Source organism: Beta vulgaris, chromosome 5, assembly GCF_026745355.1.
Source record: "Beta vulgaris subsp. vulgaris cultivar EL10 chromosome 5, EL10.2, whole genome shotgun sequence".
Classification (NCBI taxonomy): domain Eukaryota; kingdom Viridiplantae; phylum Streptophyta; class Magnoliopsida; order Caryophyllales; family Amaranthaceae; genus Beta; species Beta vulgaris.
This window is the reverse complement of record NC_079206.1, coordinates 49924613-49980966: the sequence shown is the minus strand read 5'-3', so window position 1 is coordinate 49980966 and position 56354 is coordinate 49924613. Positions and strand designations below refer to the sequence as shown.

Below are 56354 nucleotides of genomic sequence, written 5' to 3'. Positions count from 1 at the left end.
TCCTGAAATTGAAAGATCCTTTCATAGATAAGACAAAGATGTGGTATAATGGGATTAATTGCACCACTCTTGGGATCACAGACTGGAATACCTTGGTCTTAGCTTTCTACAGGAAGTACTACCCTCCAGAGAAGACTGCTAGGTTGCGTAGTCAGATCACAAAGTTCACCCAAGGTTAAAGGGGTATTATATATGGCAATAACAACGTAACTCTAATCTATGAAGGTTATATTTATATATGACCTTTGTCATTCTTATGAGTAAAAGAGGAAAAGAAAATTCAGTTTTTCATATTCCTAACTTCTTTCTTGGCTTGAAAGAAACCTTGCTATTTTCTCTCTAGTGTTCTTCACAAACTACAAACACAAAATTCTTGTTGATTCACATAGAAGATCATCTTGTGAATTATTAACTCCATTCTATCTCATTAGTTATTTCGTGGTAACCCGGTGATCCTGGAGGGGCGAAATTAAACTAATAGGAAAACATAGTTTCTGTGCCTTAGAGTGGTATATCCGGTTTCCTTGTTTGATCACACTTCTATTAGTTTAATTTCTTTTTTTTCGGATATGGCTCAATCACTCAAGGACATGACTATGAACTTCCAAAAGTTAGACAAGTTTGAGGGGGTGGGTTATCGGAGATGGCAAAAGAAGATGCACTTCTTGTTGAAAACTTTGAATGTGGTGTATGTTCTTTCAACACCCATGCCACCATTCCCGAAAGATGGAGAGGAAGAGTCTGTGAAGACTACAAGGAAGAGAACAAAGTGAGAGAATGATGACTACATTTGTCGGGGTCACATCTTCAACTCTCTTACCGACACTTTGTTCGATCTTAACCAAAATGTGGAGGGTGCAAAGGAACTTTGGGATGCTCTTGAGGCTAAGTATATTTCGGAAGATGCTTCAAGTAAGAAATTTCTTGTTAGTAATTTTAATTCATTTAAAATGACTAATGATCGGCCTATTATGAGCAATTCATGAGTTCATCATTTTTAACCAAATAAGATCACATGGTATGGTGATGGATGAGGCAATTGCGGTTGCCTCATCATCGATAAATTACCAACATCTTGGAAAGACACTAAACATTCTTGAAACATAAGGAAGATATGTCCATGGAGAAATGGAACTCATCTTCGTATTGAAGAGGGATCCGGGATCAAGATGGGGTTAAGGATACTACTCCTAGTATTCCTAAGTCTACCGTGAATTTGGTAGAGGTTGGTGGGTCTAGTAAGAAAAAGAAATCCAACAACAACAACAATCTAAAACAATGTTGCAAACAAGAAGAGGAAGACCCTCCTTGTTGGTATGCAATGGTCCTCATCTAAGAGGGATTGTCCTTCTAAAACAAGAAGAAGACAAAGAAGAACAACCTAGTGTTGTTCAAAACCAAGGTAAAATGCACATGTAAATGTAATTGAAGAAATGCATTTTGTTGCTATGATTTCTGAAATTATGTTTGTGCAGGTTGATGATTCTTGGTGGATAGATTCGGGAGCCTCTAGACATGTGTGCAATAATAAGCACTTCTTCAAGTCTTTGAAAGATTTGGATGATGGTCCAATCTTGTATATGGGGAATGATTCTACGGTAAAGGCTAAGGCATAGGCCAAGTAGAATTTTGTTAACCTCGGGAAAGACTTTAACTCTCCGGGATGTTGTTATGTACCGAAGTTAGGAAGAATCTTGTGTCAGGGGTCTTTGAATAAGATTTTTTTAAAGTTGTTTTTGAGTCGGATAAATTTTTATTTCCAAGGGTGGTATTTTTGTTGGACAAGGTTTTTTGTAATGGAATGTTTAAATTTAGTATTGATAATAAATTGTACTAGTTCTATTTACATGCTTGATGTTTCTTCTCTATGGCACAATCGTTTATGTCATGTGAATTATCGTAGATTATATGACATGTCTAAAATGGGTTAATACCCCCTTTCGATTTAAAGTTAGAGAAGTGTAAACTTGCGCTAAATAAAATTACAAAAAATCCTTATCCTAGTGTGACTAGACAAACGGTATTGCTTGAATTGGTGCATAGTGACTTGTGTGACTTTCATAGTTCACCTTCTTTGGAAATAAAAATATTGTTGTAACTTTTATTGATGATTTTTCAAGGTTTTGTTACATATATTTATTATTTACTAAAGATGAAGCACTAGAAAAGTTTAAGACCTTTAAAACGAAGTGGAACTCCAACTTAATCAAAAATTAAAAGACTTCGAACGGATAGGGGTGGTGAATATTAATCCAAGTTATTTTAGTTCCATTGGTGTAATTCATGAAACAACCGCCCCTACTCACCTCAAAGTAATGGTATAGCGGAAAGGAAAAATAGGGTCCTAAAAGAAATGGTTAACACCATGCTTTCTAATTCGGGTCTTAATGACGGTTTTTGGGGTGATGCAATTTTAACTGCATGTTACATTTTAAATCGAGTTCCTAATAAAAGGAATAAGACTACCCCTTATGAACTTTGGTGTAATAAAAGCCTAATCTCAATTACCTTAAGGTATGGGGTTGTAGGGCAATTGTCAAATTGACGGAACCTAAAAGGAAAACTTTAGGTGAAAAAGGAATTGATTGCATTTTTATAGGCTATGCGGTACATAGCAAAGCCTATAGGTTTTATGTCATTGAGCCCAATGACTTTGTCTCTATTCACTCCGTGATAGAGTCAAGGGATGCAATATTTGATGAGACTAGATTCTCATCGATTCCAAGACCAAAGGACATGATACCTAGTACTAGTTCCAATGTTGTAGATGACATAATGATCATGATACTACAACACCGGAAATTAGGAAAAGTAAAAGAATTAGAAAAGAGAAATCTTTTGGACCGGATTTTCAACTATATTTAGTTGAAGGGTCAAGGGAGTCAATTTCGACTCAAATTTCATATTGTTACAATATGGAGGAGGATCCTAGGACCTTTGATGAGGCTATGAAGTCTCATGATTCTGCTTTCTGGAAAAGGCAGTGAATGATGAAATGGATTCTATAATGGGTAATCACACTTGGATTTTAGCTAATTTACCTCCCGGTTGCAAACCCCTAGGTTGTAAATGGATTTTTGTAAGGAAAAAGAAAATCGATGGAACCATACTAAAACATAAGGCCCGGTTAGTGGTCCAAGGTTTTAGGCAAAGATATGGTATCGATTACTTTGATACTTATGCTCCAGTAGCTAGAATAGCTACCATTAGAATTGGCTGCGATTCATGGTCTAGTAATTCACCAAATGGATGTAAAAACTGCTTTTCTTAATGGTGAATTGGAGGAGGAAGTGTACATGAATCAACCTGAAGGGTTTGTGGTCAAAGGTCAAGAAACTAAAGTTTGAAATGACTTAGATCTTTGTATGGTCTTAAACAAGCACCTAAGCAATGGCATCAAAAATTTGATGAAGTTGTGTTGTCTAGTGGGTTCAAAATAAATCAGTCCGATAAGTGTGTATATAGCAAATTTGATAATAACGGTAAAGGAGTTATAATTTGCTTATATGTTGATGATATGCTTATTTTTGGGACTGATTTGGAACAAGTGGAAAAGACCAAAGTCTTTCTCTCTTCTAGCTTCTCCATGAAAGATTTGGGTGAAGCGGATGTTATTCTAGGTATTAGAATAATAAGAGGGAAAGGGTCGTTTTCTTTATCACAATCTCATTATATTGAGAAAGTGGTCAAGAGGTATAATGAGTCAAATTCGACTCATTTTGCTACTCCTATGGATCCTAGTATTCACTTGGTTCCGAGTAGTGGTACTCCAATTTCACAATTGGAGTATGCAAGCTTAATTGGAAGCTTGATGTATGCTATGACTAGCACTCGGCCGGATATAGCTTTTGCTATTGGCAAGCTCAGTAGGTATACTAGTAATCCTAGTATGTTGCATTGGCAAGCATTGAGAAGGGTGCTAAGATATTTGAATAAAACCTTGAATTATGTCATAACTTACACTAGTGGAAAAAACCTTATATGTCACTTTGTATCAAATGCAGTTTTTGTAAAACCACATCCGAAAATGAATCCAAAACTTGGTGGGAAATTTGGCAAAGATAAGCGGATGCGGTCCAAAAAAAAACGCATCCGAAAATCAGTTTATTGAATCCTTTCCCTCCCACCAAAAATCCCGCTTCCAAACACAAAATCCTTTGACCCTCAAACAAAACTCACCCAACTGCGACTACCACTACCACTGCGACTGCCCACACCGGCGACTTGTGCACCACCACCAACGCTGGCGACTGCCCCAGCTTCACACCTCAGTCTTGCACACCACCACCAACGCCGGCGACTTGCACCTAGTGGGCTTTCATCACTGCTGCCCTAGTTTCGCGCCACCAATGCTTCTCCCTAGCTTTGTTCCTCCTTCTCCCCTCCCTAAACAACTACATTATCACCTTTTACTAGCTAGATAACTAAATTTCGTAACTTTTATTGTAATTCATTGTAATTTTATGAATAATTGTTAGTGAAATTATGATGTATAATAGTTTAAGGGTTTAAATTTTATTCATTTGAGTTAATTTAATTTTAATTGGAGTACTTAGTTTGATTAAGTAGGATGAGTATGATTGTTATTTTTGTAACATAGTTTAGTTTAGTTTTGTAATTTTACTAATTTGAACTTTAAACTTTGTTGTTGATTATTTAAGCTAGCTAGTGACGGAGTGCTAGTGACGGACTGTTGAGTTCCATTTCCCTATTTACAACCTTGATATTGGTATGTTATCGCTCATAATTAACTTTCTTTAATTTCATATTAGTAAATTGGTTTATATGTGTAAATTGGTTTATATGTGCAAATATGTATATATGTATAGTTGAATTAAGATTAGATGTAAAATGCTTTGTTGTTCAAAAAGCTATGTATATATGCATCATCATGTCATATGCCTAGATACCCGTTCGAGACTTACTCATTAGGAGTAAGTCTTGAATAGTCCCCAGTTTGAGATTGTTCTTAGATGTTTAATCTCACTTAGGTAGTGAATGTATATCTTTATTTCGATTCTATAGAGGAAAATCTTGGCTCGTTGTTTCCCTACTTTTGTTCTCTGGGTACATATGTAGATATAAGTAACTATATATCTACATCGTGTACTTGGAGAACTGTAGGGAAATACTGCCGGATTTTCCGTAGAATCGAAAAGAAGAAATACATTCACTAGTGAGAATAGACATCTAAGGATGGGTTAGGTTGGAGTGATAAGGACCCTTGGAAAGCATGCCTAATTTCATTAAATGTATATCGTTCATATATAAACTCTAATCATGTAATTAAGTTTGTTATTAACATGAGGTACTTGTTGCTTGTGTGTAATTAGAGGTCTGATTGAAATGAATCGTGAATGGATGTATGGTAGTCGTGAAACGAGTGAATTTGTGGATGGGGTATTTGAATTTTGTGATGCTGCATTAAGTCATCAGGCTGCAACGAGAACTGAGGGGTTTTATTGTCCTTGTGTTGATTGTGGCAATGTGGGGATGGTTGGTAACATTGGGTCGCTGAGGGAGCATATCTTTAATCGTGGGTTTAGGCAAGACTACTATGTATGGGTTTGGCACGGTGAGGAGGGTATATATGATGGTGGGAATGCTGTTGTTAACGATGTGCATGAAAGAGGTGAATTTGATGTCATTGAGAATGACAAGAACCTCGAGGACGAATATGAGAATATCGAGGATGATGATGATGATGATGAGGACCATATCAAGGAGATGATGGAGGGGGTGGATGATCATGCTGGGAAACGACCTCGTATTTTTGAGTGCATGGCCGAGGCGTCTCGGAAACCGTTGTATCCCGGTTGTACGAGGTACGCCAAGCTGACGGTCGTGATAACACTCTTTGACATCAAGACGAAAGCCGATATAAGTGACTCAACTTTCACTTCCTTGTTGCAAGCATTTGGTGAAATGTTGCCGGACGACCATGAACTACCCAAGTCGAACTACTATGCGAAGAAACTGATGTGTCCCTTCGGTTTGGAGTACTAGAGGATACATGCTTGTCCAAACGATTGTGTGCTATATCGAAATGAATATGCGAATATGGATGAGTGTCCTCGATGTGGGAAGTCGCATTATAGGCGCGCAAGGGTTGGTGATAAGAAAGGGCCTCCAGCAAAGGTAATGTTGTATCTTCCGATTATACAACGATTCAACCGCATGTTTTCAATCAAGAAAGATGCTAAGAACTTGAGGTGGCATGCAGAAAGAAGGAAAGGGATGGTTTTCTCAAACATCCTGCTGATGCTCCTGAGTGGAAAGGTATTAATCGTCTGCATAAGACCTTTGGTGTCGAGGATAGAAATTTGAGGCTTGACCTCTATACGGATGGGATGAACCCATTTGGCAATCTTAGTTCTCAACATAGTACATGGCCGGTTCTTCTAGTTATATGCAACTTGCCTCCTTGGTTGTGCATGAAATGCAAGTACATCATGTTGTCGATTCTTTTTTCAGGGCCGAAACAGCCTGGAAACGACATAGATGTCTACCTCTAACCACTTGATGATTTGAGAAAAATGTGGGATGAAGGAGTTTCTGTGTATGATGCACATGCTAATGAGGTTTTCACATTGTGTGCCATGCTTTTATACACTCTTAATGACTTTCCTGCTTATGGGAACTTATCCGGGTACAAGAACAAAGGGAAGAAAGCATTCCCGATTTGCATCGACGACACAAAATCTAAATACATTTCTACTTGTCACAAAGAAGTTTATATGCGGACCCGAACGTTCCTTCGACTTGATCATCCTTATCGTAATAATAAGAAGGCATTCGATGGAACAATTGAGGAAGGGGTTGCTCGTAGGCCATTGACTGATGTTGAGGTTTTTGATCAGGTCAAGGGTATTGAAACGATATTCGGCAAAGGAGTGGGTGATGGTGGTAAGGGACTTTGGAAAAAGGAGTCTATTATGTGAAAACTTCCATATTGGAAGGATCTAGAGGTTAGACATTGTCTCGATGTTATGCACATAGAGAAAAATGTATGTGACGCAATTTTGGGGACACTTATGAATATTTCACATAAGACAAAGGATAGCAACGAAGTGCGACTGTACCTGGGAAATGAGAGGCTTCGACCAGAGCTATGGGATCAAAAGAGGGACACTAAGAAAAGAAAGAAAAAAGAGAAAGTGTCTGGCAAAGGAAAAGGAAAGGGAAAAAAGGAGGAAATTCAAGAAGGGTCCGCTGATGATAGGAAGTATTTGCCTCCGGCTTACTACACTCTATCTAGAGCTGAGAAACGGCCTTTTTGCGAGTCTCTGTACAACATTAAGGCTCCATCAGGGTACTCATCGAACATGAAAAGATTTGTTACCTTAGACGGTGAGTTGAAGCTATCGAGTATGAAGTCTCACGATTGTCATGTAATGATGCAAGTATTCTTACCGATTGCAATACGAGGGATATTGCCGAAACACATGAGACATACCATAATAGAGTTGTGTTCTTTTTTCAATATTATATGTAGTAAAATGTTACAACCGTCGAAGCTTGATGCTCTCCAGGTTGGCGTGATAGAGACTTTGTGCAAGTTTGAGATGTATTTCCCACCTGCTTTCTTCGACATTATGGTACATTTGGTTGTACATCTAGTACGAGAGATTAAGCTATGTGGTCCGGTGTTTTTGAGGTGATGCTATCCATTTGAGAGACATATGGGCTCTTTGAAAGATAAAGTAAGGAATGCAGCGCAACCAGAAGGAAGTATTTTTCAGGGGATTGTGAGTGAAGAGGTCCGTAATTTTGTGGCCGAGTTCTTAAGTAATGTTGATCCTATTGGACTTCCTACATCTCAACACGAGGGCAGACTCGAGGGTAAAGGTACACTTGGCTCCAAAATTATTGTACTTCCTGTTGAAATGCGGATACAAGCACACTTATTTGTATTGCAGCATATGGTACAGGTCCATCCTTACTTGGATGAACATATGGAGGAGTTGCGTGGTCGGAATCCAGGAAAAGGGGCTAGAGCATTGATGCAGTTGCATAATAAGATGTTTATTGATCGGTTTCATAACCGGTTAATGCGTAAAGTAGATTCCACTGTTTCAGAAACTCTTAAGTGGCTAGCATTTGGTCCTTGAGAAGCTGTGCACTCTTATTAGGGTTATGATGTTAATGGATATACGTTTTGGACAGATCGTCAAGATGAAAAATCGAGATCTTTGCAGAATAGTGGCGTTTCAGTAGAGGCACCATCTACACAGTATGCAAGTGTCAAAGACAAGTCTCCTATTGATGCTACATTGATATATTATGGGCGGGTTCAAGATATTTGGGAGCTTGACTACTCTGGTTTCACGATCTGCTTATTCCGATGCAAGTAGGTTGATTATCACCGGCGCTACATAAGAAGAGATGACCCTTGTGAATTTACTCTTGTAGACCTAGGTCGGTTGCGTGAAAGTGAAGAGCCATTCGTGCTTGCATCATAAGTTAAGCAAGTATTCTATGTAACTTACCCTTCTGATAACAAGTGGTTAATTGTTGTCCCGGGAAAAAGAAGTATACTTGGAGTTGGTGATGTTGAGGATGAGGAGGAGTATGATGCTTTTGAAGACACCCCGCCTTTCACCATTCCCGACGCCGATGTCACTAATGTGGAGTTAGCGACAAATTACATGCGTGCAAATCGTGGGAAAGGGATAATGGTTGAAACTTCATAGGAAGGTGGCAAAAGGCTCGACTTCTCAATTTCAAATTTCGAATTTTGGTTTTTCAAGGTCACTTGACTTAATTTCTCACTTTTAGTTTCATGTAATGTCATGTTTAGTTCTTATTAATATCTATATATGTATTGCAATCAACTAAACTAGCTTCACATATACTGAAACCCACTTTGGGTAAGTGAATGTCATTTTGGGCCGATTTCGGCTTTTCAAGATCAAATTCTTTAATTTATCGCTTTTAGCAGCATGTAATGTCATGTTTAGTTCTTATTAGTATCTATATATGTATTGCAATCAACTAAACTAGCTTCACATGTATTGAAACCCACTTTGGGTAAGTGAATGTCATTTTGGGCCGATTTAGGCTTTCAAGATCAAATTCTTTAATTTATCGCTTTTAGTTTCATGTAATGTCATGTTTATTCTTATTAGTATCTATATCACCATTAGAGTTACATAAAGTTAGGTTACATGACGGAAGAAACCATTTTGGGTAGGTGAATGTCGTTTATGGCATAAATAAAGTTGGGTTACATGATGGAAGAAACCATTTTGGGGGAGGCAGTGAAGGGGTGTGTGCAAGTGCGGGGGGGAGTGTGCAGTGAGGGGGGCAGTGGCCAGGGCTGGGGGTGCATGCAGTGAGGGGAGGCAGTGCAGGGGGGAGTGTGTGCAGGGAGGGGGTGTGTGCAGGTGGGGAGTGGCAGGAAGGCAGGTGGCAGGGAGGGAGTATGTGCAGGTGGTAGGGTGTGTGTGCAGTGGCCAAGGCAGGGAGGGGGCGGGGAGGCAGTAAGGGGGGGCAGTGGCCAGGGCAGGGAGGTGTGTGCAGTGAGGGGGAGGCAGTGCAGGGGGAGTGTGCAGAGGGAGGAGGTGTGTGCAGGTGGGGAGTGGCAGGGAGGCAGGTGGTAGGGAAGGGGTATGTGCAGGTGGCAGGGGGTGTGTGCAGTGGCCAAGGTAGGGAAAGGGTGGGGAGGCAGTGCAGGCGGGGGACGCAGTGAGGGGGTGTGTGCAGTGGGGGGGGACTAGTAGAAAAAGGACAATTTGCGTCCCTCCAAGTGCGCCGCACTACAACGGAAATGACGCAAAAAGTGAATTTGCGTCGCATGGGAGCTAGAGTGCGACGCAAAACAACTGCTCACAACCAGCAGATAAGAGCCATATGCGTCGGATCCAGATGATGTACGACGCATATCGCTCATGTGCGTCGGACCCCGAGTCCCATCCGACGCACATTGTTGACAGCTATCTGCGTTGCACGTCATTGAGGTGCGTTGCCAATTATTAATTTGCATCGGACCCCAAGCCCATGAGACGAACGTAATTTGGGCCGCCCTAACAAATATCCCTCTTAACCTAAAATTTAAAATCCCCATCTCCCATCAGTACTCAGCTGCGTCTTCCTCTCTCCCTATCTCTCTCTCTTTCCCTCTCTCTCTCTTTCACTCGTCAAAATTCATCATCTCAGGCAAAACTTCAAGTTCGTTCGTTTCACTGGGATCCTGTTTGACAAAACTTCAAATTCGAAACTCATCATCTCAGGCAAAACTTTTTTTTGACAAAACATCTTCACGTTCAATTCAGGTGGATCAAACAATTGGGTTGGCTACTTGCTGTGTTCCAAAGCGTATTGATTATTGCTTCTCGCAAATATTATACAGTGGATGTTGTTGTTGCGTGGTATGAATAATGGTTTTTTATTAATAATCATCACAATCCTGTTTCTATTAGAAAATTCTGTAGTAATGTAATTAGAAACTAATGTTTGCTTGCAGGTATACGGTCAATCTGGTTGTTTTCTTTGTTGACAAGAACCTTCCTGGTAAGTGCTGATCCATGAACTCGGGTCTACTTGAAACATTTACTTGTTTTTTCTCTTGCGTCATTTGTTAAGTACTTGGGTTGTTATGGTATTGCAGAAATTCCTGACCGGTCAAGTGTCGGTGCATCTCTCTTGCTAGCCGTGAGCAACAAAGATAAGGATAGCTGGAACAAGGAGGAAAACCGCAAGCTCTTGAATGGGAACTCTGTGGAACCCATGGATAGAGTATGCCGATCCTTTCAATCTCAGGCAAAGACAGTTTTTCTTCGTTTATTCGTTTCATTTCGTGTTTTGCATGTGATTCATGGATTTCAATTCAGATCTAAGTTCTATGGAATTGAGTTTTATTATCTGTTTTAATATCATTTCATTTTTTTTATATCTGATTTTTTTGCTTATTTTTATGACATTTATCCTAGTCTAGGGTTTATTTTTCAGATCTAGGATTTTCTTTCAAATTTTCAGTTCTGAAATTCCTTTTCTCGTTTTAAGATCTGAAATTTTCAGTAAAAGGATGGCATTTTCCTAGTCCGATGAAGGTTGAATTTTGGTTCTTCTCGAAGTCTTTTCTCCACTATAGTTGCGTTTGAGGTGAAGATCTGGATTTGCAGCGCCATCTGAAATTTCGACTGTAGTTTCTATGAAGATTACATGAAATTATCTCTTTTTCTTTATTTTCTGTAATTCTGTAATCTTCTCTATTTTTCTGTAATTTTATTTAATTGACTTTCTGTGATTTATGTATTCTTTTTTACGTAATTATCTCTTTTTCTTCATTTTCTATAATTTATATTACAAATCTACGTTTTTTTTGTGAAGAAACCAAAATCTTTATTGCAAGTTTGCAACAGCCTCATTCCTAGTTTTTTTAATAAAAATTTTTTTTTTTTTAAAAAAATTGCAATTTGCATCGCATGTAGCCCAAAGTGCGACGCAAATCACTCATCTGCATCGCACCCTAGGCGATGTGCGACGGACATTACCCTTTGAAGCTTGGTGGTGGGCTGGGGAGAGCCATCTGCGTCGCACCGTATACAAAGTGCGATGCAAATAACTAACCAATCTGCGTCGTTTTCGCATACGATGCAGATCAATTTTAGGTCATCTGCATCGTGACCTTTGCCGTCGGACCCAAGTCCGACGCAAATAGTGGTCTAGGGTCTGACGCAAATCGACGTTTTTGTACTAGGGGGGGGGGCAGTGGCACGGGCAGGGGATGTGCAGTGAGGGAGGTGTGTGTAGTGAGGGGAGGCAGTGTAGGGGGGAGTATTTGCAGGGAGGGGTGTGTGCAGGTGGGGAGTGGTAGGGAGGCAAGTTGCAGGGAGGGGGGTGTCCAGGTGGCAGGGGGTGTGTGTAGTGGCCAGGGCAAAGAGGGGGTAGGGAGGTACTGCAGGTGGGGAGTGGCAGGGGGTGGGGAGGCAGTGTAGGTGGGGAGTGGCAGGTGGCAGGTGGCAGGTGGCAGTGGCCAGGGAGGGAGTTTCTAATTTCTTTCTAATTTATTTTGTTTAAGTATGCGCGTTTCTAATTTCTTTCATGTTCTTGTTTTATCTTTCTCGTTTATAATTTCTTTCATGTTTTTGTTTGATCTTGCGCGTTTCTAATATCTTTTTGTAAATATTGCAGGATTCTTAAACATGGTCCTAGATGATGTGATTGTGGAGAAAGAAAATTACGATCAATACGATAAGTCATTTTCAGATGACGAGTATGATGCGGATGAGGAGGAGGATAAAGGTGAACCCTAAGATATAACACATGATGAGGAAAAGCGCTTGGAAGATGAGAAAATGCGCAAGGTTCAACTCCTTGAGGAGCAAGGCGATAATGCTCCCCCAATTGACAACAACGCTCAGGAAGATTATCCAACTGTCTCATCGCTCAGTGTGCCACCCAAAAAAAGCATGGAAAGAATTGCAAGTTTCAACCAAAATTCCAAGGAGTGTTGCAACAAAGAAGCGGAAAGGGAGGGGTGCGAATAAGGGTTTGAATGTCAAGACCAAAATGACCCTTGAGTATGATGATTTGGGTCAACCTTGTGGTCAGTGGCGTGTAAAGTGTGGGCAGCATATTGGGTTTCGTATGCGCAAACTCAACATTTTAGTGAAGAGGAAAGATGTGCCCGAGGCCATGAAGAAATCATTATGGGAAGACACTTGTGTAAGTTAACATTTTGGTGATGATTTAGCAAAGCATGCTCCATGTACTTAGTTTCGTGTATTTAGCAACATGTTAGTACATAATTAGCTCTAACAACATATACAACCATTATAGGCAACTAAAAGCATTCATATACTTAGAAACCCATTTTGGGAACATGAAACCCATTTTGGGTAAGCAAAGGTCATTTCGGCCGATTTTGACTTTTCATGTTTCACGTACTTTGTTTTTTGCATTTAGTAACATGTTAAGACATATGTAACTATAAATACAACATATATAACCATTAGAGTCAAGAAAACTCACTTCACATGCTTAGAAACCCATTTTGCATAAATGAAAGCCAAATCGGGCCGCTTTTTGCTTTTAATGTTCCATGTACTTAGTTTCGCGTATTTAGCAACATGTTAGGACATAATTAGATCTAATAACAACATATACAACCATTATAGGCAACTAAAAGCATTCATATACTTAGAAACCCATTTTGGGAACATGAAACCCGTTTTGGGTAAGTAAATGTCATTTCTGCCGATTTTGGCTTTTCATGTTTCACGTACTTTGTTTTTTGTATTTAGCAACATGTTAAGACATATGTAACTATAAATACAACATATATAACCATTACAGTCAGGAAAACTCACTTCACATGTTTAGAAATTCATTTTACGTAAATGAAAGCCAAATCGGGCCGCTTTTTGCTTATAATGTTCCATGTTCTAAGTTTCACGCATTTAGCAACATGTTAGGACATATTTAGCTTTAATAACAACATATACAACCATTATAGGCAACTAAAAGAATTCATATACTTAGAAACCCATTTTGGGAACATGAAACCCAGTTTGGGTAAATAAAGGTCATTTCGGGTCGATTTTTGCTTTTCATGTTCCATGTACTTTGTTTTTTTTAGCCACATGTTAAGACATATGTAACTATAAATACAACATATATAACCATTAGAGTCAATAAAACTCACTTTACATGCTTAGAAACCTATTTTGCGTAAATGAAAGTCAAATCGGGCCGCTTTTTACTTTTCCAATGTTCTATGTTCTATGTTTTTTGTATTTAGCCACATGTTTTCATTGATGTATATGTATAAGGAAATTAACTCCTAGTTTATTTCTTGTTTCTATAGAATTTGTTCCATATTACTCCTAATGAAGCTAAAAAGGCGTTGTTCCTATCCGCGGTTGCCGAAAGATTTAGAGCTTTCAAAAGCAAGCTAGTTAGTGGATGGATCTCGAAACGGAGAAAGAGGAATGAAAAGAAGAGGAAAATTGGGGATGAAGATTCATGACAATCGGATAGCATGCCTTTTGAGATTTGGACACATAAAATGAGAAGATTGGGAGGCATTTGTTGCCCATAATACTACGTCGGAGATGGTGGTAAGTATGTTGTGCTTTAAGCTATATTAGAATTTGCATATTTACTTTCAGTACAATTACATGTGTTTTAAAACTAACCATGTTATCTTATAGGCTAAGCGTGAGAAACATGCACAGAGTGCAAGACAGAGGAACCACTACCATCATATGGATTCCTACACTTATGCGAGGGCGAGACAGACATAGATTGACGACAAATTTTACCCTTCTACGACGACGGATTCTACCTCCAACGCCACATCTATCAAAGTTGACTGTGTCACTGATTGGTGGTGCTCCATGCATACGCGTGATTGGGACAATAAGATGACCATTTCAGATCCGGGGACCTTCAAGATAGCCAATGCCGTTGTAAGTACCTTCGCTCCTTTTAAATTGATCCCCCCCCCCCCTGTTTTTTTGGCTCCCCCGGTTTTCTTTTCAACCCCCTACATATTTTGCTCCACCGGTATTCACATGCTCCCCCGTTTTGTTTTTGCTCCCCCGGGTTGTTTTTGGCTCCCCCGGTTTTTTTCCTCCCCCCGGTTTTTTCCCCTCCTCCCCTAGCTTGCTGCCCCACCCCTCCCAACCCCTCCCCCCACGCCTACTGCCCTTCCACCCCTTCCCTCCACCCCTTCACACTGCCCCCACCCCTGCAGACACTACCCCATACCCCCTGCCCTCCCCACCCCTGCAGACCTGCCCCCACCCCCCTGCCTGCCCCCATTCCTGTAGACACTGCCCCCACCCTACAGACCTGCCCCCACCCTGCAGACTACCCCCCACCCCTGCGGCCCTCCCCCACCCCCTGTCCTTCCCCCACCTCTGCGGCCCTCCCCCACCCTGCCTTCCCCCAGACCTGCCCCCACTCCCTGCACACTTCCCCCACCCCTTCCCTCCCTACCCCTACAGCCCTCCCCTACCCCTGCAGCCCTCCCCCACCCCTTGCCCTCCCCCCATGATGCCCTACACCTCTCATTTGACTTGCACAATCCCCCCTCCCCTTGCACACTCACTCTCATTCACTCGCTCTCATTTAAAACTAACAATTTTTTTTCTATAATCTATGTAGATGGGGCTCAAGAAAAAAGAGATTAGCGGCGAGTTCACTCCAGAAGCCAACAAAGATGCTCTTTACGAGACTTTGGGAAAGGACCACAATGGACGTTTGAGGAGTTTTGGTGGGATTCGACTAAGCAAGACAAAAGCCTACAGTAAAGAATCTTCCACAATCATAAGGTCACGCACTAATACTTCCGCCGCACATATGGAAGCCATGGCACAAGCTTTTCGAGAGAAGCTTACGGAGGAAATTACAGAGAAGGTGATAGAGAAACTCACGACAAGTTTCAACGTGGTCCTTACGGAGTATGGTCTACCGGCGATACGTCAACCTAAACTGGATCGTCCTTTGGAGGACAAAGCTAGCCATCCTAACACACAAAAATCAGCACCATCTATACTTGAATTACACGTAACTACTAGTCTTCTTATAGCTTCAAAACACAAAGTCATTATATAAACTAACCTCAATTCATATACTTCTGAAGGAAGAAACGCCTTGCCAGCTTTTACTAGATGTAAAAGATGAGGGCTTGATTGTGGTGGCTGAAGAAAATGCACAACCACAAAGTGAACGAGCAACAGTCCATCATCAGTCTGTGGACAATGATCACTTGGCGATTAGTGTAGTCTCAATCACTCCTGGTTACGAACACTTTGCTCTCCCATTGCCTAACCCATCGACGGAAACAAATGTCTTGACCGACGCTCGTGGTGGTTATGTGCTCTGGCGATCGGCATTGGGTGAGGTTTTCAGACGAGGTAAAATGAAGCAACTAAAGTATTCATTCTTATTGATCTATTTAATTCATATATATTAAGTATTAACTAAGTAAGTTGAATTTTTTCGGTTTCTATCAATAGGTTTTGGAGAGAATAAAGAAACCCAACGAAAGCAAGACGGACTCACCTCCTCTACAAAAGGCGAAGGAAAAGGAGGGTTCAAGCAAGCCAAAGAAGGCGATTTCGGGGGAAGGAACGCAAGTCTCCAAAGGTTCAAGTCCCCAATAAAACCCTCCTAAACCTACTTAGATCGAGTCATCAACGCTTCAAGGTCTCAGTAAGGCATGCTACTGGCTACATGCAAATATGCGTGATATGCCAGATCATACACCTTTGGAGGTTAAGTTGTGTACCACGCAATTCAACTACCACGAGGAAGCGTCGACATGGGTGTCCAATGATGATGTGAAAGAGTTCTTTTGCGGAGATATGTTGAATGTTTCGTTAATTCAAGCATTCATGAGGTATAACATCGATACTTATGAAATGTATGAACTTTCTTTGCAATATCTAATAATGTTATGTATATGATTGTGCTTTGAATTAAAGATTACTCCAAGAGTCTCCTTGTGGACGCGGTCAGTTTGGGTGGTTATGTCCAGATTTTCGTCCGAGCTGACAACTGTTTGCAAAACCCAGCTGAGGTTAAGGAGTATATTAGGCTATATCTCCAAACAACTAAACGTTCAGAACATAAGTTCATATTTGCCCCTTGTTTTGAAGAGTATAGTTCTTAACCTTATCCATTTTTAGCACTTAATAATTATTATACTACAAGTATGTACTCACATGATTACTTCGTAACTTGATTTTGTGATTTTAGTGCCCATTGGTCGCTTCTTGTAATTTCTCCCTCAAACAACACAGTATATCAGTTTGATTCTGCAGCTCAACATCCACCACGATCCTTACTCCTCAAATCATGCATAAATAGGGATTTTTATTATTAGCTCCAACACGTTTCACTAATTTCTTCCTTTGTCCGCTTTTCACATGAAATTAAAATAACTACAGCTGCTTGAAGAAGGTTGGGAGAACATGAAGAGTTCCTCAGTGGAAAGCAATGAAGGAAATTCATATTATTTTTCTACTTCTTTCTTTAATTTTACAAAAAAAAAACATGTATGTTTCTTACATGATTTTTTAATGTAATTCTATAATTAGTGTGCTCAACAACCCGGGGGAACCGAGTGTGGCTACTATGTGTTGAGGTTCATGTTCGATATAACCTCAAATTGCAAGGAAGTCGGAGATATTGAAAAGGTATTATACATGACAACCCATTTTCACCTTTTTGGACCTATTTTGGCCTTTCAAGTTCAATTTACATATTTTTCCACATTTAACCACATGTTAAGACATATATAGTAGTAATAGCTACATATATAACCATTAGAGTCAAGAAAAACCATTTCTCATGCTTTGAAACCCAATTTAGGTAAATGAAGGTCATTTAGGGACGATATTACACTTTCATGTTCATTTTCCTTAAATTCTCACATTTAGCCACATGTTAAGACATATATAGTACTAATAGCTACCTATATAACTATTAGAGTCAAGAAAAACCATTTCTCATGCTTTGAAACCCAATTTGGGTAAATGAAGGTCATTTAGGACCGATGTTAGACTTTCATGTTCATTTTCCTTAAATTCTCACATTTAGCCACATGTTAAGACATATATAGTACTAATAGCTACATATATAACCATTAGAGTCAAGAAAAACCCAATTTGGGTAAATGAAGGTCATTTAGGGCCGATATTAGACTTTCATGTTCATTTTTCTTAAATTCTCACATTTAGCCACATGTTAAGACATATATAGTACTCATAGCTACATATGTAATCATTAGAGTCAAGAAAAATCATTTCTCATGTTTTGAAACCCAATTTGGGTAAATGAAGGTCATTTAGGGCCGATATTAGACTTTCATGTTCATTTTTCTTAAATTCTCACATTTAGCCACATGTTAAGACATATATAGTACTAATAGCTACATATGTAACCATTAGAGTCAAGAAAAATCATTTCTCATGTTTTGAAACCCAATTTGGGTAAGTGAAGGCCATTTCGGGCCGATTTTTGACTTCTTAGATCAACTTTCATTAACCTCCCGCACTTAGTCTCATTATTGACTTCTTATGTGTGTTTCGTTATGATTGTTCTTATAAGGTGTTCATCAAGGGAAAGCCAAGGGAGGATTCTTTCACCACCTTACCGACATTTGCATGTGAGGATGATGTTGCGACTTTGAGCTTTTTTTTGTTAGGATTATGTTGCTAGCTACACCCACTTCATATGTTTATTTATTATTTTAGTACTTATTTATAACTTCATTTGTAGTACATCATCAATATTATATAAAATAATACCATTTTGAGTACTTTATACGACGCGTGCGTGAGATGTTTTCTAATTAAGGCAGGTTTAAATACAAGCTTTATATAAATATTATATATATATATATATATATATATATATATATATATATTAAAAACCTGATGCGAAACTGGAGAAAACCGCATCAAATTGTACCCACCAGAGGTCCAAAACCTTGGCGCCAAGACCATATTCTGATGCGGTTTATGGGAAAAAAACGCATCAGATTTAAAGCTAATCTGATGCGGTCTTCCCCAAAAACTGCATCAGATTATGCCTTTCTAATACGATTTTGGACCGCATCAGAATGTGTTACACACCTGCTGCTAGTTGGATTTCCAATAAGGAAGATTATTCATCCACAAGTGGATGGGTGTTTCTTCTTGGAGGAGGTGTTATTTCATGGGCATCCAAGAAGCAAACATGTATAACGGATTCAACTATGGCATCGAAATTCATTGCATAGGCATCTTGTTGCCAAGAAGCGGAATGGCTAAGGAATTTGTTGAGTGAGGTTGACTTGTGGGTCAAACCTATGCCACCTCTTGGTATCCATTGTGATAGTACATCAACAATAGCTAAAGCTTATAGTGAAGTCTACAATGGCAAGTCAAGGCACATTGGAGTTAGACATAGCTATGTGCGTGAAATGATAAGGAATAGTTATATAACTATTAATTTTATTCGGTCTTGTTTCAACTTGGCGGATACGTTTACTAAACCGTTGTCAAGGGAACTAGTGAACAAAATGAACAAAGGGATGGGTCTTAAGCCTATTGAATAACCTATGGTGAAGGAAAACTCTATTTGATGTCTAATACAACGTTAGATCTCAAATTCAAAGAGGATAGTACTTCTCTAGAAGGTTGGGAGCACTTGTTTAATACATCCCAAGGTTAGTGCTTGTTGCTACAATGTTAAGAGGTTGAATGTATTCTTAATAAATGCTCAATTATAGGAGCATGATCGTAAAGATTTACCTATATAAGCTAGAGGTTTGGCCGCTTCACCAAGTCTAAGGCTTGACTTAGAACGCTTATGAATGGATATGGATACCAAGGTTTCATAGGTGTCGGAGGTTAAGAACTAAGTTTATGCTTATGTGTATTAGTATCTTCAATAATTTGTGGTGGTTATGTGATTCAAAGCTTTATCTATCATTATGATCGAAATTATTGTAAAGTTACTTTTACTAAGTGGAGATTCAATCGTAAGATATTTCCATGATGCATGAGCATGTCTTGTTTGTGATTTATAGCAAGTTGGAAAACTTTTCAACATTACCCTATAAATGGGAGGAGGATTGTTGGAACATTTATAGGGTGATGGGTTTTATAAGCTCATATGATTCTATACTAGAAGAGGGGGAGGTCTAGTATGTTAAGATTAAAATACGCAAAGTCACGTGAAAGAATCAAGCAAAACAGAAGGTCAGTCGCGGGTCGCGACCAGTGCATTATCGCGACTCGCGATCTGTATTGCGACGTGGGTTCTGTTTTGGAACGTGAAACATTGCGTAAATGGTATATAACCGTTGTATTATGTACATTATCCTTTTAATGTTGATTGCGATTCTTAATATGAGGATTAAAGGCTCTTAATAAGTGGATTAAAGGGATATTATGGCAATAACAACTCAAATCTATGAAGGTTATATTTATATATGACCTTTGTCATTCTTATGAGTAAAAGAGGAAAAGAAAAATCAGTTTTTCATATTCCTAACTTCTTGCTTGGCTTGAGAGAAACCTTGCTATTTTCTCTCTAGTGTTCTTCACAAACTACAAACACAAAGTTCTTGTTGATTCACATAGAAGATTATCTTGTGAATTGTTATCTCCATTCTATCTCATTAGTTATTTCGTGGTAACCCGGTGATCCTAGAGGGGCGAAATTAAACTAATAGGAAAGTGTAGTTTTTGTGCCTTGGAGTGGTATATCTAGTTCCCTTGTTTGATCACACTTCTAAAATGATATATAATGGCGTTGAGTTATACTGTGAGAATAATGGTGTCATTGCTCAATCTAAGGAATCTAGATCACACCAAAGATCTAAACATGTACTTAGGTTGTTCCATCACATTCGAGAAATCATGGGAAGAGATAATGTGAAAGTAAGCAAGGTTCACACTAAAGAGAATATGGCAAATTCATTGACTAAACCACTTCCTCAACCGAAGCATATAATGAAAGTCATACTAGGTCCAAGGCTTAAGCATATGGAAAAATGGCTTTAGATTATTCACATTATATTGAAATCATAAAGACATTAATTATGCTTGGAAGTTGGAATATTTATCTATAAAAGTCTGTTTCTTATTTAATTATCGGTTCAGTATTAAATAAAATTTCAAAATAAATTGTGTTTTTCAATAGGATTATCAAATATGTTTTGACAATTGGAACCCTATAAGATGAAATGAAATCACAAATTATTGAAAGCTCCTAGTCTAATCACTAAATTGGATATAAGTCATTTAATAAAAGTCCCTAGTCTAAATCAGTAGCCCGTCGTATCATATTCTCATTCTTTTCTCGGTGTAGATCCAAGATAATATTTTGTCCGGGGCTTTTTATAACTAGCCAGTTAAGAATTCTTGTACTAGTAGTGCACTAAAAATGCAGTCATTGAGTCTCCCGAGAGGCTACAATTACCGCGAGCAAACATAAAACATATTAATGACATGATAAGGAATACATTTTTCTTATGGAGATGTCTAGTAAATTATATGGATATATCTTTGATATATTGTGATATGACCTTTAAATAGTAGAATCATATTCTATATTTAGTGTTCCTTAGACATGAGTGTGTCTTAGTAACCATGATATCATTAGTTTAACTTTAACATTGTTAAACGTCGTGCAGTAAATGGGGTTATAAAGATAGTAATCAAGTTAGATAAAAACTAAGTGGGAGATTTGGTCATACAATAGTGGATTAGTCCTCCTATTCGATAGGATTGGTGTCTGGACCTCTCGATGAACGATAATTGGAAAATGCATGGCCATGCTAGATGGGATTAACAAGTTAGTCTTCATTTGAAAAGTTCGAACTCAGAAATCGAGGAACTAAATTTTATCATCAACATTATGAACATGAGACGTTAATGATGTTGTCGAATTTGGCTTTTAAAAGACTTAAGGATTTTTATTATTGTGATTATTATTCACGGATATGTAGGAGATTTGATGGGAGTGTATTTTAAGATATTTTCGACAATTACTAAATACAAATAGGAAATATTATGGAGAAAATAATTGTATTAGTAATTCTTAATTACTTGCTAGAGAACGATTATGATAGTAGTTTATAATTAGTTGGCCCATGTGGAGAAAGTAAGGGGTGTGGGGTGTGGGGTGTGTGTATTTATCTCATCAAACCTACTCTCTCATAATATAAAAGGTTATATTAATATGGTTTGGACACTCAAGTGAATCAGTGTATTTGACACAAAGGAGATAGAACAAAACCCTAATCCAAATTCTCTAATAACTGGCGCCACTTCCCATCAAAAGTAAGGGAGAGATTTTAATCTTACTCTTCCGTCCTAGTAGACGTGGGATCGAGTTTGATGCTTGTGGACTAACTAGAGGATCAACTAGGGATGGCAATCCAATCCGAATCCGACCCTAGTGCGCTCCGATCCGAAGGAAAAAATCCGAGTTGACTCCGACAAAAAAGTAATCCGACTCCGACTTCGTTTAAAAAGTCCGACTCCGAGTCGGAGGAGGGTCGGAGTCGGATCTCAAAAATAATCCGACATCCGAATCCGACTTTTAGTCAATCAATCCCTTTTTTTTATGTTAATGTATTATTTATGTATAAACTAACTTCGACTTTCGTCCAATTATATTATATATGATTTTCCCATTGAAGAAATAATTGTTAAAAATTATAGTAATATTTAGATTATTTGTACTATATAAGATTTCCATATGATTATTAGAATAAATTGTAATGGTTAAATTATTGTATTATAGAAGACTATTCTATTATAAAAAATGGGCACAAAATAAGTCGGATCAGATTCGGAGTCGGACGTTCGGATTATAAGTCAGATTGGAGTCGGAGTCGGATGCCCAGATTTTAAGTCGAGTCGGAGTCAGATTTTCGTAGTCGGATGTCGGAGTCGGAGTCGGACTCAGATTTAAAATCCGACTTCCTGTATGGTCGAAGTCGGATTATGCATAATCCGGTCCAAGCCCGACCCGTTGCCATCCCTAGGATCAACAAGTAGGGGCTCTTGGATCTCTAAAGCTATATTATTATGCTTGTAATTTTGTGATGTTTGGAAATTGTTTCTTGAAAGTTCAGTAATTGTATCTATAAGTTCCTATATAAAAAAGGCAAAATTGATTTATAACCATATTATTTATTAAAATTGAGGGGCCTAATTTTTAATAATTAGTGTTTCTGCCTAGAAACTGTCAAAAGTAACACTAGTGGAAAAATGAAGAAGGGCTGCGCTAAAAAAGGCATGTAGGGCTGCGCTTTTTGACAGCAGCCCTTTCAGTAGCAGCCCTTCACTTTTTAAGTAGGGCTGCGCTAGAAAAGCGCAGCCCTTAAGCTAGAAGGGCTGCGCTAGTTAGAAAAAAGTGCAGCCCTTCTAGCCCAGAAGGGCTGCGCTAGTTAGGAAAAAGCGCAGCCCTTCTGGGCTAGAAGGGCTGCGCTTTTTCCTAACTAGCGCAGCCCTTCCTACCAAAAAAAAAATAAAAAAAAAAATTTTTTTTTGTCATTTTTTTACTCATAATCTCACATTTTCTGAAATTAAACAGAAAAGAAGAGAAACGAAACGAAAATACTAAACCCAAAACAATAAAAAGAATGAAACGAAAATGAAAAAAAGGAACAAAAACTAATATACAAAGAGAAGTATACAAGAAGTATACAAGAACATTAATCAAAACAAAGATGAAAATACAAGAAATTATATACAAGAGAAGTATACAAGAACATTAATCAAAATAAACAAAGAGAAGTATACAAGAACATTAATCAAAACAAAGAGAAGTATACAGGAACATTAATCAAAACAAAGAGAAGTATACAAGAACATTAATCAAAATATATAAAAAAAGAGAAGTATACAAGAACATTATAGATCTGAAAATACAAGAACTACAACCTAATAATGTTTAAATACATAAAACAAAACCCAACTACATAATTTAAGGGAAAAAAAAATTTCGGAAAAACTTAAAATGGGTATTTGGAGGCTTAAACGAACTCGGATGGCTTAAAAAGCCTAAACGTCACAGCATAGCGGTGAGTTTGACTCGTTGGCTCGTTCCGCTTCCGAAAAGGTATCACAATAGGCAATCGGACTCCGTCGCCATGTTTAGTGCAAATCATTTCAAGGTTTTTGTCGCAAATGTTTATGGGAGTTTTTGAGAGAGAAGAGAGGATGAGAGAGAAGAGAGGATGAGAGAGAAGGAGGAAAGGAATAATGAGGGACGTGAGAGAGGAGAGAGAATGAGGGATAATATATTTGACGAATCCCCGCTCAATATTTCAAAGCCCGCGATTCCGAAATTTCAAATTTTTTCAGGAAGGGCTGCGCTTTTTTAAAAAAGCGCAGCCCTACTAAGCAGAAGGGCTGCGCTTTTTAAAAAAGCGCAGCCCTTCACTTAGTAGGGCTGCTTCTTACCTACAGAAGGGCTGCGCTTATTTAAAAAAGCGCAGCCCTACTAGTGAAGGGCTGCGCTTTTTTAAATAAGCGCAGCCCTTCACTAGTAGGGCTGCGCTTTTACGAAAAGCGCAGCTCTTCCTGCGCAGCCCTTTATGTTTTTTCCCCTAGTGTAAGTGTAGTGTTGAGAGTCTTGAAATCCCGAGAAGGTCTGGAGAGCCGAGGAGGAGGTCTCCGATAAACCTGCAAAATACAATGAAAAACTGGCCCGGGTGTTCCCAGGAAAGCCCCTCCGACGCTCAAGTCAGTTGAGATTGAGGTAGAGAGAGAAAGTAGCAACTCTAGAGAGAGATGCTCTGGTTTAGTTAGGTGAGAATTGAATACATTTGTCTGATGAGACAACCCCTATTTATAGAGGATGAGACCTTGAGTAAATAAGGGTATTTTAGTCAGCTCCAGCTGGTGGAGGATTATATTCCCTAGAGACAGGGGTATTTTAGTAACTTCATCATATATGGGCCAGTCCAGGTAATGGGCCCAAACAATTAGCCCCACACCAAGTAATCGGAGTAAAAATCTGTCATTCTTAGTGCGGTTGATTGACGGAATAATAATGTTATTGTCGAGGATGAATGATATGTCTTGAGTTAGCTATCTGGCGCTAGGATTAACCAAGCACGGGGGTCTCGCTTTTTCGAGGTATGCGTTTCCCGAGTGTTCCAAATACCGAGTGGGTAAGCGGTAAGCCGGGTTAGTAGCACAAACCAATTACTTAGCTCCCAAGTTGGTCTTTAGATTAGGTATGGTAACGCCTTCGGGGAGAATAGAGACACCCCCTTTGCATTGGTCGACTACTGCTTGGCCGAGGGTTGATTCCTTAGTCAGGACTAAAAAAACCCCGACAGCGGACCTTACGGGACGGGACGCGACGCTTGGTGTGGCTTGATGTCCCGATTCGGGGGGTAGGAGATTCCGGCAGCAGACCTTGCGAACGCGACGCTTGGTGCTGCAGGACAAACCCGAGTTGGGGGCTAAGAGATCCCAACAGCAGGCCTTGCGAGACGTGGCGCTTGGTGCTGCAAGACAACCCGAGTCGGGGTCTAAGAGATCCCGATAGTAGGCCTTGCGGGACGCAGCGCTTGGTGCTGCAAGACAACACTGAGTCGGGGGCTGCGAGACGTGGCGCTTGATGGAAATGGATCGGATTCGGGGCGGGTGGAACATTACCCGCATCCACCACCCGCAATTGTTTACTCCGCCCACATCCATCCATCCGTCATTCATCGGGTGAAACGGGTGGGTCGGATGCTAAACGGGTGATGATATAGTATATTTTTAAAAGAAATTAGTGACACAATATAAAATAATTATATCAAACACATACAATATAAGTAATTTACACGTAAAATTTAATAATTGGGTAATGAGTTGGATGTTGAACGGGTGATGGATCGGGTGACGGATGAAAAAATTCTCACCCACCACCCACTTTCCATCCATTTAAATTCGGGTTTTCATCCATTTAAAATACCGGGTTAAGTGGATGATGGATCATCCATCACCCATTTCCATCCTTAATCCCGACAGTAGGCCTTGCGAGACGCGGCACTTGGTGCGGCTGGACGTCTCGAGTCGGGGGCTTAGGGACCCCGACAACGAGGCTTGTAGGACGCAGGAGGTGGCGCTATATGCACGCCCAATTGCGTCTGGCACGTCGAACGCTCGGTCTGGCTTGACATCCCAAGTCGGGAGCTTAGGGATCCCCGACAGTGAGGCTTGCGGGACGCGGGAAGTGGCATTATGCATGCCCGAGTGCGTCTGGCATGTCGTATGCTCAGTCCGGCTTGACGTCCCGAGTCGGGGGATAAGGGATCCCCGACAGCGAGCCTTGCGGGATGCGGGAGGTGGCGCTATAAGACAACCCCGAGTCGGGGGCTAAGAGATCCCGACAGTAGGTCTTGCGGGTTGCGGCACTTGGTGCGGCTTGACGTCCCGGGTCGTGGGCTTAGGGACCCCGACAACGAGGCTTGCGGGACACGAGAGGTGGCGCTATATGCACGCCCGAGTGCGTCTGGCACGTCGTATGCTCGGTCCGGCCTAACGTCCCGAGTCAGGGGATAAGGGATCCCCGACAGCGAGCCTTGCGGGACGCGGGAGGTGGCGCTATGCACGCCCGAGTGAGAAAATGATGTTTAGCCGTTTCTCGGCTAAGTTGCTAAGACGTTCCCCTTACGACCGGGGAGATGCCAATGAAAGAGTTTTTCGACTCGGGGGGGTTAATGAGCCCATGTTTCCCGAGGAGGTTTCACGACGCTACTAGGATCCCGAGTGGGTTCAATTAACGATACTTAGCCGTTTTTCCGTCAAGTTGCTAGGACGCTCCTCTTATGACCGAAGAGGTGCCAATGAAGGAGTTTCTCGACTCGCGGGGGTTAATGAGCCCTATGCTTCCCGAGGAGGTCTCACGACGCTACTCGGATCCCGAGTAGGTCCAATTAACAATACTTAGTTGTTTTTCGGCCAAGTTGCTAGGACGCTCCTCTTATGACCGAGGAGATACCGCGAGATATGCGCTCAACTCGGGGGGGGGGGGATAATGAGGCCCATGTTTCCCGATGAGGTTGATTTGTTTGCACTTAGCTGTTTTTGCTAAGTGATAGGGTACTCCTAGCATGGCCGAGGAGGTACCGCGAGATATGCGCTCGACTCGGGGGGATAATGAGCCCCATGTTTCCCGAGGAGGTTGATTTATTTGCACTTAGCTGTTTTTGCTAAGTGATAGGGTACTCCTGGCATGGCCGAGGAGGTACCGCAAGATGTATGCTCGACTCGGGGGGATATTGAGCCCCATGTTTCCCGAGGAGGTTGATTTGTTTGCAATTAGCTGTTTTTACTAAGTGATAGGGTACTCCTCGCATGGCTGAGGAGGTACCGCGAGATATGCGCTCGACTCGGGGAGATAATGAGCCACATGTTTCCCGAAGAGGTTGATTTGTTCGGATAATGACAGTCGGTCAGGGAGCTCCTCCACGACCGAGGAAATGCCATTGGAGAAGTTCTTGACTCGAGGGGATGACGAACACCATCATACCCCCATCGAGTGCATTTATTGGACCAGCTGATGGGTTCAATCAATTAGCCTCACACTAGATGAACGGATCGGATAGCCTCATTCCTTCCCGAAGCGATCGTCTAGCGGAACCTGAGAAAGATTACTGGTCTGGAGTACCATGTCGGTCCCGGGAGGGGGGGAGGGTTCGAGATTTCGCCTTCTTTCTAGGTGCCCTGATGTGCAAGAACCCCAAATGTTGTGTTTTCCGAGGTGGATCTAGCTGGGTGAGCCTCAAGGGGGGACCGAGATGACATTCCCGAGCGGGGAGAAGCCCCAAATTTTCCGAGCAGTGGACACAATGTTGTCCATTTGATCTTGCCAGGTCACTGAGTTAAACCCTCAAGTATCCCGAGTTGGAGGAGAAGGAGCCCCATATTTTCCAGGGGGTATATATGTGTGGCTACCGAGCCAAGCTAGGCAACAGACTAGCTAGGAGGGGGACCGAGGTGCTTTTCCCAAGTCGATCTTATTTCCTTTTTGAGTTACATACTCTCCCGAATCGAGAAGGGTGATGACATACTTAGCGAAATTTTGGCTAAGTATTAAGCCCTTTGGCAAGGCCAAGAAGGGTAATGCACCACCTCGGGGGCCAATGACCCCTTCATAGTAATCCCGAGTTGGGTATTGAGCTCCCTGGCAAGGCCGAGAAGAATAATGCCCCAGCTCGGGGGCTGATGACCCCTCCATTATACTCCCTAGTTGGGTGTTGAGATACTTAGCCAAATCTTGGCTAAGTGTTGTACCCCTTGTTTAGGCCGATAAGGGTAATGCACCACCTCGGGGGCCAATGAGCCCTTCATAGTAATCCCGAGGAGGTCTCTTTTCTCGGAACGACGCTACTCGGATGCCGAGTAAGTCCTAATAAGCGATACTTAGCTATTTTTTGCTAAGCTAGTTGGGCACTCCTCTCACAACCGAGAGGGTGCAATTGGAGATATTCTCGACTCGGGGGGCTAATGAGCCTCTGCTTCCCGAGGAGGTATTTTTCGCAGGGACGCCGCTACTCGGATGTCGAGTAGGGCATGATAAATGACACTTAGCCCTTTTTGGATAAGTTGGTTGAGCTTTCTTCTGATGACTGAGCGTTGTTCACATTATGATTGTTGTTGGTGGACTCCCGAGAGGGAGCCTCTCCTTTTGCTTCCTTAATTTCTCCTCAACAGGCTTATGTGTCGTCGCTCGACATTGAAGTGTTGAGTGATGGGCAATTCGTGATGATAGCTAGAAAGAATCCTGAGAATGTTGAGGTTGCATGTTCCTTATTTGTGCTTGTTGGATCCGAGAGGGGTCCCTTTACACTTTCTTTGATGATTTGTGATACGAAATACCTTCTCGGTCCTTTTCTTCCCAGGCATCCTCCTTTCCACTTGGAGTGGAGTTAATCAAGCTTGAAGATGAGGCCCTTAGTTGAGTTGTGGCGTGTCGGATAAGAGCTCTTGAATACTTCGTTGAATGTCTAGTTGAGCTGGTCGACTATCCTCTATGGATTAGTCGCAGTGACGCAGGTGGATTTAGAGGAAATTAGTTCCGAAGTTGAGGTTGTTCTGCTCATCCCAAGAGGTAGATCACTCATCTTCCTAATGAGCTGGTTCCACACTGGGTGTGGTATGACGACAGGATGAGAGCTCTTCGATCCAGGTGAAAAGCCTTTGTCTTCCTTCAGTCGGGAGTCATGTTGCTCTCGGTACGTGACTTTGAGATGTAAGATCCCTTACAGACGGTGCCAAACTGTTTCTGCCTAGAAACTGTCAAAAGTAAGTGTAGTGTCTCCGATAAACCTGCAAAATACAATGAAAAACTTGCCGGGGGGTGTTCCCAGGAAAGCCCCTCCGACGCGCAAGTCAGTTGAGATTGAGGTAGAGAGAGAAAGTAGCAAGTCTAGAGAGAGATGCTCTGGTTTAGTTAAGTGAGAATTGAATACCTTTGTTTGATGAGACAACCCCTGTTTATAGAGGATGAGACCTTGAGTAAATAAGTGTATTTCAGTCAGCTTCAGCTGGTGGAGGATTATATTTCCTAGAGGCAGGAGTATTTTAGTAACTTCATCATAGATGGGCCAGTCCAGAAAATGAGCCCAAACAATTAGCATTGTGTTTGTATATTGTTTGAAACAAAAAGCACAAAGCCTTAATTACACATATTGATCATTGGGGTTGGCTTGGGCCTTTGAATGCGTAACAAGGAGTTATGGACGATTTTAAATGATCTATTGTTTGTTAGGAATAGTCTTAGAATCTTATTCCTTTCACAATAATAGAGGTAGACCGTAGACCTCTCTAAAACAGCAAGAATAGTTGGTTAACGTTGCATGCCTACCCCTACAGCCCTACCCCTATTCAGCAACGGTATACATTTTATGTTATTATTGATTATTAAGCTTTGCAAAAAGATCATCTTAATAGAAACTGACATAGAAGGCAATAAGTCAACTTGAGATTGAGAAAAGGAAAATGTTAAAGAACAAAAATGAAAGAAGTCATACATGGAAACAGTCTTTTATTCTTTCTTTCTCTTGGATCCTTTTTTTGTACAAAGCTTAAAAGACATAAATGCACGCCTTTGAGCAATCTCAAACACAGACACAGAGACAGGCACTCACTTCCTTAAACTAAAAACTCAAAATTCCCTTTCCTGTTCCCTTTATTGCAAGGGTCAGAAAAGGCCATCATTTTTTTCATCTCATGCTAATTTCTTTCTATTCAACTAACACATCACAAAACAAGCATATCTACTCCTACTTTACAATTGCAAATGACCCTAACAAAAAAAAGTTGGAAGAAAAATCACTATCTTTCTTTGCTATTTGAATGATTTTGAAATAAGATTAAAGCATCTCTGGAAGAGGTCTGCTTTCCAGAAAAGATTTGAATAGCACAAGTGATCTCGCCGGTTGCGAGTAGGGAACTTCATGTGCTGCTCCTCTTACGGTCGCAAATGACAATATGTTCCCATATACTTCAGTCCATCCACCAACCTGCATTTCACAGTGTAGAGTAAGCCAAATTACTACCTTGATCATATATATATCCAATGAGTTGTGAAATCCATAATATTGTGTACTAAAATGTTCTCTTTACCTGCTCTCCAGCAAACCAAACTCGGTATGGGGTAGTAGCATTGAGCCCTAGTTCCATGGCTAAACGATGCACGAGTGTGCGGCTTCCAGTCAGTGGAATAACTGAGTCTTGGTCTCCGCTGTAATGATCATCAATATTTGCAACAAAAATTATTTACCACATAGATGCAAGAGTAATCCTAATTTATAACTATAATATGAAGATAGTGCATACTAGAATGACATTTTTGGTAATTTTAAAAGAAAAACATCCCAAAATACAGCTCTATATTTTCGTGAAATCTCAAAAACACTATTTCCCCAAGATTGCAACAAAAAAATGATGATATACAAGTTTTGCTTACAATGGTTATATATTAGGGAAGCCTCATTCATAAGTGATATGTAAACCACAACACTTAGCACATGGAAAATGATTTTGGCATTCAAAACTTTCCAAGTAGGAGTGTAAAGTACTACAACTTTTGAAGTGCGTACACTAATTCCCCTGTAACAATAATTGTATGCTTGAAACTTTTAAGAGCATGAAATATCCTATAAGCATTTTACCTGTAAACCAAGACCGGGACTCCACTCTTGACAAGTGAACCCACAATCGTAATTGTGGGTATCTCCACATCAAGGAGCTCATAGTCCAATATGCTGCATCGACCAACAATACAAGGTGGTTAGTACTTAGCAGCATGTTTCACGTCTATAGCTTACATGATAGTATTATAAAAGGGGGAAATTTACTTGCTGCAAACTTCCCATCGACGAACATTTACAAGCCGAGCATGAAGAGCCTTCTGCACATCTTGCCGATTCAAATAACTCACTGTCTCATCCTCGATACAAACATCTACGCTCTCACCACCAGCTTCAGTTTGCTGAAATTCAGAACCAGAAAGTACAATATTTTAAAATCCACCAAAGGTGTACACTGAAACAGAAACCCAACTCTGTTTAATAAAGAATGTGCTAGGAAGGTCATGTTACCTCTTGGGGGCTAATAATCTTGGATTGAGAGAGCACTGAAGAGATACAAACGTCAAGGGTAACATCATACTTGTCCACAAATTTGCTTGTCTCCCTACCAACTTGCCTCATCACCTTTGAGCATATAGGTGAAACATAACCTCTATAATACTCACTTACGTATCGTGAATAATTGCAGGCTGAGGTGAAAATTTTGTAAGTTGAATCTGAGATTAGTCCATGAGACCAAAAGTACTCTGCCCTCGAGTTGAAATCATTAGCAAACTCCAAAACCGGATTTCCTAGCTGTATACATCATTTCATAACACTTGTGTTTTAGCAGTTTGTTCTCAATTCTCATAGAAGGAATAATGGACTATCAATAACTAAAATAGATTTTACTATTTTCTCTGTTTCACAATACATGCAACCATTTGACTTTGATGTTTGCCAAGAAACCCCTTTGACAATTAATATCTCTAATTATCAATTTATCGAAGTTACAAAAATTTGGTTTTTGGATAATACATATTAAGATCAATCAAGCAACATTTTACTATAACCAGCTTTTCAATAAAGATATTACTTTTCAGCTACTCAAAAACCTATTTACCGAACAATTGTTTGACAATATGAAAAAACCAAAAGACACTAAAATAACCATCCAAAAGCCATTGACAAGATACCCTTAGGTGAAGTACTACGTATAATAGCCATTGTATCTGATAACTAATAATTTAAACCTTTTCGAAGATGAAATAACCATAAATGGACACTTACCGCTATTCCTTTTAAGTTAAACAACTTCTCCTTTTTGTTGAATGCAACCATGAGATCTGCAAGCTGAGGAATATAGTGGCCTACATCAACAAGTAAATATTAGAAGAAACCTTAGTTAATCAATCACAATCTTTCATGTGAAATGCAGCCCACAAAAGTTTGAATTATATATATGAAATTAACCAAAATAAAGTTCACCTGCATAACTTTCTCCAGTAATGAAAAGATCCCTGTGTTTATACTGTGGAAACTTGTTGAACCACCTCCTCAAAAACACCAAATTGTCTCTGGCTTAAAACACAAAACTATGATCTCAGCTCAATATAGAAACTTTTCAATTCATTATAGTTTGATCACATCTAAAAATAGAAACTTTGCAAGTTTACTGGGTTATTTTCTCATAATTCAGTTTCTTGCATAAAAATACCTGTAACAGCATCACTAACTGCATCATAGCCTGTAGTATCAATGGAATAGGAAAACCCAACTCCCACTGGCGTCTCTAAATACAACATATTAGCTTCTGCAAATCAACATTATACAGACAAAATCTTAGTTAACAAATAATCAGGATATAATATAAGATTGAATTAATTTTCTTTACACAAAAACAGAAAGAAAAAAAAAAATGATGTTACCTGTGTTCCAACTATGCTCATTTTTCACCAGGATATTCCCTTTTGGTCTGAAGGGTCCATTTTCAGAAAATGCACCAACACCGAGGGAAGAACAACCGGGCCCTACCCCATAAAAAACAATGTATAAAAATCACATGCTAAACTATACAAAAAGGAATATTTGCCTGAGATTCAGCTTTTAGTTTATACATCATCTGTTCTTTATCAATCACTGTATTAGATTTGGGTATATATATTAACATACAAGTTATCCACGTGAAAATTTTAAAATTTACCCGCCTGTACAATGAAGATGGTAAAACCCAAGTCTAAATTATTTGGAAAATTTCAAATGAACAAAAATTAATATTGGACGTATCATGTATACGATCACATAGTACACCCGTGTGTATGTGTATGATGAGTGAACTCGTCATTCACGATATCATGTGAAGAAGGGTAAAGTTACTATAAACTTCTTTTAATAGAGCAATATAGTGATTGATAAAGAATGGAATATGTATTCTACTATACAACTTTAGGTAAAAAAAAAAAAAGTGGGGAAAATAAGCAAACCTCCATTCAACCAAAGAACTAAAGGCTTAGAAGAAGGATCAACTTGGGCTTCAACAAAGTAGTAAAAGAGAGATTTATGTTTCTTATGATCCACAGTAACATACCCAGCAAATTGTTTGAAGCTAACTTTGGGTTGGCCAGGTAAAATGGTAATTTTATCAGTAAAATTAGAAGTGAAATGATGTTGATGGTGAGTAGCAATTACATTAGTAAGAAACAAGCAAAATTGAACAAAAAGAAGCAGAGAAAATGCAGGAATAGAAGAAGAAGAAGAGAACATTGTTGGTTGTTTTTGGTGGTGGAAGTTTAGAGAGAGAGAGAAAGATATGTATAGGAGGAGGGAGGTGGTGTGAAGAAGAAGTTAAAATAGAGTAGGTGTTGTCTTTTGTTATGATTACAACTTAGCTTTTTTTGGGGTTGCAGGGCTAAAATGAACAGAAAGGGGTGGTGAAAAGGATTTAAAGAAAAGAGAGGAAAGAGGAGAGAGAAACTCAAAATTGTGGGGGCTGTGCCAATCTGGATTTATGAGTAAGCATGTGGGGTCCTTTTTGGTTTGTTTTTACGAAAATCAAAGGAGGAGTGTGCTTGTTGTTGCTTTGGAAATATCATCATTTTTACTTGTATAATGTCAATCTATGTACGAATATGAATGAATATCATAACTAGTATTATGGTTACTTTACTAGCATGATTAGAGGAAACCATTGGTCAAAGTAGCATTTTGCATCATGTCTTTGAATCACAATATGCTCGATCTATTTAGAACCAATTTTGGGTGTTTACATAAAAGATCTTAAGATGGAGATTATGTAAGGTCTAGGGGGTAGCCGGGTAGATGAAGGTGTAAGGAAACCAACAATATATTTTCAAAATTATAAGAGCCTTAAAATAAGTATTATTTTAAACAAATTCACTTCATATTTGAGGAAATTACCCTTGTTTTCCATCCTTAATAAATTTCTTAATGATCAAAATTTAAATTTTCAACTTTCCATCTTTAATACCCGACCTTCCATGATTATATTTTTACAAATTTGGGGGGCCTAATTTTCATATTAGAACATGGCCCCAAAATCTTCAAGACAGCCTTGTAAGGTCGGACACATTTTTTTTTTTTTACAACGAGAAATCATGCATTAATTAAAATTGAAAGTACAACTTAATACTAATACATGCAAAACGAAAACAAACACACCTAGATGAGCTTTATTAGTTCGTACATTCCAGCTAAAACCAAAATAAGGAAAACTGATACAAAAGCGCCTAGAAAGGGGGGCGTTGCATGTCAATCGTATGATGGTGGAGTCAAACCTCAGAATGCTGATGGAAGTGGTAGAAGAAGCGGATGACGTTCACAATCCAAACAACGAACAACCAACGGCGAGCGTCGCGTCTCACCGCATGAGCAATCCCAAAAATTTGCTATCGCTTGGGATTGTGACCTCATGATACTTAGAAAATTCAAGTTCCATTGTGACTCATTAATCTCGCTCGAGAGTATTTCAGGTTCTCCATGAGGTAGTAGAAACGCAGATGAGTAGACATGCCGAAAACCTCCAGATGCAACTGGGGTGCCACCAAGTCGGACACAATTGGTTTCAGTCTAATTACTATTTTCTTCTCATCAATTCCTTTCACTATCCTTATTATATGTTTCTTTTGCAATTTATGGTTCTTTTCAAGTTAAGCCTTCTTCTATTATCTAATGAACTTAGTCTGGAATTTGATTGAGAGTTAGACATATTTGTACCTTACACACCCAATTATTCTTTGAAAATTTAGGTGATTTGCAAAAGCTCGACTTCTACTTAGAATACACTCAAGCGCAGATGTTCATGTGTTCTAAAATAATTAACAACAGTTCAACTACCCAATTTCATAAATGCAGACGAGTTTCTATAACACCCATGTTTAAGAAGGTTTCCTACGCAATGCAACTATTGGTTGTTTTTCATTTTATATTTTTTGGTCTTGTTTACATATATTATGGTCATGTTCTTTTGGACACAATTTTAGTTTATTTTAGCTAGTTTTCTCCCACAGTTTTAGCTTAGTTCAGTTCAGGTTTAGCCTAGAGCAACATGCCTAAATATTAGTATGTAATCCTCACAAATAAGTTGCCAAAAAAAACAAAAATATCCTCACAAATACTTGACTGTGACTGTGATATAGAACACCCATCTAAATCTTGTTGAAATTGAAATAAAAATAAGAGTCTGCATAAGTGCATATGGAAACCATAAATGATCACTCTTTAATGCTGAATTTCATGCCATCATATAATTGGGCTTGCTTATTCTAGACAAGGATTTTACTTATTTACATGGAACTATTCGAACAGGTTCTAGTATGAAACTAGTGAGTGTCCCGGATGATGCTGTGGGTTGTTATTTTTTGTAACTTTTTTTCAAGTGAGGAAAAATTGACGTAATGACGTGATAAGTAATTGCATGATTTTTGAAAAATAAACCCTTAAAAGTTTGGGGATGAAGCAATAGCTTAATCTTTCTACATGGAATTGGACTAAGAGTTTATATGTCTATAATAGTCTCTTATTCTTATCATAAAAAGATTAGGTATCTAACTACTTGTACAAATCTTTTAATGAGATATAGTGATAAGACCTTATGCTATTTTATTTTGAAATCCTAAACAATGGTGTTATGTTAGATTAATGGTTAAACTTTCACTTTTCATTTCATAGGTCACATGTTCGATACCTTGTACAACATTATTTTTTAAAATGAGGGCTTTACTTGATAATAAAACATTTGCATTAGATCCTTAGAGGAGAGTGTCACGTGGCACACAAACTTTCTTACGAACACCTTTTAATGTATAGTATAGATTCTCATATTACAAAATCGTTAAACTAAGTATTTTCTTGCGATTAAGAACATGTTTTGGAGTAAAGCGAAGGAACATCCAAACAAGAAATATGACCTAGAAAGGATTGTTTTTTGTCAAGGGATATGGATTTCCATTGCTTTCCCAAGAAGGGCACCTTGCTTTCTTGCTTTTGATCTAACCTCGTGTATTTGCCTCGTTTTTTCAAAAGCTAGCTTAATGTTGATTAAAACATCATCCATCAACAGAACATAGAAGAAATAGTATACATAAAAGTATAAGACAATATCTGTATACATATGTTTTTAGCTTCTTAAATGCAATTCTAAGAGTTACTTATATCACTTTCGTAGTTAAAAAAATTAAATTACAATGAATGTGTATGAAATTCATTATTATCTGTAGAGGAATCGGAGAATGTTTCCGAATCGGCTGTGTTCCTTCTACTGATTTCATAGCTGGGATAGGTAGGCTTTTCATTTTCATTTGAACAAGATCCAATCTCTAAGACTAAGATAAGTAAGATACCACATCACATCTTTTGACGTTCGTAGATAGCAAAAAAAAAGAGGAATCCTAGACTCTTATCGGCTCTTCAAGCAAGCGCGATAGCTGAATCCAGCAAGCCATTACTTCAACCAAACAAAAAAGATACTCCCTTCCTTAATTTCCCTTAATTCCATTTTCTTCAGTGAACTAAATGACTCCAAGATGATTTTCGCACTTCTAGAAGAATCATTGAATTTAAGATGATGAATTATTTGGAAAAAGTGATTGGCTTAAAATGGGTGTTTAGAAATAAACAAGATAGTATGAAACAATAGTAAGGAACAAAGCTAGACTTGTAGTAAAAGGTTATAATCAACAAGAAGGAATTGACTATAAAGAAACTTTTGCTCCTGTTTCCAGACTGGAGGCCATTAGAATACTAATTGCATTTGCTGCCATGGGCGGATTTTTAGAGGGGTACAGTGGGTACAGCTGTACCCCCATTCCTAAAAATAGAAAAGAAGAAAGTAAAATGAACTAAGGTGAAAAAAATGTCAATCACTCCTCACAAGTCACAAATACTTATGCAACAGTCAGCACACTTCCTCTCTCTTTCTCTCTCCTCTGTCAGCACTAACATCATTCCCAATGTGAAGGTTTGGGGAATTGAATAATCTATTTCAACAAAAGAGTAGGCTATTTATAGCCTTTACAAATGTAGCTACAGGCTACAACAAGTCTATCTTAGGGAATAGAGTTTACAAACTGTAATATTCTAAAGACAAGCAAACTAATATTAACAGAAGTTAGAATTACGTAGGTGGTTATAAAGAGATAATGAAATACTAACAACAATAATATAGATAATTATCAAAACTAAGTAGAAGGATCTTTATCCTTATCATCCTATCTCTTTACTGACTATTAAAAAAAAAGAGGAGGGGGGGGGGGGGTTTAGTGACATTGACATATGAATTATAGAAATAAGTTATTGTTTCTAGTTATTTCAGTTGACATAATTTTGCTTTTGCTTAATCCCATATAAAAATTCTGATTTTGTGACACAAATTGTAGTGTATTACTTTTTGTTGTTGCAGATTATAGTGGATTATATCTATTTGTGTAAAACTTTTTCTTACCTATGTTTGTTATCACTATTTTCCTTCAATAAATTTTCTTTATTTTGAGTTCAATTTTGAGTAGTAAATTGAATCTGTTTGCTGTTTTATTTGATATTATCTTTTTTGTGCCCCCATCACATAATTCCTAGATTCGCCACTGTTTGCTGCATATATGGGATTTAAACTATATCAAATGGACGTCAAAAGTGCGTTTCTTAACGGCTACTTAAATGAAGATGTATATGTTGAACAACCCCCTGGATTTGAAAGTAATAATTTCCCAAACCATGTCTACAAGTTTAACAAGGCTCTTTATGGGTTAAAGCAAGCACCTAGGTCATGGTATGAGAGATTATCTAAGTTCCTTTTAAAGAATAATTTTACAAGAGGTAAAGTTGATAAAAATTTGTTTCTAAAACCAAAGGGAACTGATATACTTCTTGTACAAATATATGTTAATGTCATTATCTTTTGGAGCAGCTAATGAGTCATTATGTAAAGAATTCTCAAACTTCATGAGTAATGAATTGGAGATGAGTATGATGGGTGAGTTAAATTTATTCCTTGGGTTACAAATTAAGCAAACTGAAAAAAGGGACAATGATTCACCAACAAAAATGCATAAAGGAACCGTTAAATAGATATGGCCTCGAAAGTTCAAAGATATCACACTCCTATGGGAACTTCAACTAGATTAGATGAAGATACATATAGATCATTGCAATTGTTAGTCTTCAACGAGGAATTCCTAGTAAGCGCGAGTCATTAGCTCCCGTTGACTACGTCCTTGTCCTTTGTACACACCGCCCGTCGCTCCTACCGATTGAATGGTCCGATGAAGTGTTCGGATCGCGGTAACGTGGGCGGTTCACCGCCGGCGACGTCGCAAGAAGTTCACTGAACCTTATCATTTAGAGGAAGGAGAAGTCGTAACAAGGTTTCCTTAGGTGAACCTGCGGAAGGATCATTGTCGAATCTGCAAAGTAGAGATTCCATAGGAACAAGGGTTGATAAAACAAAATATAGGGGAATGATTGATTCTCTTTTGTATCTAACTGCTAGTCGTGCAGATATAGCTTTTAGTGTTGGTTTGTGTGCTAGATTTCAAGCAGATCACAAGGATTCTCATCTTACAACAGAAAAGAGAATTCTTAGATATCTCAAAGGAACAAATGATCTTGGGCTTTTGTATGCAAGAAGTGACACATTTGAATTAAGAGGGTATGTTGATGCTGACTATTCTTGAGATTGTGTAAATAGGAAAATCAACTCAGGTACGGTTCAATTTCTTAGTCATAGTTTAGTCTCTTGGAGTACCAAGCTAAGAAACAAAACTCGGTTGCTTTATCCACTACTGAAGCATAATATGTAGTTGTTGCTGCATGTTGCTCTCAAATGCTTTGGATAAAACAACAACGATGTGACTGTGGAATAAACTTTAATTGTTTTCCTATCTATTGTGATAATACAAGTGCTATTATTATATCAAATGATACAGCGCATCATTCAAGACTTAAGCATATACACATTAGACATCACTTTCTAAAAGAAAATATGGAATTTTTTTTTTATTAAACTTGAGTTTTGTCAAAATGAAAATCAGATTGCTGATATACTAACCAAGCCACTACAAAGAGATGGATATGAAAAATTAAGGCTTGAGTTAGGTTGAATAAAACTTAAGTAATTGTTCCTGTTTCAATCCCCCATGTTTAATTGATTTGTCTTACTCTATGTGATATTAAGTGACTGTGATGAATTACCTATTGCAAATTAAAATGTTCTAAACATAGACAAGGATTCAAAAGAATAAAGTCATTCACAAAATGTCACATAATACTCCCCTTACTTTTCCTAAGTGATAGAAACATGCATGATTTGAAGAATGTTGATATTTAGCATAAGTTGTTCATATAGCACATGTTCCTTATTTTTATTTCTTTCTAAAAATTTAAAAGATCCATAAAAATCAAAATCCGAAAATTTATCAAGTCTTGATTCAATTTTGACCTTTTCTTTTATTTCATTTTATTTTATCTTTTTACTTTTATGTGTGTAACCCTTTGTTTAATGTTACATGCATCTTCTTTCTTTTTCTTTATTCTCTTCCAAAACCGTGTTTCTTAAATCCTTCAACTTCACCATTGTTCATCTCCTTCACACCTCTTCGCACCACATAAAACCTTAATTTCTCTTTACCAAATGGCAAAAACCTCTCTTAATTCACATTTTCCAAAAGCAAAAACTCCCAAAAACTCACAAATGGAAAACCCCTCTTCTTCACCCAAAACCCTAGAAATCGATAATTCTCAAGAAACAAAAATGACGGTAGAAGAGAAAAAATTGGAGTCATCAAGAACAAGTATGAGAAGAAGAAAACTGATTGGGAAGATGATGAAGAAGAAACCCCAAAAATAGTTGAGGGAAATAAGAAGCTACGCATGTTCTTTCCAAAAGGAACTGTTGCTTCTTCCTCCAAGAAAAGAGTGGAATAAAGTGATTCAAAGTCTGCCTTAGGATTTTGTGTTGATTTGGAATGCGCCAAGCAAGTTCAATTCAATGAACTTCTTGAAATCCTAAAGGAACAAGGTATGGAGTACCTTTTTGAAATCGCGTTTAACAATGCATGGGTTCCTTTAGCCATGGATGAGTTTTGTGTAAACTTCATCAACACTGATGGAGTATGTAATACTGAGGTTAGAAGGAAGAAAATAAAATTTGTCTAAGAAATAACATTAGAAAAAATATGGGAAGTTCCTTGCAAAGGCACTGATCTGTATTTTAAGAGGAAAGGAACTATCTCCTTTCCGAACTTCTCGCAAGATGACATTGTCAAATCTTTTAGGAGAATTGCTAGCCAAACTAAGATCAATCACAACCTTCTCTCTCCAGTTCATAAAATTATGTTTAATTTTGTTTGGAGAGCACTCATTTCTCGAACTAAAAAGAGGAATGAAGTGGGTCTCCTAGATATATGTTACATGTTCTGCCTCGACCACCGCATTCAAATAAACTTTCCTTCTCTCTTTATCCAACATCTAACCACTGTATTGGGAACCATTGTGTTGTTGGGTATGGAGCACTGATCACCTCTCTTCTCTCCCACTTTAAAGTCAAGACCACTGGTTGGCCTACCTTGGGAATTAAGCAAGGTAATATATTGAAGGAGAAGATCTGTTTGGCTTGGACCTTTCTGTCCAAGAAGGAATTTTGACCCAAGGATGCATAACTTCTAGTTCCTCTCAAAAGAGAAAAATGCCTAAGGCAGTAGAAGAGGAACTAGTGGAGGTAATGTTATAGGAACAAGTTCCTGCCCCTATTGAACCAAAGGAACAACCACCCTCAGGTTCCTAGTTCTGTTAGGAATTCTATGTAAATTAGGAGCTTTAATTTATTTAGATTTGATTATAAGTTTTGATATACTATCTGGAATAGGTTTTTCTTACTTTAAGCACATTAGGATTCTAACTAGATTAGGAAAATAAAGCAAGAAAGGCGTGTATTTACTCTTACTTGCCGCCCAAGGTTAAGGTTGTTAGGATTTATCTAGATTTTAGGGATTCATTTTAGTTTTCTTTTCTTGGTATATTTGGTTTAAAGGTGATCGAATGGTGAGCCTGGTTGTCCTAAAAATACCCACTTTGTCGGGCCGGCCAAATTTCGGGCTGATGTTTTGTGCCAAAAACCTGTCCCAACTCCGAAAAATGTGAGTCGACCCGAACTTAGGCCCAAAGAACTACACAAGCCCAAGCATTTTTTGAATCCGATCAAGCTCAATTTGATCAACTCTACTTAGGTTGTTTATGCATATTTAGAGGCCATAATATTATTAATGAAAACAATTTGAGTTCGTTGAAAATTTGTAAAGTGTTAAGCATAAGAATTGCTATTCTTAAATGCATAATACTGTGATTTTATGTTCTCTTGGAGCGGATACAAGAAACCCTTTTGAACTGCGATTTGATAGATCTAACGTTTCTTATTTCCCTTGTTATTCGACTATACTCATAAAAGTACCAAAAGAGTGCAGGGTCGAATCATGTGCAAGAAAAGCCTATTTGTTATTTATCTTACCAATAAAAAAGTACAAATATTTTGGTACAAAAGTTGTACAACGAACTTTCCATTATCAGATTTTTGATCAGGAAAATAATGACCACATACTCCTTCAATTTCGTTTTTTCGAAGATCTACTCGCTTTCCTTTTCCATCCGTTTTTTGAAGATGTGATCATTGTGCTTTATTTATCATTAGTTGGTCTTGTAAGAGACTGTCTACTTTTAGTATAAAAATAAGTAATGGCCGAAACCCAATATTAAGAAGAAGACAAATCACTTTTCTGAATATAGTAACTAATTTAATCTATTCATTGACCAGTTTGATCTACTTAATTGACTAGTTTAATTCATTCAACAATCACATTCTTCAATCCATACAATGGCTAGTTTAATCTAGGGGTCTTCACAAAAAACCAAAATCCAAAAACCGTACCGAAATACAATCCGGTTTATATAGGTGGTAACCGTAACGTTATATTTTTTTAACGGTACGGTTACCGAACCGATATAAGTAATGGTTAAATGGTACGATTACTGCTATGAGTTTTTAGCGCAGACTTAATTGAAAAATCGAAATATTTTTTTTTCTCTATCTTATTATTATGAAACATTTTCCAACAATTACATTAATTTTTATATTTGCTACTAAGTAACAACAATTATAGGAAGCATGTGATTATTTGGAAACTTTAGTACTAATAAACACTATAATTAGGAAATGGAGTGAATTCTTAATGTTAAATATATTTTCCAATGAATTTATTATCCATTTATAATACATTTTATATTAGAGTATACTCCCTCCGTTTCCTAAAGATCTTCCCTCTTTCCGTTTAAGTGCGTTTCCAAAAGATCTTCCCTCTTTTACTTTATTACTTATTTGGAAATTTTTTCCCCTTTTTACCCTCTCATGTCCCTATCATATGGTCCACCATTACATTATTAATTCAATTTTACTTCCTTTCTCTCTCCTACTTTAACCCTTTTTTATTTATGTATTTATATTAACCCCTTTCTCTCTCCTACTTTAACCACCCCATACCCCACACAAATGGACCCTCCTTGGTATCTGTGGGAACAGTAACAAGGAAGATCTTTAGGAAACGGAGGTAATATATAATATTAAATTATATAGACTAAATAGAATATATATTTGTACATTAAGTCAGATATAATAGTATAACTTGAATAACGGTTAATAGTTAACTGAAATACCGTACTGGAAATAGCAAATTGAATCAAATCCAAACTACAATTTACAAAAAGAGCGAATCAAAACTTCCGGTTACCAAATCGAAATGTCGTATCGGGACGGTTAACCATCCATGAATACTCCTAGTTTAATTCATTTAATGACTAGTTTAATTCAGTCGGTCAGATTGTCGGGTTATTTTGTAAAGTTTGTGATGTAGCTTGAGATTCAAAAAGAAACAAAGGAAGGAGAAGAGAAGTGACGACTAGGTTGGTGCAAGATGTCTAGGGATAGTATTGGGTTAGAGTGAGATGAAATGAGCTTGTTAGAAGAACGTAGGCTTGAGTTTGTCTAATTTTATGTTAAAATTAGACCATCCATTCTAATTATACGTGATTCCTCATTTGTCAAAAAATATACAATAATTTAATCATCCTTGTCCCCCAAACTCTCTCTTATATGCTCTCTATCTCCCTTAAAATATAATAAACTCACACTCTATCTCCTAATTAAAAAATAAATAAAGAAACCAAGTGTACCCACTTTTACACTCTAACCAATTTGCCTTAAAGACTGTATCTATAGTAACCAAGTAGATTTTTAAAAAATGGGCAGAGTATACAACAAATTTTATCATTAAGTGTTATAAAAAATATTTCAATATGTACTTTTAAAAAATTATTTTCTATACCTTTAATTAATTGATAATTCAAATATTATTAATCAAAGTGGCGGGTTAGCAAATTCACAAATGAGAATATTGCACTATAAAACATAGGGAAAACATTAAGTATAGGTTTAATTTCTTTTTACATGAATTTTAACTACTAAATATATTTTTAAGACAATAACACACACATGTTATGACTTATGATGCTTTCTCTCTTGCTTGTTCTAATGATACTCCATTCGACGTGAAACATATTATTCACTTGGTTCTGGCAAATGAGAATATTGTGTTTTATTGACAAATGAGAATATTGCACTATAAAACATAGGAAAAACATATTATTCACTTGCTCTAAATATAGTGTTTTATACAGGCCTATGACTAGTTACAGACTATTTTATTCTTTTACATATAATGTTATCTAATACACCCCCTCAACCTTTACGCAGTGATACAACGGATAGATTGGTACGATGTCTAGTAAACAAGCCAGAAGAAAGACCCTTAGTAAAAATGTCCGCAACCTGAGACTGTATAGGTACATGTCGAACAATAAGACCTCCCTTGGCAACCATTTCTCGAACAAAGTGATAACCAACATCAATATGTTTACTACGATCATGATCAACTAGATTAGCAGTGAGATACGTAGCAGAGACATTGTCACAATAGACAATAACAGGACGACGGAGAAAATGGTCAATGTCAGCAAGAAGTTGCTTGAGCCAAATAGTTTCTGCAGATGTGTAGGCAACAACCCTTTATTCAGCTTTAGTGGACGATTTGGAGACAGTAGGTTGCTTTTTCGAATGCCAGGAAATTAAATTCTTCCTAAGAAAAACAGCATAACCAGTAGTAGAACATCGTGTGTCAGGACATCCTGCCCAATCTGCATCAGAATAGGCAATAACAACAGTAGGAGAGCTGCTGCTATATAAGTAAAGATCATAATCCAAAGTGTCGTGGAGATATCTGAAAATTCTTTTCACAGCATGAAGGTGAGTAGTACGAGGAACATGCATAAACTGAGACACCATATTAACAGAATAAGCAATATCTGGACGAGTCATAGTTAAGTACTGCAATGGACCGACCATACTACGATAATATGTGGGATCAACAAGAAGTTCTCCATCAAGCAGAGACAATGTTACTCTAGAGACAACAAGAGTGGTAACTGGTTTAACAGTATGAAGATGGAATTTACGAAGTAAATCAGAAACATACTTATGTTGAGACAAAAATAAACCAGGGGGAGTACGCACAACCTGAACACCTAAGAAAGTAATGAAGATCCCCTAAATCCTTCATAGCAAATTGAGAAGAAAGAACGGAAATGAATTTGGCAACAAGAGGACGACTACTACCAGTAAGGACAATGCCATCAACATATAAGAGAAGCATAATGAGATGACCACGATGTTTTAGAGTGAACATAGAAGTGTCACAACTGCTGTACTTGAAACCAATAGATAAGAGAAAATTACTAAACCTAGAGAACCAAGCTCGAGGAGCTTGTTTCAAACCATAAATGGACTTACGGAGACGACATATATGAGTAGGTTTAGATGGATGAATAAAAGACAGAGGTTGACGCATATAAACCTCTTCATTAAGAAAACCATGAAAAAGCGCATCTTTGACATCTAACTCACGAATAGACCACTTAAGAGAAACAGCAATAGTAAGAACCAAGCGAACAGTAGTAGGTTTAACAACATGACTAAAGGTTTCAAAGTAATCAATACCTTCCTGCTGGTGATTGCCAAAAACAACAAGTCTGGCTTTGAACCGCTCCACATAACCATCAGAATGATATTTAATCCGATAAACCTACTTACAACCAAGTAAATTCTTATCATAGTTGCGAGGTACCAACTCCCATGTGTCATTAATAGTCAAAGCATTATATTCATCCAACATAGTTTGACGCCAACGTGAGTCTTTAGAAGCTTAGACATAAACAGAATTTTTATCAAAACTCACAACACAATCATTTTTATGACACAACTTGTTAATCGATAATAAATTATGTTTTAAGTTTGGAACATGACAGACATATGCCAACTGGAGGGGACAACTTGTAGTTTTTAAGGTTAAATTTCCAGTACTTTTAATAGGGAGTAAGGTACCATTACCAACTACAACAGAACTAGACCTAGTATAAGGAGTTTTAGCAGAAAACGTACCATCCTGAGGGGTCATATGAGATGCAGCTCCCGAATCTGGGTACCAGACTGAATCATTAGCTTCACCACCAACAGACAGTGCATCTAAGGCTTGAGTGACACTTTCAGAGGAAGAGGGAACAAAGCTGGAATTGAAACATTGAGGACAATAAGCAGCTTGATGATCTAGAAACCAATATAATCACAAGTATCGGAAGTAGGGGTAGAGTTTACATTGCTACTTGATGGATTACTCCCTGCAGACGACAAATCATTAGTAATATAATCTAGGCAAGGCATACTATAGGATGACAAGTTAGAATATTTACTCATACTATTGGAGCGTCCCCGATTAGCATAATTGTTGTTGTTGTTTCCAGAGCCACGAGAATCATTATTTCCCCCATTTCCACCATTATTACCACGAACATTCTGATTATTGTTACCACCACCATTATTATTACCCCCACGATTTCTATTATTTCTTCCCCGATTTCTCCCTCCAGAGTTAGACTTGGTGGAGGAACTTGATCCGGAACCAGTAGATTGAACAACAAGTAAGGCATGATGAGAGGAGGAATCAGATCCATCCCTCAAATTTTTCAATCTTTGTTCATGAAGGCTAACTTAGGCCTTAGATCATCAAAACTAATAGGGAATGGATAATGCAACAAGGTAGTAACAATGTGATCATATTCAGAATCACGATCCAGACCAAAAAGGGTATACCGAACTAAATCCTGATTTGACACAGGGCATTGTATAGCAGCAAGAGAGTCAGCAATAACCTTTATTTCCCTTAAATAACCATCCATAGATTGAGAATCATTCTTCTAATACGAGTCAAACGTCCCTTTCACTCCATAGAACGAGCCATACTTGCATGCATAAATCGAGACTATAATCTATTTCAAATATCGACAGAGGTGTGCAAATCATGAACATCCACAAAAACATCAAGAGATAAAGTAGCAAAAATTCATGATTTTACTTGCTGGTCAATACGCAGATATTCATAAAAGTGCACATTAGGAACAATATTACCAAATCCATCAAGTACAGTAGCAGGAGGAATAATAGCAGTACCATCAACAATGCCAAATAATTGATGAGAAAGCAGCAGACAAGTTATTTGTGTTTTTCATAACAGATAATCCTCATGAGAAGAGAGATTAATGGTTTCCAAGTTCGTAAGATTAGGCGCTGATAAATGCGGGAGTGAGAATGCCGGCGCCGGGTGGGATGAACTGACCATATGCATTGTGGTGTACGGCAAGGCTGGTTGGGAGAAACCAGGAGGAAACCGCAGAGAGGGGTGTGATGACGGAGAGGATGTGGAGGCAGTGAACACGTCGGAAGTCGATTGACACTGCGACGTCTGGGGGGAGCCAGCAGGCGTGGCAGAAAAGGAGGTTGGCGGCAGATGCGTAGGGGAGCACATAGGGGGCAGCGCTGGGCGTCGAAAAATAGGACGCAAGGTGCTGCAGGAAAGTGTTGGTGCCCGCCAGCGGAGGCAACGGCGGACCGGAGGTCGAGACCGGCGGCTGCTGCGGTGGATCGGCCAAAGGGAGAAGGGGCCGAGAGATCCATCAGGAAAGGAAATATTTTATTTTGAGAGATGGAAAAAAAAATTATTTCAGAAAAAAAACCTAGATTGTGATATCATGTATAAATGTATAGAGTAATTGTGTTAACTTGAGTAGGTTAACCTGGCATTCAATATATATATATATATATATATATATATATATATATATATATATATATATATAGAATTGGGTTCATATGAGAACCTCCCTTATGGTGAGAACTACCTTAGGGTGAGAACCACCTTATGAACCGTTAGATTAATGAGATGAAGTAACTCACAACCGTTAGATCACCTCGACTTGTACGCACAAAAAATTTCCAATCTAGGGTCGTGCAGCTTCTTTCCATTTTTGTCATTTTCTTTCTCTCTCCTATTTCGCACTTTCTCTCTCCTAATTCACAGTAAGTTTTCGTATTTCTTCTACTTTCGTTCGCTTAGTTGATTTTTGATGATTATTGTGGTTAATTTCGCACTTTCTCTCTCCTATTTCGCAGTTCATTGGAATACATCGCAGTAACTTCTTCGTTCTCCGGTTAAGGTCTTCGCAATACGTAATCTTCTTCTCAATTTCTTTGATTTTTTCTTTAGATCTTGTGCATTTGTTGTTGTTTTCTGGAGATCTAAGGTTAGAGATTGTAAATTGAAATGTTAATCGTATGGAAAGTTAAATTAGGGTTTGCTTGTGTTAGTTTTTGCATGATTTTCGCATGTTTTTTTTTGTTATGTTGATTGGCATTTGGCAATAACTCAGTAGTTTTTGGATGAGATGAGCAACACTTTAATAATATACTACTTTAATTGGCATTTGCTGTTCTTTTCTTGACCGAAATGAAACTTAGTAGTGGTGGTTCAAATCCTATCCATGTGTTTGAGAAGTTATAATTGGCAATTTAGATGGATTACTACTAAAGTGCAATGTGTGCATGTGTTGATTAGTGTGGTAGGTGTTTGCTGTTTTTGGATTTGGAGTTTCCTGAGGGTTTAAGATTTTTGCCGATTTAGTAGAAATATATGTTGCTTCATTAAGATTCACCCTTCTTTTTTGACCAGCAACTTATTATTAGAATCACTACACTTAGTCACAACTCACAAGTGTTGTGGTGATGTTGGTGAAATGTAATGTGAATTTTGTTTACTAATTTTTCAGGTACTTAAATTTTTTCTACTTCAATTATTTTGTACTTCTTGTTTTAATCTTGTAAATGGAGGCAGTGGTTTAGTGAAGTAATTAATAGCTAGTACTTTGAATTTTTCCATTAAACTAGTGCAGATTGTAGTATTATGCTCTTTTTTCTTTTTCTTTTTCATGAAATTCCTGAATTCTGTCAAAAACATTAGGCAGAGAAGCATTGATTTGGTTATTCAAGTTATGAAAGCATATTTGTGTTTTTCGTGTCACTCATCTTATGATATTTCGAATATTGCATGTGCCAATGCCAACAACTTGTTAGCTGACTATTATCTACTTGATAAGGAGCTATGATGCTACTTAGAAAAAAAAATGACATGCATGCCTTATTGCTGTATGTGTTCATCTTAATTGCCACTTATGTTGATAAAATGTGTAAACCTTGTTATGCTAGTCTGAGATTTTCAGTACGTTGTGTGGACTGCTGGGTTGTTATTTTTATTTCAACGTGTGACTTATGCGATCCCAAACGAGGGTGAGAACAATGGGTAAGGTTAATCATGAGAGTGAGGCAGCAAAAGGTCTGTAGCTGGACTGGCAGATTGTAAGTTTTTGTCTAAACATTTCCTGAAATCAGACTAAATCTAGGATAAGCACCTTTCTTTTCTCAGTATTTTATCTAACTAAGTTTTGGATTCTCTATCGATTGTTCCTTTGAGATTGAAGTTTGCTTGAGGCTGCATGTTTAGGATAGAAGTCGCTAGGTGGTACTTTTTTATTTCAACTTATAACTGAATTGCTCTTTTATTGGATTTTCTGGTTTCAGTGAACTGTGATGTGATAATGGAGCGAAGAAAGGGTCTTTCTGAATGCTTCAGACTGATGTACTTGTTTATAGAAATCTGCTGGTTGGGTTTCAGCACATTATCTTGAACTTTCAGCTTTGTAGCAAAGAACTTATGAGAAGCTTCGGACTAATTAAGAACCTTCTTGTGGTTTGCTTATACATTGTGCAGTAGGTTGCCATCTTTGTCTGCACTGTGTGTGCAGTCTCTGAAACCTACTTGTATAGTTGTATCTAATATCTAACTGAATACTGGTTTAGCTCTAAATACCATTATTGAATGTTTTTTTTCACAAATTTGTGGTGAGAATCTACCCTATATAGCTGTTACCCATGAGGCTTGTAGTTTTTGTGAGGTTGCCACCTGTGGGCTGTGGCAGGGTTTGTGAAGAGAACAGCAAGTGCATAGACTGGCTTACCAAACTCCCTCGGTTAGACTTCTGCTTTTCTTCATTGTTTAAGCTTTCTCCAATTTGACCGAAGGAAGCAAGGATTCTTTTTATGTTTTTTCTTTGAGTACCAGCTAGATCTTTTAACGTTTTTATTGACAATAGATAGGAAGTTTATGCATAATTTGAGTTTCCTTTTCTTTCCATATTGCATACAAGTATTTCTTCGTTTTCTTCCTTTTTTGCAGAAGAGTGGTCCACTTCCTTCTCTTATGTCTTTTGTCAAAAATTGGGTACAATTAATTTTGTTTTTACAAAGAAAGGCTGCTGCGCGTAGTCTTTATGCTAGAGGCCCTTTTTACCTATAGTGACAATTCATTTGAAGCAATACAAAATGTGATGAATATTCGTGGCTGTCGTTTCTGTATTTTTAATTCTTTAGTCATATCATAATACCTCTAGGCTATACGAGAAGTACCTCTAATATATACGACAAGTTATGGTGTCCCTTAGAAAATTTTTATTATTTTTCTAAACATATACAAGAAATAACTCTAGCCTTTACGAGAAGTACCTCTAATGTATACGAGAAGTACCTCTACGTTATACGAGAAGTACCTCTACTCTAAAGGAGAAGTACCTCTAATGTATACGACAAGTGATGGTGTCCCCTATAAAATTTCGTTAAAAATTGAAAGTATTTTTATTTTTATTTTTTTTCTAAAGATATACAAGAAATACTTCTAGCCTTCACGAGAAGTACCTCTAGGCTATACGAGAAGTACGTCTAAGCTATATGAGAAGTACCTCTAGGCTATATGAGAAGTACCTATAAGGTACATAAGATGTACCCCTATGCTATACAAGAAGTACCCTACTCTACAGAAGAAATACCTCTAATATATACGAGAAGTACCTCTACGTTATACGAGAAGTACATCTAGGCTATACGAGAAGTACCTCTAAGCTATACGAGAAGTACCTCTAGGCTATCTAAGAAGTACCTCTATGCTATACAAGAAGTACCTCTACTCTAGAGGAGAAATACCTCTAGCCTATACAAGAAGTACCTCTAGGCTATACGAGAAGTACCTCTATGTTTTACGAGAAGTACCCCTACTCTAAAGAAGAAGTACCTCTAATGTATACGACAAGTGATGGTGTCCCCTATAAAATTTTGTTGAAAATTGAAAGTATTGTTATTTTTATTATTTTTATTATTTTTATTATTTTTCTAAAGATATACGAGAAAAACCTCTAGCCTTCACGAGAAGTACCTCTAGGCTATACGAGAAGTACCTCTACTCTAAAGGAGAAGTACCTCTAATGTATACGACAAGTGATGGTGTCCCCTATAAAATTTTATTAAAAATTGAAAGTATTGTTATTTTTATTATTTTTATTATTTTTCTAAAGATATACGAGAAAAACCTCTAGCCTTCACGAGAAGTACCTCTAGGCTATACGAGAAGTACCTCTACGCTATATGAGAAGTACCTCTAGGCTATACGAGAAGTACCTCTAAGGTATACAAGAAGTACCTCTACTCTAAAGGAGAAGTACCTTTAATGTATACGAGAAGTACCTCTAGGTTCTACGAGAAGTACCTCTATGTTATACGAGAAGTACCTTTACTCTAAAGGAGAAATACTTCTAATGTATACGACAAGTGATGGTGTCCCTTAGAAAATTTTCTTAAAAATTGTAAGTATTTTTATTTTTATTATTTTTCTAAAGATATACGAGAAATACCTCTAGCCTTGACGAGAAGTACCTCTAGGCTATACGAGAAGTACCTCTACGCTATACGAGAAGTACCTCAAGGCTATAGGAGAGGTACCTCTAAGGTATACAAGAAGTACATCTACTCTAAATGACAAGTACCTCTAATGTATACGAGAAGTACCTCTACGTTATACAAGAAGTACCTCTAAGCTATATGAGAGGTACCTCTAGGCTATATGAGAAGTACCTTTAAGGTATACAAGAAGTACCCCTATGCTATACAAGAAGTACCTCTACTCTAGAGGAGAAGTACCTCTAATGTATATGAGAAGTACCTCTACGTAATACGAGAAGTACCTCTAGGCTATACGAGAAGTACCTCTACGCTATACGAGAAGTACCTATAGGCAATCCAAGAAGTACCTCTAAGGTATACAAGAAGTACATCTACTCTAGAGGAGAAGTGCCTCTAGCCTATACGAGAAGTACCTCTACGTTATACAAGAATTACCTCTATGTTATACGAGAAGTACCTCTATTCTAAAGGAGAAGTACCTCTAATGTATACGACAAGTGATGGTGTCCCCTATAAAATTTCGTTAAAAATTGAAAGTATTTTTATTTTTATTTTTTTTGTAAAGATATACGAGAAATACTTCTAGCCTTCACGAGAAGTACCTCTAGGCTATACGAGAAGTACCTCTAAGCTATATGAGAAGTACCTCTAGGCTATACGAGAAGTACCTCTAAGGTATACAAGAAGTACCTCTACTCTAAAGGAGAAGTACCGCTAATGTATACGAGAAGTACCTCTAGGTTCTACGAGAAGTACCCCTATGCTATACAAGAAGTCTCTACTCTAAAGGAGAAGTACTTCTAATGTATACGACAAGTGATGGCGTCCCTTAGAAAATTTTGTTAAAAATTGTAAGTATTTTTATTTTTATTATTTTTTAAAGATATACGAGAAATACCTCTAGCTTATACGAGAAGTACCTCTACGCTATACAAGAAGTACCTCTAGGCTATACGAGAAGTACCTCTAAGGTATACAAGAAGTACATCTACTCTAAAGGAGAAGTACCTCTAATGTATACGAGAAGTACCCCTACGTTATACGAGAAGTAGCTCTAGGTTATACGAGAAGTACCTCTAGGCTATACAAGAAGTATCCCTATGCTATATAAGAAGTACCCCTATGCTAGAGGAGAAGTACCTGTTATGTATACGAGAAGTACCTCTACGTTATACGAGAAGTACCTCTAAAGTATATGACAAGTGATGGTATCCCCAGAAAAGTTTTTTAAAAATTGAAATTATTTTTACTTTATTTTTATTATTTTTCTAAAGATATACAAGAAATACTTCTAACCTTCACGAGAAGTACCTCTAAAATATACGAGAAGTACCTCTACGCTATATGAGAAGTACATGGATAAGGCTTAATGAAGAATACATGGATCTTGATATAGGCCCAGATTTCTCTAGCTCACTTTGCTTCAATGATCGACTCAACACTAGCCCAATATACTTAAATACTTCAATTTAACATCTAACATGTGAACCAAACTCCAATTGACTCGTATATGGCATTTGTTACTTGGCTTTGCTTCATGCATAGGCAGACTAGGAGAAGCTCATTTCTTATGTTTCCATTGACTCTCCATTATGAAATGTAGACTCATGCATCCGGTTGGGCCGAAGCCCAGATATGACCAATTACTAAAGATATTTTTATTTTTGTGGTAGAGCTAAAATCTTGTTAGCTATTATATGAATACAACATGAGAAGTATTCAAGGAAGAGAATAAATCTTAAAATACGATACTTAATCTATCTATCATTTCCACTCTCAAATTGGTCGTTAATCTAAATTTATGATTTTAGATACCTATACTAAATTTAAGGTATCGCCTATACCTTACTTTAACATGGTTGGTGGCACACTAACAAATACAGAACCATTTAGTAACTTAAACTCATTTTACTAGATAAAACTTCATTAACAAAAAAACACTTATTACAAAGTTGAATGTCCACCCCAAAATATAAAACTATAATTGCAATTGACTTCTTGCAGATTTAAGTAGATAACATGAGAAAATAACTCGCCTCAAATATAAAACTAGTACATAGCATCACAATAAAATACGAGTATATAAACTAAGATAGCAGCAAGCAAAAACAAGCCATTATGTGATTAATATAGACTACATAAAAAGTAGAATGTTCATAGTTATATCTTGACTATGACAACCAAATTTAATGCTGCAAGAGTGCTATAAGAACATCTGCTTTAACAGCGTTGTTGTGGTCTAGAGAAGCCATCAACTCATAAAGTGTTTCATTCATGCCATCTACTTCCAAATGGATCCTGCACATAAAAAAAAAAAAAGGTTATCTATAAAGGTAATATCCTGCATATATTTAAAGAATTACAAAATGTTTGGTCTATAGTTAAAGAATTATAGATTAGTAACTTTTACAGAGGATGAAAAGAAGCATCTATAAAGAACAGCAAAACAAAAAATCTCAAAGCATAAATATAGTGCATTTTTCCACATTTACAGGATCAAGGGATATAAAACTGAAGAGAGCAATATACAAGAAGTAGATGATTGCTCAGTTTGATTAAGGCACAACAGAGGTACATGGCAAGGGATGATGGCAATCCCAAAAATGTACCGTCAAGATTAAAAAAGCATACCAGAAACTCGTAGTTCTTAGCTTATCTATCTCCACGACACGCTATCGCACACCCTTAAAAAAGCATCAAACACCCTCTGTTATGAAGTGTAGATAACTACATAAGGTAACTCTAACTCACTCACTAACCAGTTTCACAAAAACAGCCCAAGAGTCTCTTAATTTCAACACAAATTAAGCATGAAACCCAAATCAGTCTAGTGTACTGTTGAAAGTGCATGTTCGCAAGAATAGAGCCACTCAGCCACATAATTTGTTTGGGAAAACATGAACAAACACATGGAAGACAAACAATATTTTCTTGAACAGTAATGAGTGGAAAAGTAAAAGTTCTAAATACAAGAATAAGAAGTTCAAGTCTTCACTAAATCAATAAATGGACTACTATGAATACTAAATATTGCAAGTTTTGTAGATTAGGAACCTTACACAATACATTAGTGAAAGGCAAGATTGTCTTATGTGATTCTATATTAGGTTCAGTGGAGCCCGCCCTTGATGGGGCAACCCGCACATACTGATTTCATTATCGATGGCCTTATATATATATTCCAAACAAACCTATCATAGAGCATATAGAGTAGTACCGCAAGCCACAACCAAATTAATATTACTATACAAATATAGTCATTTGATTTATAAATTAGCAAATAATGACCATTGTATAACCAACTTTTAACATTCATGCTTCACCCAAAATAATAAGTCCATAGATTAACATGAAAAAATAACACAACATCATATTCATAGTTCAAAGAGGGAATAGAAACTGACTTCTGCCAGTCACCTTAACTTTTCCTTTGTGAACGTGCATGTTATTTTTGCTCCCTTACTTCTTGAAGAAATTTTGCTGTAACTATCATTCATTGTGTTCTGCAATTTTGTTCCCATGATACAGTTATAGGGGTGAAGTTTTCTCCTATAATTGTCTGTTCTTGAAGTCATGAGGCCAAATTTTAATCACTAGGTCATACTTTATGAACATTATATTCTATATGGATGTGAGTAGTACATTGGGAGGCCTTGATGGGGAGACCTTCTAAGAAATCCAATTACAGAATTGAAGAGTGGGAACTAAGTGGCCTATACTGTTGTTGAATTTCTAAAGTGTCTTATTGATTTCCTTCTCTATATGTTGAATTTCTAAAGTGTCGTATTACTATACAAATATAGTGATTTGATTTATAAATTAGCAAATAATGACCATTGTATAAGCAACTTTCAACATTCATGCTTCACCCAAAACAAAAAGTCCATAGATTAACATGAAAAAAACACGCATCATATTCATAGTTCAAAGTAATACAACATGAAATCTCCAAGTTCAAAACTTTTTCTAGATATTAACTGAGAAACATACTAAAAGATTTCAACCTGTAAATAAGTTAGAACTCCAACAACACCTCAATAACAGGTGCCTACTGCCTACCGAAAATATATATTTGCTAAGGTACCTTTAGGTTTAACTCAGTTCAATAATCCGAGAATTCGACAATTTAACATCAAGTTCAGAACAATTGAAGTATTTGAAGATAAATTCAGCAACAAATAAAGAATTCACAATCTACAATTTAAACACAAAGTTTTGAAATTTCTTACGCAAACAAGCAGAGAAGTTGCGTTACCGACAAAAAATTCAGAATTTGTTCGCCAATTTCATGAAAAATCCTTGATTTTTGTTATATGTTCGTGGAATTTTGAATTTAATTTGGTGTTCTTGGAAGATCGAAGGAATCGCGAGGATGAGAATTGCATGAGGGAGAAGAGAAAAAATGAGCGTTCACTTTGTTGCTGAATTTGCAGTATTTTCGGGCTTTTTTTCTAAGGAAAGTATTTTGGGCTTTCTTATATAGTATGGGAGAGTTCTCACCATAAGGTGGTTCTCACCTTAAAGAGGTTCTCACTAGAACCCAACCCTATATATATATAATAATATTATAATATATATATATATTATATATATATATATAGTGTTTTATACAGGCCTATGAATGACTAGTTATAGACTATTCTATCCTTTTACATATAATGTTATCTAATAATATGCATATACACTCTTAGGATTTGTTTTATGTTCTTTTATCTCTTATCACATTGAGATGGGACGATGTTTTCATATTATATATCAATTTTCACTTCTTATTGATTGTGCAACTTCAAATATTAGCTTTTTTTTTAGGGGATCCAAATATTAGCTTTGTTGTGAAGCTGCTGGGATAATATTATAATTCAAGATAACAAATAATTTTATATTACTTAAAAATAATAAAATAAAATGAGTAATCAATTTTAAAATGGAGAGGGTATTATTTAAATTATCATCAAACAAGGTAATATCTATACTTCAAATATTAGCTTCTTTTTAGGGGATCCAAATATTAGCTTTGGTGTGAAGCTGGTGGAATAA

General features: G+C 37.7%; 1 protein-coding gene and 2 long non-coding RNA genes across 3 annotated transcripts; 1 reads left to right on the top strand and 2 right to left on the bottom strand.

Moving 5' to 3' along the window:
• Positions 1–29491: 29491 nt before the first annotated feature.
• LOC104893903 (serine carboxypeptidase-like 45) lies at positions 29492–33471 on the bottom strand. Its single transcript, XM_010680039.4, has 10 exons — positions 33019–33471; positions 32464–32565; positions 32253–32348; positions 32024–32116; positions 31826–31905; positions 31067–31351; positions 30824–30957; positions 30638–30730; positions 30090–30207; positions 29492–29986 (listed from the first exon to the last, which is right to left on the bottom strand). The coding sequence occupies exons 1-10, from the start codon at positions 33296–33298 to the stop codon at positions 29837–29839; spliced, it is 1431 nt and encodes a 476-aa protein (XP_010678341.1). The 5' UTR covers positions 33299–33471; the 3' UTR covers positions 29492–29836.
• A 14011-nt stretch (positions 33472–47482) lies between these two features.
• LOC125497465 (uncharacterized) lies at positions 47483–49722 on the top strand. Its single transcript, XR_007274230.2, has 3 exons — positions 47483–47555; positions 47649–47705; positions 49110–49722. It is a non-coding gene; the product is annotated as an uncharacterized LOC125497465 (long non-coding RNA).
• Positions 49723–53288: 3566 nt separating this feature from the next.
• On the bottom strand, positions 53289–55840 carry LOC125497466 (uncharacterized). The gene is made up of 2 exons (XR_007274231.2): positions 55547–55840; positions 53289–53615 (listed from the first exon to the last, which is right to left on the bottom strand). It is a non-coding gene; the product is annotated as an uncharacterized LOC125497466 (long non-coding RNA).
• Positions 55841–56354: the final 514 nt, after the last annotated feature.

Coding starts and splice junctions, on each gene's coding strand:
- LOC104893903 (XM_010680039.4), bottom strand. CDS start 33,298: ATGTTCTCTTCTTCTTCTTCTATTCCTGCATTTTCTCTGCTTCTTTTT. Junction 32,566..33,018: donor AGTTCTTTGGTTGAATGGAG/GTTTGCTTATTT, acceptor TTTATGGGGTAG/GGCCCGGTTGTTCTTCCCTC. Junction 31,906..32,023: donor TACTGGAGAAAGTTATGCAG/GTGAACTTTATT, acceptor TTGTTGATGTAG/GCCACTATATTCCTCAGCTT.